Raw genomic sequence first — 72,089 nt, forward strand, 5'->3', positions numbered from 1 at the left:
ACTTCAGTTGTGATCGGCCTTTAAGCATGTTTACAAAATAGATCAAGAGTATGAAATTGTAAAGTAAAATTTTTCTAAGGCATGAGATATTTGGAAAGGAAAAATACTTCTCTTAATAGATGATTATACATGTGTACATGTTTGATGTCAGGGCTCGATCAACCTATATGGGCACGGTTCATTCGACCATTTGGCCCTTAAAACTTTTACCTATCAAGATCCCGCTGTCACGAAGTAATTTTCTTACAACAAAGTTGACATTCGAGGGTGATGCCCCCCAATATTCGAGGTTGATTATGGAGAAGCCTCGGATACTGTTGAGTTGCTCTAAGTTAGCACAAACAATGGTTGCCTCGTTAAAAACCTCACCTAAAAAACCTATTTGGGACAAAGACCGGTCTAAGGGAAAAAGAGTGCAACGCGTGCTTTCAGACCTAAAGACTCTGTGTTGAAGAATCCATCGTCGTCCTCGATCGAACACCTGTAATTGGTTAATTTAAAATATAAATGAAAATGGAGAATGTCGTACCTTAGCAGTAGCATTGCTTTAGGAGTGATACGTTCCAATTGTTTGGTAATTGTTCGCCGTTCATCGTGCCGAGCTTGTAGGATCCCTTTCTGATGATGTCGAAGACCTGATATGGTCCCTCCCAATTTGGACCAAGTTTTCCTTCATTCGGGTTTCCAGTGTTGAGGGTGACTACTCTTAAAGTGTCGAAAATTGGCTCTTCGGTTGTAGTACCTTTCGATTCGTTATTTTTGTGAGGCCAATCGAACGAAGGCGGCCTTGCATCTTTCATATAAAAATTCTAGGCTCGTATTCATGGCCTCGTTATTCGATTGTCACATACAATCTCGGCAGGAATCCCAACTAATCATCTTCGACCCTGATTTTTGACTGGTACCGATTATGCACATCGGCCCAGGTCACAACTGGATACTCAATTAAATTCTACTTTAGTTGTCGTGAGGCCACTAAATTTTTTACATTCAAACCTTGAGTAAAATCTTGGACAACCCAATCATATATGACCGGGGATAGGTCCATACGTTCCATCTAGAACCGAGATACAAATTCCCTTAATATTTCGTTGTCCTTCTGTTTTACTTTGAAAAGGTCCGACTTCCCAATCTCAACCTTTATTGCTCCGGCGTGTGCTTTGACAAAGGAATCTGCGAGCATCGTGAAGGAATCAATGGAATTGGGCAGTAAGTTGTGGTACCATATCATCGGCCTCTTCGATAAAGTTTCTCCAAACATTTTCAGCAGAATAGACTCAATCCTTCATCCTCTAAATCATTCCCATTTATTGTTCATGTATAAGAAGTGACATGCTCATTAGGATCAGTGGTCCCATTATACTTGGGAATTTCTGGCATGCGAAATTTCTTTGGGATGAGCTTAGGAGCCGCACTTGTGGGGAAAGGCTTCTGCACGAACTTCTTCGAATCCAAACCTTTCAGAATCGGTGGTTCCCCCGGAATTTGATCAACTCGAGAGTTGTACGTTTCTATCTTTTTGTTATTTTCCTCAATCTTCTTCCCTCCCGATTCGATCCATTTTGTGAGTTTTTCGAGCATTTTTATGATGGTGGGGTCAGTCCCCAATTCGTTCTCGTTTGGCCTCTCTGGTACTTGTTCGATCCTGTGAACAACTTCTAGTAAGGGTTTGGGTTCGACCCCACTCGGTGCACTATTCTGATTTTGTAGTTGAGCTATGGCAGCTTGTTGAGCCTGTAACATTTCAAATATAAGTTGAAGACTGGCTCCGCCGTCTTCGCCCTGCATACCTCGACCGCCTGATCGAACTTCCCTACGGATGATATTCTCGAGATCAATGCCCAGATTTGCATTTAGGGCGACATGGGAGCTAACGTCAATGGGATTTGCAATTAGTATTCCCTCGAGGCCAGCCTGAGGCACTTTGATCCCTGGGGCGGCTATATTTTCGTTTTCTCCATGAAAACCTAGGTCGTTGTCGGCGTGTGTGGGTAGTGTTTGTGAGTTCGACATGCTAAATCTGAAATCAAAAGCACTTATAAGAACAAGCGTAAAGCAGTGTGTGTTATGAGAATTAATACCAGGCAATCACTATTATCTTCGGTCCCACGGTGGGCGCCAAACTGTTTACCCTTAAAATTGGATAACAATTAAATTTATAAGTGGTTTTAAGGATACATAATTTCACCTAGTACTAATTATTAAATACGATGATTAATAATAAAAATTAACAGTAAAGTAAAGCAAACCAGTATTGAAATAAAATTCAGCTCTCGATCTAGATTCTTTGTAAAGTTCTTTGTTCCTATATTCATTTATAGTGAAGTTTTTTTAATCTCTCCAACTTCAAACCCAAGGTTGTTCTAATCACAAAAATATAGAAATATTACTCAAGAAATGTGACGACCCGGCCAGTCATCTCATGAGTTACCACTCTGTTTCCCCCATTTCTGCTTCTTTATACTTTGTTATCCATGTTTTGTGGTATCGGGTTGGTCGGATCGAATCCGGAATGATTATGGTAAGATTTGAGACACTTAATCTCTTTTAAGGAAGCTTAAGTTGGAAAAGTCAACCGGATGTTGACTTATATGTTAGAGGGCTCGGAAGTACGTTCTGATGGTTCGGATAGCTTTAGGAGGTGATTTGGGACTTAGGAGCGTGATCGGAATGAGTTTTAGAGGTTCAGAGTAGATTTAGGCTTGAATTGGCGAAGTTGATATTTTAGCGATTTCCGGTTGGTATGCGAGATTTTTATATAGGGGTCAGAATGGAATTCTGAGAGTTGCAGTAGTTCCATTGTGTCATTTGGGATGTGTGTCCAAATTTTCAGGTCATTCGGATGTGGTTTGGTAGGATTTTTTATCAAAAGCGGAATTCGAAAGATTTTAGAAAGTTTGGCTTGAATCCGATGTGTTTTGGTTGATTTGATGTTGTTTGAGGTGTTTTGAAGATTGCTACATGCCTGAATAAGGTATTAGGATATGTTGGTGCTTTTGATTGAGGTCCCGGGGGCCTCGGGGTAATTTCATATGGTTAACGGAGAAGTTGAAATTTTGTTGCAGCTGCTGAATTTGTTGCTTCTGGTATTTTCGCACCTGCGGATTAGGGATCGTAGGTGCGGCGCCGCATAAGCAGAAGGTTAGCCACATAAACGGAATTTGGAGAAGTCGTCACGAACCGCAGAAGCGGTTGGAATACCGCATTTGCGATGGCGCAGATGCAGAAAGTTGATCGCAGTTGAGGAAAGGGGAGTTTAAGTGAGTACCGCAGATGCAATGGGTTAGACCGCAGATGCGGTACCGCAGAAGCGAAAATATAGCCGCAGATGCAAAAAGTTCTAGGCAGAAAGTATAAATTGTGGCCTTCGCGAATTTTGAGCTATTTCACCATTTTTATCTCGGTTTTGAAGCTTTGGGGCCGATTTGAGAGAGGGATTTCAAGGTAACTTCATTGAGGTAAGGAATTTGGACCTAAAACTCGTTTCTATGCTATTATTTTATGGATTAGAGCTAGAAATTATGAAAATTAAAGGTTAAAATTGGGGAAACTAGGGCTTGAAAACTTAGACCTTTGATTGAGGATTTAAAAGACCATTTGAGGTCGGATTTCAGAACTTTGGGTATGTATGAACTCGTGGGAAGATAAGGAATCTATTGATGTAAAAGTTAACGAATTCTGAGATGTGGGTCCGGGGTCGGGTTTTGGTAATTTCGGGATTTGTGTAGTATCTTGATTATGTTCGCTTGGGCTTCGTTCCCTTAGCATATTTTGACGTCCACATTCTAATTTTGGATAGATTCGATGCGAGTGGAGGCCGATTCAAGGGGCAAAGGCATCGCGAGTTAGAGATTCGACCGGTTCGAAGTGACTAATGATTGTAAATGATGTTCTGAGGGTTTGAAACCCCGGATTGCACATCGTAGTGCTGTATTCAGATGAGGCACACACTTGATGACGGATGTGGGGTTGTGCACTATTAAGGATTGTGGCTTGGTCCATCCCGAATGACTATTTTACTGCGTATTTGACTGAAATCTATTTGTTATCATCATGATTTGGGCTGGATGCCATATTTGGGCTTCGTGCCAACTATTTGAACCCTTCGGGGATTTTAATTGATATTTTCTCACTGTTTTGACTTTATACTTGAACTTAGTCATGTTATTTTCCACTTTTTTTCATACTCAGCCATGTTTACTTAGTGTTAATACTTAAATGATATTTTAAATAATGTTTGGGTTGAGAAACACTGTTTTACTATTGCCCGAGTGGCTTGTGAGGATTTTGACTGAGTAAGGCCGAGGGCTATGTTGTGAGGAAACATTTTATACTGAGTATGAGGCCGAAGGCCTGAGATATATACGCCACGAGGTGGCTTGATTAATATAAGGTCGTGGGCCTAGTGACGATGCCACGAGGTGGCTTGATATTGCGCTTGGGCCGTAAGGGGCCCCTCCAGGAGTTTGTACACCCCTAGTGAGCGCGGGTACCTAGTGTGATGTGAGATTGAGGCCAAGGGGCTAGTACTGTTCTAAGATGTTGCCCGAGGGGCGGATTTGTTGATACTGTGCCTGAGGGGCGAGCTTTTATGTGTTTACTTTTCATAATTGACTGTCAATTACCTGCTTAATCATAGAAAAAGGCTTTTCATGAAAACTATATTGGAGTTAAAGAATTTTACCTATCTTTCACTGATTCACTATTTTTAAATGGTTTTACTGCTTCATTATAGAATGCTTTGTGCCTTACGTGATTTCTTGCTTTCAGTCTTTATTTATATTTGTTACTCACTGAGTTGGAGTACTCACTTTACTCCCTGCACCCCTGTGTGCAGATTCAGGCATTGCGGATCCTGCCAGTGCGAGTTGAGAGCTCCCGGCAGATATCAGAGTCCACGAGATAGTTGCTTGACGTATGCAGTCCCGTGTTCCTCCCTCTTTATCACTTCTATCTCTTATCAGACATTTATAATAGTTTGTGGATTTTTCAGACTTGTATTAGGTTTTATAGATGCTCATGACTAGTGACACCTTGGTATCGGGCTGTGTTGGGTTGTTTTTCCGTGTGTTTATGATATTATCTGCTACTTTGGATTATTTTATCATGTTTCGACTGTTTTCTTAGTGCTTAACTGTTAATAATTGGAAAAAGGGGAAGTGTCGGCTGGCCTTGTCTTCACGAGAGGCGCCATCAGACTGGGTCCGGATTTAGGGTCGTGACAAGAAATAAGTAACAAAAAAATATTAAAAGCTAGTGACCTAACGAAGAGGATGAAAATCTTTTACTGACTAAATTTAAAAAGAAAACTATTATTAAGCGCCAATTTCCTTCGATAGCTACAACTTTGATATTTTTTAAGAAAATCTAGAGTGATAATCTCAAAATATTTATAGAAGATGATATATAATTAAGAATACCGGTAATTGTCACATCCCTTTTTTTACAACATTTTTGAAGCTCAAAAGGGTTTTCAAATTTAAAAGTGACAAAATTGCATTCAAAAGGATTTTTCAGAGTCGCCACCTGACATTTGATTTCGGTGTGTCAAGTCACCGTTTTCAAAAATGATTTTTCCTTTTAAAACACTTTAAACTACAAAACTAAATCTGCACCAGAGTTCTAGGTAAGGGAGTTCATTTGACTCGGGGAGAAGATGTTAGGCATTCCCCGAGTCCCGTGAAAGTCACGGTTGTGTACATGATCAAGTCGACTTTTTAGAATGTTCGAATTGAGGTAAAAACACAGAAATGGGGAAAAAGACAAAAGAGGCTCAAGATCGTTCCCACCTAATAAAAGAAAGATAAAAATAAAAATGAAATAAGAATAAAAGTACTACGAATTTGCTTTCGGCCTCCAATTACAGAATACTACGGGGCATTCCACGGAATAAAATATATACAAATCCTTTGGGGCATTCCCTGGATAAATTTAACTAAGGGAACAACCTCTCGCCTCAAACTAACAAAAATCCTAAGGCTTTCCTACCCAAGTGATGACGGCCTATGCATACTCCTACTCGAAATTTAACTAAAACAAGAATAAAAGAACAATATAAAAGAATAAGTGCGTCCCCTAGGGGTAAATTATCAATTTAGGAAGTGCGTCTCCTAAAACAAAACCTGAAAGACCCAGACTAGGAAGTGTGTCTCCTAGGGGTGAAACTTCAATGATTCAAACTAGGAAGTGTGTCTCCTAGGAATGAACTTAAATGACCAAAAACTAGGAAGTGCGTCTCCTAGGGGTAAAATCTCAATTTAGAAAGTGCGTCTCCTAAAACAAAACCTGAAAGACCCAGACTAGGAAGTACGTCTCCTAGGGGTGAAACTTCGATGATTCAAACTAGGAAGTGTGTCTCCTAGGAATGAACTTAAATGACCAAAAACTAGGAAGTGTGTCTCATAGGGGTAAAATCTCAATTTAGGAAGTGCGTCTACTAAGACAAGAATATAGCCTGAAAAACCCAGACTAGGAAGTGCGTCTCCTAGGGGTGAAACTTCAATGACTCAAACTAGGAAGTGTGTTTCCTAGGAATGAACTTAAATGACCCAAAACTAGGAAGTGCGTCTCTTAGGGGTAAAATCTCAATTTAGGAAGTGCGTCTCCTAAAACAAAACCTGAAAGACCCAGACTAGGAAGTGTGTCTCCTAGCGGTGAAACTTCGATGATTCTAACTAGGAAGTGCATCTCCTAGGAATGAACTTAAATGACCAAAAACTAGGAAGTGCGTCTCCTAGGGGTAAAATATCCATTTAGGAAGCACGTCTCCTAAAACAAGAATATAGCCTGAAAAACCCAGACTAGGACGTGCGTCTCCTAGGGGTGAAACTTCAATGACTCAAACTAGAAAGTGCGTCTCCTAGGAATGAACTTAAATGACCCAAAACTAGGAAGTGCGTCTCCTAGGGGTAAAATATCAATTTAGGAAGTGCGTCTCCTAAAACAAAAATATAACCTGAAAGATCCAGACTAGGAAGTGCTTCTCCTAGGGGTGAAATTTCAATTTAGAAAGTGCGTCTCCTAAAACAAAAATATAACCTGAAAGACCCAAACTAGGAAGTGCATCCCCTAGGGGTGATGTGTGATCTTCTCAATAGCCTTTGTGTAACCATAATTGGGGAATTACATCTGAAAAATTCAAGCTTTGATATGAACATAGCCTTCATCCCTGCTTCAGACAAAGAAAACTTGTGAGTTCAAAACATGGTGGTTAGTTTGTGGCCTTGACCTTGAAGGTGACTGCTTCTACATTTGCCATGATAAATTTGATTTCAACTTGGAGACGTTGCCTCTTATTGACTAACTATTTTCGTCAACCCTTATCACATAAAACACCTCTGATCCATTCAAGCCCAATATCCTCTATCTGTTGCACCTTGCTAATGAATTGACATTTACCGAACCTTTGCATTTCACATGAATCCCAAAGCATGTTAGTTGTTACCAACTCAGTGCGCATAATGTTCTTTCCTGACTTATGCCAATTTGATGTGCTTGTCAGACATCGGTTTCGTGTGATTAAAAAGCTGGTAGTATATTTTGAAGTCATTTCTCACTTGTTTCGACAAAAACAGACTCAAAAGGGACTCAAACAAAACAAGAGGAACAAATAAGGAGAAAAATGGAAAGAGATGGCATCTAACAAGAAAAAACTTTTACCCAGGAAAAAGAACAAAGTAGAAACTAATCTGATTTAAAGTGCATCTCTACTGAACATGACATACATTTTGGATTAAGTGACCTGATCTGTCAAGAGAGTCTAATATTCAACTCTTGTTATGCCTCTAAGTTGTGAAACTAGGCTTCAACTCCAATTATCCTATTTGATCCACAATCCTCAGTCAACTTGTAGTGCCCTGAAGGGTTTTCACCATCAAGCCTCCCTCATTTTGCTCTTTTTCTCAACTCACTGTCACCTTACGGTGCCTATGAGGGTTTTCACCGATAAGGCTCTCTCATTTTATCATTTTCTCTCTTTGTGCTGAGAACAAGGTATTACCAATGATGCAGGAAGATCATACTTTCACCACACACATGATTTGGCATCCTCAAAGATTGGTCGAAAGGTCTTTCTTTGGACCATAATATAGGCTTTTGGACAGGGTTGGAAAGAAAGGGTGGCATGACGGTTCAAAATAATTTAAGATGAAAGGGTTCAAAATTACAACTTTTGGAATCAGATCTTTTGGCCAAAATTATAACTTCTGCCCTAGTTTCTTGGATTCTGGTTTTTTTTTTACTTTGATGGGATCGAACCTCAGAGTAAGGCTGCCTACGTATCCTTAAAAGGAATCAGGTCGAACGTAGTTCCAACACAAAGTTAGATTATTTTGTTATTTTTCTTTTCCTTTTCTTTGTTTTCCTTTTTTTCTTTTCTTTTTTTTTCTCTTTTTTTCCTCTTTTTTTTCTTTTTTCTTTTTTTTTTCTTTTCCTTTCTTTTTCTTCTTTTTCTCATTTTCTTTTTCTTTTATAGTTTCTAACTCTACTTCTGATTCTAAAAGAGGCGTATGAAACAAAATAAATTAAGGCTCAAAAGGGGTAGCAAAAGATAAAAGTGTTTGGGTAGCAGAATAAAATGTCTTCGTCATAACAAACTTTAAAAATGCCAAGTATAAACATGCAATTGAAGATAAGCAAAGAAATCATATATAGTATCTATTGATGGCATCAACTCAAACAAAAAGTGCCAATGGGCAATACCGTTGTCCCAATGAATGACCCTTGCCAGTTCTAAGCAAACTTGACTCAACTTTATCTCGATGTGGAAGAATACATTTCAGCACTATCTGATCTACCTCAAACTACTTTAGCGACATTCCCTTGTTGTATGTTCTCATCAACCTCTTGATTTTCCAGACTAACTGCCTTAGTTTCACTCAATTCAAGCTTCGGGTTATCTCAGAATGCGTGAATAAACTTGTTTCCTCAAATGCATCTTTTCATCATAATCAAAACTATGTTTCATTATTCCATTATTAGACTGGCTTTCAAGACCAGGCTGAGAATTATGCATGCATATCATATCACTAGAGTCAGCATGAAAAGAACTATAAAAGGAAAAGTGGCCTAAACAAAAACTGACTAGAACTAACAGAAAACAGGAGATTGCATTAGACAGATGGTTAAAAGGGTTTGAACAAAACAAGCAAAATAGACATGGGCTACAAACCTGGAACAATCCTATATAACACTAGATGAGTTACTACCACTAAAAGAACTAGGCAAAATAAGAAGAAGAAGGATTTGACCCACAAGACAATATCCGGATTACAACCCTAAAATAACCCGGACAATAGAAATGACAATAAAATAAACCACCAAAACTCCTCCCTGGCTAGCCAAGAAAGGAGTGTCTTTCCAATTACCAAGCCCGACATCTTAGCCACTGGGTTGTACATCAAAATTACTGGGACCTTCACCAATTTCAATATCATTAACTTCAGTCAGCAAGTTTCCAAGAGGATTCTCATACTACCTATCACCATGCATCCTCCATACAAAGTGTGCATCATCATGTGCAGGTAAAGGATTATGCGCTATGTTCTGGGTGTCACTGTCTTGGACCACAATTATCCCTTATTGAATCATTCTTTCTATCTCCCTTATCAAAGCACACCAATCTTCAATGCTATGCCCTTGGACATTAGAGTGGTACATGCACCGTATAGTAGGATTAAAACCTTTTGCATATGGGTCCGGAGTATAGCCAAGGAGTGGCTCAATCAGACCAGACTATTTTAACTTTTCAAACAAGCTTGTATAGGATTCTTCGATTTGCGTGAAACTATTTCTTTGCCTTTATTCCCTCTATGCCCCTATTTTCTAGGGTTGTTGGGTGCTCAAAAAATGTTGTGAAGGCGAAAGAGTATTATGCGGTGCTGGTGCTCGCCATAAGGAGTGACCCAGTGGTTGAACAAATGACTGGACGTTGTTCAGAGGATAATACTAAGGTGGATTATGTGGATCTCGGGGATAGGTTTGGGATTGGGTTCAGGGTCGAGGTTGAGTATATTGGTAAGGCGGACCTGTTGGGCCATGTCGTGATCCTGAGACAACCATGGCAACATCATCCTTTTTCTTCTGACCCGGCAAGCTTACTATGTCGTTCTGAATTGCTTGTGTTGTGGCTTTTAAGGCAGAATAGCTCATGATATTGCTTGACTTCAACCCATCTTCTACCATTTCTCCCATTTTTACCACATCATTAAAAGGCTTACCCACAACCGAGATCAAATTCCCAAAGTAAGTAGGCTCTTGAGCCTGAAGAAAGTACTCAACCATCTCGGCTTCTTCCATCGGAGTACTGATTCGGGCAACTTGCTCTCTCCATCTGAAACCATATTCCCTGAAATTTTCATTGGGTTTCTTCTCTATCTTGGTCAGGGATAGGCGATCCGGGACAATGTCTATATTGTACTGAAAATGCCAAGCAAAGTCCTGAGCCAAATATTTCCATGTGTACCACCTGCTAGCGTCCTGGTAGGTGTACCATTCTAAAGCTACCCCACTCAGACTCTAGCTGAAGTACGCCATTAGTAATTTGTCTTTTGCCCCGGCACCTCTCATTTTACTGCAATAACCTCTTAGATGAGCTACAAGATCCCCATGTCTGTCATACAAGTCAAACTTGGGCATCTTGAAACCGGCAGGTAGTTGGACATCAGGGAACAAAAACAAATCCTTATAAGCCATAGTTACCTGGCTTCCTAACCCTTGCATATTTCTCAATGATTACTCCAGACTCTTTACTTTCCTAAACATCTCCTCTTGCTCCATGTTCTTGGGTGGTTTCTCAATTTCAACATGAGGCTTAAAGTGAGGAGTGCAGGACTAAGGATCTGGGACTTTGAAAGTGGGTTCCGGGGCATAGTATTAGGTATTTGGAGCTTAGAATGCGGGCTCACTAGAGGATCGGTAGAGGATAGCTTGTGGAGGGGCTGCAAAAACATGAGTAGTCAAAGGAGCGGGATATGAGGTGCTTTTGGGGAGAGGAGTGTGAAAAGGTTGTGGGGAGATATCAGCACCAGTGGGAATCTGGATTTGTGACAATGGCGGAATGGTGATGAGGCTTTCAGTGTAGTTAGTGGGAAATAATGGTGGAGGACGCCCACTAATCCAGGCTTGGTACATTTCGGTCATCTGTCCTTTCAACCTTAGGAACTCTTCTTTCAACTCAGATTCTGATTCAACAATCTCCTTAGGCGGATCGACAACACCTGTGTCCAAGTTTTTGCTAGCCATGGCTTCCTTGCTCTTTGACCTTGTGTTGTATGGATGAATCGCCTAAGTGCCACAAACTAACCACCATCTGTTATGATAACAATGAAAGTAACAAAGAGGAGCAAAACAAAGCCAACATGTTAGCGTTAGGACATTTATTAGATAGAAATATCACATTGCGTGCAATGCCCCTAGCAATAATTAACGGTTCTAGAATGACTTCGAGGGTTACAAGTTCATTTGGCATCATCCCAATTTTGTTAATTTCAATCTTCTCTTTTATTTCTTTTCTAGCACTTCTTGGCTTGTTCATTTTCTTTCCTTTTTTCATCTCATTTCTCACATCCCATAACTTCATTCTCTTTTTTTTTTCTTTAATAATGATTCGATCGAACCCTATGTAGGTTGTCTACGTATCATGTTCCACATGAATCAGACCAAGCGTAGTTCTGGAAAAGTAATGGACAAAATAAACTAGAAAAAAATCTTTTTGGATTTTTCATTTAATTTTTTTTGGTTTTTCAAATACAAAATGGGAAGTAATATAATAAAAAACTCGATATTATGGTACAAGACTAGAAAGTAAAAGACAACATGAATGATAGACTCAAAACATAAAAGTATCTTTGAGCAACTCCTGAATGCAGTGGTCTTCGGGTATTTGTCATGCTCGAGCTCTGGTACACTGATCCATTCCTAAATGAGAAAAATAAGACCAAACAGATTTAGCGACTCAAGACACTATGTGACGCCATTACACCTCCTATGGGACACATGCAAGACACGATTGGGCTATTTGTGAAAATTAACCTATGTGGCCAAGAGTGGCTAGAAGTGTAAACTCAACAAGATAGACCTTATAGACATGGAAAATGCCTCACTAAGGCTTATATGGATTCAAACTCCCAATATCATGGCCCAAAATTAATTTGCGAAAATTCCCCATTTTGCAAAAATGATCGATATGGCCAGAAGTGGCTAAAGATGCAAACTCAAAAGAACGGACCGTAAGGTAGTGGGACACTTAGTTGCCAACTCAGAATTTTGAGACATGGGTCAATGAACCACTTTTGCGAAAATGACCTCATTTTGCAAAAATGGCCGATGTGGCCAAAAGTGGCTAGACATGCAAATTCAACAAGAATGGACCTTAAAACTAAGAGGATACCTTGTGGTAGACTTAGGACTCTAAGACATGGATTAACAAGCTACATTTGCAAAAATATCCCTATTTTGCAAAAATGGCCGATGTGGCCGAACGTGGATAAACATGCAAGATTTGGCTACAACCCTCCGAAGCCAAGAACCTAAGACTTACTAGGAATATCAGATCCTCTGTGGGCTGCCTATGTATCCCGCCCCGAAAGACGAGAATCAGGTATGCGTAGTTCGAGAAGATTGGATACGGTAGAGATTAAAAAAACTGATTTGAAGAAAACATATTTTTTTGTCTTTTTTTGAAAAATGATGAAACATGTAAAATCTTTTTTGGATTTTCTTTTTCTTTTTTTTTGGTCTTTTCTTGAAAAGGTTGTGAAAGAAAAATATAATTGGGCCCTACTTGCTTTATTTTTCACCCTTCTTTCCAAAACATCGGTCCGCCAAATGACATTTCTACCCTCAAAGATGCAACACATAGGGATGATTGAATGTCCTTTTGGGCCATGGTCCCACTTGACATAATTTGGATAAGCCTACTACAATGGGACACAGTGTCTGAGACCGAGCCCTGCTAGGTCTAAATGACATGATGCAAGTAAGAATGACCTAAAGGCTGACCTAAGTTTGGGGTTCACTAACAAGGCAACTTGGGGGAGCGTATGGTCGATGGTGGCTGCTCAAGCTTTTCACCAACTCCATACGTCCGATGCCCCTCCCCCCTCCTAAAATAAGGGTGACTCATCAAAGAGTTCGTGCACGCGACACGTACTCTAAGACTTGTTGCAGAAAGAAGATCCATGGTTATGCAAAAGATGACAGTTATAAAGCGGGAAACACATAAGGAAAAGCGATAAACAAATAACCAACAAAACAGGAAATAAGACAAACAAACTAAATAAACAAAGCAAATAAAGAAAACAAACACCTCAATCGAATATCCTAAAAGCCAACAAGATCAAGTATCAGCTCGAATCTATAACTCCCCAGCAGAGTCGCCAGAGCTGTCACACCCCATTTTTTACAACTTCATTAACCCTCTTATAAAATAATAAAAAGTGATTTTTGAAGCTCAAAAGGGTTTTCAAATTTGAAAGTGACAAAATTGCGTTCAAAAGGATTTTTCGGAGTCGCCACCTGACATTTGGTTTCGGTTTGTCAGGTCACCATTTTTAGGAATGATTTTTCCTTTTAAAACACTTTAGACTCCAAAACTAAATCTGCACCAGAGTTCTAGGTAAGGGGATTCATTTGACTCAGGGAGAAGGTGTTAGGTATTCCTGAGTCCTGTGAAAGTTACGGTTGCATACATGATCAAGTCGACTTTTTAGAATGTTTGAATTGAGGTAAAAACACAGAAACGGGAAAAACACACAAGAGGCTCAAGATCGTTCCCACCTAATAAAAGAAAGATAAAAATAAAAATGAAATAAGAATAAAAGTACTACGAATTCACTTTCGGCCTCCAATTACAGAATAATACGGGGCATTCCCCGGAATAAAATATATACAAATCCTTCAGGGCATTCCCTGGATAAATTTAACTAAGGGAACGACCTCTCGCCTCAAACTAACAAAAATCTTAAGGCATGCCTACCTAAGTGATGACGGCCTATGCATACTCCTACTCGAAAAATAACTAAAGCATGAATAAAAGAACAACATTATTATCTTGAACCTAAATTTTCTTTTAATTTTTACCCAGCAACCCAATTTCTATACTGTGATAAAATCATGTTCAACTATAACCAATTCGAGTAAACACGAGCAGATAACTAAGAGAGCAAATTCAAAACTATAGAGAACAATTACACAGACAACAGAATCATATCACCAAACAAACAATTAACATTAAGCTTGAATAAAACGAATAGAGGATGAAAGAATTGGACTTCAATATAGCCGAAAAATTGATTGTTTCACTATTTTGAACTCAAAAATATGACGAACCGCGGGCAGAACTCGAATTAACACCAAAAAGCTCGAATCGGCATCGAAAACCTCAGCGGACAACAACGATTTCAATAACATCAACTGATCAACGAAGAGAAAGACAAAACCTTTTATGTTCCATGGAAGAAATTAAAGACAAGCTTGGTCCAAATGTCATTCCCAAGTAGAGCAAATGAAAAATACTTTAAAGTTGGGGATATAAACTGAGTACGTTATCCGATCCTAATAAGCTTGAGAAAGGGCTTGAAGGAAAGCTTGAGAAAGAATCAACAACAAATTAAACAAGCAGATTTGCAACAATCAGGTACTTAGAAGGAATGCAAGCAAATCACTTGAAAAAGATCAAACAAAGAGCAATATTATCAACAGAGAGAGCAGTGCCAAACTATGATGAAATTTAGAAGACAAAGAAAGTCATGTACTGCCTAGTTTCGGAAGAGAGGACAACAGAGGACCATTTCTTAATTAGGATCGGGGTTTTGTGGGGAGGCCGCTAGGTTAGAGGAATTTCCTTTCTTGAACAAGAGTGACAGAGGGGAGTCTAGAGATGAAGGGTGGTCGACTGTTAGGAGGAGGTGCGGTTAGGTGAGAGACTGCGACAGAGGAGCTGGTTTTCGACGATATTGGTGGTGGTCGGCGGTTGATGGTCTTCACAATTGAGGGTGTTGTTGTCATTGCCTTCATGTATATTAGCTAGAGAGGATCGAGTGGCTAGCTGGTAAGGGAGGAGATGACTGGGGGGGGGGCTGTTGGAAAGGATGGGTGGCAGCGACCGGTGTCTTCTAGAGTTTTTGGTTGGTGAAGGTTACTGCTTGGTGGGGAACGACGTGAAGGTCTGGAGATGGGGTGGGGCTAGTGTACTGATGAAGAGGGGTTTTAAAGGTCTTGAGGGGGTGGATCTGATGGTTCTTTCTTGTGTGTGTCTGATTTTTTGAGAGGAGGAGTAAGTAGTGACAACTGGAAAAATGGGGTTCTTTCTCTAGGGTTTTAAGTGAAAGAGATAGGGATTAAAAGGGGAGATGGGTCGTGGGTCTTGGGCTTCAGATTTGGGCCTTAAAATTGGACTAAAAAAATGTTCAAACCTTAGCTAAGTCCCTTTTAATATAAGATAAATATACTACATAATGTAAACATCTATCTAATTAATTAAACTAAATTATATATAAAATATGAAACTATTTTTGATATTTTTCAAATGTCATACTAAAATAATAATAAGATTAGATTAGAATCATCGCAAAATTAAAATAATACTACTACTAAAAGTACTAATATCCTTGATAACAAAGTGTAACTATTTTTGTATTTTCGAATTTTATGTACGGTAGATAAAATAAAAGTAACTAGATAAAATATCAATTAGTTAAATAAAAGAAAATATTTTTGTAATTTTTATTTTTGTGATAAAATAAAGTAAAAGAATCAAAACTAGTTAAAATAGCGATATTATATCTAAACTAAATATTTAAATACGAAAATGTGTAAAATCTTGGGGAGGGTAAAAAATTATATGTCTACGGTAATAAGTAAGCGCATTTCATCCTAAAGCCAACTGGAAGACATTTCATATAGTAAACAAATGCATTTAAAAAATCTTTATCTCCGCAATTTAGATATAGCCTTTGATTTTCCTGGCACATAATTGACTGCCATATGGTCTACTTAATTAAATAATAAGTCAAATTAATTTGAACTATCAAGATCAATGTTATAGGCCACAAATACAAACTAATTGATTGGTACAAACAGAAACAGAAGTCTAAAAGGATGAATTTAAAGTATTCAAAATTCTTACTGGGTAAAAAAAGTTATTAACCGTAATTAAAATTTGTGTATGTGATTTTCCGAATTAAATCATGTATTTGGTAGGTTATTAATTTTTATATTTATTAGGTCTAATTTTGATTTCTGAAATCTAAATTGCAAAAAAGTTAGTAATATTTTTCAAGCTTTCCATATTCTTCTGTTTGGATATTTCCGTCCCTTTAAAGCTGTTAAGAAATAGCCAAAAGGTCAAAATAAATAAGTAAAGAATTCAGAAGTAACTGTAGTTAATATCGACTGTTTTTTCTTTTTCCAAAGTTAATATGATTTCATTTGTAGCCAGATTATAATACAAATCTTATTAGGCTAGATTTTACGGGCGAATATGTATTAAATTGCAATTCACAATAAAATCATAGATGCCGTCCCTCCCCTCTAACCGACTATGAAATAATGCTCGTCCATGAACGAGTAAATGTGATGAGTCAAATAATTTTGATTATCAAGATTAGTATTATAGATTATCAAGTAGGAAATTCAGTCTATCAATTTCTCATCTTAGTTGATAATTTAATTATAGTAAATTATTATGATTTGATGTAAGCATGGTATATGCCGTACGGGTAATTTTCTTTAATCATTTTAGAGTCCATATACATTAGTATCAATGCAATAATCAATATGATTATTTCTAGAGAGGTGCCTACCGACATAAGTTTGTGTATGTCAAAATAGCATAGACTAACCTCAGCTCAGTTTCCATCAATGTCAAAGTAACGCTAATACTGCTACAACTCACCTTCGCCAAATTCAAAATTTGTCAATCCATAAATCGCCCGCCCAAACGCACGCCACACCATCTCATCTCCTAATTTTGAAATACTATTTCTTTTTTCATCTGTCTCTGGTTTCAACCTCTTTCAGCAATACCCATACCCTAACTAGGGATTCTAAATCATCAATTTCCCATTTTTTGGGATTTATTTTCAATTCCCCATTTCTTGATGGCAAACTCCGATCCTCCTCCTCCTCCTCCTGCTGCCCCTCTCTCTGCAGTACTTTCTTTGACTCTGTAGTTTAATATGTGACATGGGGTTCTCTTGCTTTCTTAATTTTCTGTTTCTTTAGCATCAAAACTGTGTCTTTTCTATTAGATTACTTTTTGAACTGGGTATTTTCTGATTTGCTGTCTTCTTACACTTATTTGTTTGATATGCTAAATGGGTCTTTTTTTTTAATTGTGAGATTTTGATATATTAGCATGAAAATGGTGTCTTTTTCACATGGGGTTGCTTCCTTACTCTGAAATATAAACTGGGTATTTTGTCAATTGGATTTTTCTTGTTTTTTTAGCCTCTCTGGGTTGATATACGAATTTGGGGGGTGGGGGGGGGGTTGAGGATTTTTTGTTGATTTTGCATAAAATTGGTGTTTTTTCTCATGGGGTTGCTTTGTTAGTTTGAAATCTGAATTGGGTATTTACCTAATTAGATTTTTCTTGTACTATTTGGCAGAGAAAAGAGAATGTGACACCGGCTAGCTCTAAAATCGCGGTACTTTTTCATGTTCTATTAATATAGAATTTTGGGATTTGTTTATTGATTTTTGTTAAAACTTGGTAATTGAGGATTTTGGTTATTTTTGTTGGATAGGAATTGACAGAATCAAGGCAAGAGCTGCTCACTAGGATTCAGAGCTTGAAAACGGTAAGCTCATATTAATAGTATCTATAAAAATCTATGCTTATATTGTTGGTAATCTGTGTTCGAAACCAAAAAATCAGAGAAAAAAAGAAAAGAAATGTTAGTTCAATAAATAAATCGTGAAATAATTTCGAGCCCACAAGTTGCTTGTGTATCCTTAAGGAATTTAATCCCTTCACTGTTGCCCAAGGTTATGGATTACTTCCTTCCAGGATAGAAAATTACAGGCAATCGAAATTACAGAACTTCAGCGAACTCAACGAACTGAGCAAATCACACTCTGACACTTTATTTATTTGAAGAACAATGCAACAATGTTGAAAAGAGGGGAGAAATTTTCAGATTTTCCATATCTAAAAAATGATGCTAAGCCTCTAAATTTATAGACAATGAAAGGGTGAGATGAATAGGTGCAATTCAAAAGGTGCCTCTTCCATTTTCCATTCACACTCATTCAAGAAACCTAACATATATTGTTTCTATTAATGGTATTTTACTAGTGGCTTCTTTGATGTGCAGGATCTTCAAAGCTGGAGATCAAAGTTGGACGGCCAAGTAAAGGTCTATCGTGATGTAAGTACATCCTTCTTTCATTTCCATTAGTTGTAAATGAATTTAACAGACTAGTTTGAACTTGCAATGTACTGATGATGCATGTTTTGGCAACTTGTGAGGTATGACTTGGAGTAGGTTAGCGGTGATAGTTTGTTTATTGGTTGGCGTTCTCTAATCTATGAAGCTTTATATGTATCTTCTTGGAAATAGAAAAGCTGTGGTGACTAGTTTTGGCAAATACAATTTGAGGATAGTGTCATCAATGTAAATCTTTCATTTGACAATCTTAACGAATTCTGGTTGAAAAGGTAACTATAGAATTAAAAATGGATGGATTTCAGCCAGCTTTCAAAATATGTTTGTCCTTGGATAGCTAAAACATCTGTAGCGTCTTCCTGGAAATGCGAGATGATTGGATCAGCAGTTGCATCTAGGAATATCAATGTGAGACAAGAAATTTTTAAAGGGAGAAGCACAGGCCAGGAGAAAGGGCAATATAACCAAAGTACAAGGATATAAGATATTCCCAGTTGGTGAAATTTCCTAATGATCAAACCAAAACTTTATCCTTTTCTTTTGCAAGTGATATATTTGATTAGAATCTTGAGATTGGGAGAACATCATTATTTTTCTTAGCTTTTTGTTCCGATTAGGATTTTTTTCCATGTGATGTGTGCTTGACGAATACAAAGATCTGTATGACAGATGGGAGAAGGCTCCTTTCAAATAACATTTGATCATCTGATAGCCTTGTACTTCTTAATCTTATCCAGCTATTTAGAAGTTTCTGTTTTTCTTTTTTTTACTTTCAATCAGGAATTGTCGGAGCTCAAGAAATCGCTGAATGTTGAAGTGGACCAACTGAGATCCGTGAGCAATGTTCCAGTCTATATGTTTTCATGATCTTTTGAGATTCAGTTGAATATTTAATATATTACTATAATTTTTTTTTGAACCAGGAATTTCAAGAGTTAAAAACAACTCTTCAACAACAGCAGGAAGATGTCACTGCCAGCTTAAGAAACTTAGGGGTGAGCTGTCTTATGCGTTGTAACTCTTTGAATTAGGAAATTATCTGATGTCCACTCAGTCTCAGCCTGATAGCATTAATAACATTATACTTCTTCCTTGCATTTTATAACGTAAATTTAACTGATCAATTTGACTTGTGTGTAATATTAAAGTAACAGTTGAAAAGTTTAGCTTCACGGAGATAACATTTGATCAAAGTTTAGGATATGAATTCCTGAAATTTGAGAAGAAGTTATATAACAATATTGTTGGTGAAAGGTGTCAAACATTTGGAATGACCTAAAATGGAATGATTGCCATATAAAAATGGACGGAGAGAACAGCCTTTTTTTTTGCTTCAGATTGCAAAGGAATTCTAATTTTTGTTTGTATGGAACTCCCTACAGCTTCAGGATGTCTCAGAAGAAACAAAAGAGGCAGAAGATGCCAAGCCTAATAACGATGAAGAGAAGAGTCAGGAGGAATTGCCAAAGGACAGTGGTAAAGATACTGAGCAGTAGACTGAATTATGCACATCCTTTCCCTAAACTCATCTTCTCCGATGAGATATGCTGGGCTTGTGTGTTAGGTTAAGAAGTGTTCTATTTTCATCTATATGAGATCAAATCTTTCATTGAAGTAGGTTTGATTGATGACTTCTCTTTTTTCTAGCTGTTAATTCAAGCAGTTTACTTTTACTGCTATTGACTTGCATAGTTTATGATGAGGGGTCACATGCCCTGCCAGTGGCTAGCTATGTTACTTTTCTCTTATTTTGAGCTTTTCTAGAACTGAAACCTTACGCTTTCCAGTCTTCTTGCTTCTTGAACTAGTATGTAAGAACCTAAATAAGTAATCACAGCATCTTGGACGAGTGCCTGATGTTCATATTGGTACCTAACGTTCTTACAGAATTAAATCCGAGAGTGATTAAGAGGCATATGAGGAAGATCTTGAATTACAGTGTCCCAACAATCTTATAGTTAACCCTTGAACTTCCTGCTCTTTTTCTACTCTCCTGAAGATCAAGATCCAACTGTGTGGTCACTGAGAAGCCACTGAAAGTTGTTGGGAGTAAACATTTTAAACTAGTTTCTTCATTGCACTAGAAATGAGGGACCATGGTTTGGGTTATCATTCTTGAGAAATATCAGAATTTGATGTTTGAGTTGGAACTTAAGACTATTTACTTGAGGATGCAAAACCTAAAGTACATGATAACAGAGCTGCAAGTCCTGTCAAAGTCTTCATGATTCTATGTGGTGTTGGAGGTTTAAGATTAAACTCCATGTTCAAGGATGAGATATAACCTTTTGTGCATTGATCATCAGTTAGTTTACCTCGCAGCCAGAAAGTAAAAAATTTCGTAGGCTCTGTCCGAGGGAATATGAAATACCTTTGCAAATCCTTCTTGCTCTCAACTGAAATTGCATGACTCTATTTTTATTATTCTTAGATATTTGTTATTGCACGTATCTCCATTTGCGCCCGTGGCTAATTACCATGTTGTCACTACTGTTTGTTCATTGCTTCATTTTCACTCTCTTGAGCCGAGGATCTTTTGGAAACCTCTCTATTGTCATAAGGTAGGAGTAAGGTCTGCGTATACTTTACCCTCCCCAGACCCTTCTTGTGGGATTTCACTAGGTTTCTTGTTGTTCTTCTCAACCGAAATTGCAGGCCTGCTCTTATTTGGCCAAGAGGATATTCAATTTAGCTTCTGACCAATTAGTCACATATGAAGCAATTTTAGAGAGACGCCAAAATGAAAGCTTATGGGTCGCTTTTGCAACTGGATAACCAGCATTGAAAATTGTCTTTACATTGGACGGTTTAGTGTTTTGATGATTCGTTCCTTATTGACGGCATTATCCTTCTCAATTTGCTTCTCCTAGTCGATTTTTCATTGTTTCATTAAACAACACGTGATTTTAGATAGGTGAGCTTTAGATTCTTTCTAGGGGTATTATCACTTTTAGCTCGCGCCACAAATTATTTATATGTGGTAACTGAAAAAGTGTATAAAATTTGTATAATTTTTGTATATAACATACAATATATATATACTAATTTTATATATATTTTTTGGCTATTATAGCAGTTATAAAATGTCATTTTTCCTTCTTTCCATTAGCTGCAGTCCATCAGGCCCAATCCTCATGAGAGCTCGCATATATCCTAATATATATCCAGAAAGAACATTCCACTTTATGCAAAAATTTAAAAGTTGATGAAACTTTTAGTGCCTGCGGTAATAATTGAATGTCTGTCATACAACAAAACAGATTTTCGAGTTATGTGTACTGATAATTAGAAATAATTTATATACTACTAGTGTAGTTTAATTTGTTATAGTATTAGTTTACTTTCCTTCTTTTCTAGGTTTCCAATTATGGTAGCTGTGGGCAATTACATGTAGTTTTTCTGAAACTCCATCGGAAAAAAACATCACTTTTCAAAATAATTAAATTTTAAAAATTTGGCCGTACAGGCTACAACTATAGTTTAACTAGTTGTGTCCGTTTACTAGTAACCATTAATAAATGAATTGTTGTATGTATCTAATAACAGTGATCCCTTAATTGTGATGTACAACCATAATTCATTCCGGAAAAAACTGACCCGCACCCGGTGTATACACCGCGTCTAGTTAAGTTAACCATAAGAAATAAACTAACATCTACTAGAGATTTTTTTTAAATAAAAAAATTAAGAAGAGGTAATAAATAGTCCTAATATAACTGAATGTTATCATTGCTCTTTGTGTTTTTCCGATTTTAGATTTTTAAGTCTTTGGTTAAGCTTATTAAACTTATCTAGACCCATGGTGGTATGATATGATGTTATTTATAAAGGAGCTATAACCTTATAGGATGATTCCTTTGAAAGCTAAGTTTTCTTATATTTAACTTCATTGCTACGTGTTAGAGCTAAGAAGAAAAGTTATCGCTGCCTTGTTGATGCATTTAACAGTGATTAGTTTTGTGATTTCGTAGCTAATTTTTATGTTAAAGAAGAGTTGAATGATCTATTATAAGTTAGTGTGGAAAGGAGGAAACTAGTATATATTTGGCTTTATAAGATCCTGGAAATATGAACCGAAGAAATTACTAACTGGAAAAATAGCTAATGAAATTGTGTTTGAGGAGAAGTATACGAAAGATTCTGAGGAAGAGGCTTGGCAAAAAGAAGAAATTGAAAGACAGTTCCAAGAAGTAAGACATCATTTTGACCTTGAATTAGTTGAAGATAATTTAATTGTAGAGGAGAAAATTAAACAAATTTAACAAAACAGGTGAGACAAACTCTTAATCAGCTCAACAAACATCAGTATATCAAAATCGTTTAAAACTCAACTCAAGCGGAAAACAACCAGAAAATCATAGCAAGGTGATTAATATATCTAGAATAAGAAAGTTGACACTTGTTGCGAGTCGAAAATCACAGAGTCTATTTTGCAAAGTTAATATGTTAAATTCGAGGATATTCCATCTTTTTTCAAATTTGATTTACAGAAAAATTATGGTCTAGTATCCCTCGAGTACTCTGTATTTTCTTATTTCTTAGTAAATAAATGTCAAATTTTTCTTTTTTTTTTAAAAAAAAAGGTTGTCTTTTTCAGATGTCATCACGCTTACTACATATATTCAGATATATATACTTAGTTTTTAACTAAAAAACTAAACCCCAAATAGATAGAAAAAGTTAGAAAGTAAAAAAGAAGAGCAAAGGGATTCTTGTATAGATTACTGCATGTAACCCAAAAGTAGTAGTAATTCAAAGCATATAGTAGTAATTAAGTGCATGGCAGCAGGCCCAGGAGCATCTTATGTCACTATCTATCTTCCTTTCACTCTCATCTCTTAATTAAATTCTTTCTATCAATACTTTATACAAACAATATTTCTGATCAATTTTCTATCTGCAGCATTCTGCACTACTTTCTCTGCTCCTCTGATCTCTTTCTTCTTCTTATGGCCTCCTCTCCCTCTGCTGCACCTCCATCTGAAGAACAACAACCACCACAGCTTCCTCCCCTTCACTACACGGTCCTCTTTAATATTCTGTTTAATTTCTTTTGATAAAAAGTTTTGCTTTTGTTCTTTTTTTTTTTTTTTTTGGCTTAATCTGGTTTGTTTTGTTTTGTTTTCACAGACATGGGTTTTGAAAGTTTCCATCCACTGTCCAGGCTGCAAGAGAAAAGTCAAGAAAGTCTTGCAAAGTATCGAAGGTTTCTCTTCTAATCTTGTTTTCTTCTTTTAACTCTCTTATATTTCTGCTCTCTTATTAGTTTGTATATATGTCTAATAAAAAGGATCAATAATTAATGGACAATCATATTTATTTATTCACTCAATGAGGTATTCATGTACTCAAGTTAGATATATTAATTAAGCATCCATTTGTTAGTATAGGAGTATTTATATGAACATAATGAGAATGTATATGAACAATGGTAGAGCCAAGGATTCTAATAAGGGGTTTCAAAAAAATGTAAATTGTCACATTTAGTATTTTTGAACCACTTGCCACTAATTAATTTTTGATTAATTGCCACTACATGATTTTTTTTTTATTTTTTTTTATTTCAAAGGGATTCGAGAATATTTATATATATACAAGAAAATTTATTTTTACCTTGTTGTACGGTATAATTTTCGGATGAAAAGAATTCTTACGTGTGGTTATATGAAAACAACTTATAATAATTATGGGTGTTTTTTTCAAAACTTTGCAGGTGTTTATACAATAGATGTTGATCCACAGCAGCAAAGAGTCACAGTGACTGGAAATGTTGATGCAGAGACTTTGATAAGGAAGCTAGTTAAAAATGGAAGGAGTGCTGAGTTATGGCCAGAGCCGAAGCCTATAGTAAAAGAGAAGAAAAAGAAGCAAAACGAAAACAGCGACGATGATGAACAAGAAGAAGATGATGAAAATAATGAAAAAACAGCTGAAAATTCCGAAGCAAATATGAGAAATAATGGTCCTCAAAGACATGGTGTGAGATTTGGTGGGGTTGAGACTATTACGTTGGATGTAAAAGAAGTAAGACAAGATGGCAGGTCGGCGCCGGAGAATGTTGCCGTCGTTGAGAGGTACCCGACGGCGGAACAAAAGGCCGGCGGTGGCGGAGGTGGTGGAGGGCAAGGTGGTGCTAAGAAGAAGAAGAAAAAGAAAAAGAAGAAGAGTGGGGGTAGTAACGCAAATGCGAATGCAGGGTCTAATGGTGCACCGCCAAGCAGTGAATCAGAAGTTGCGAAAATGGGTCCCGGTCAAGTGATTGATCAAGCAAATCCGGGCCATCAATTTCAGCATCCTTATTCTAACCCGTATGATCAGAATCCACCGGCTTATTGTGTTCCTCATCAGAGTTACGTGGTGAGTTACAATGCGGCACATCCTACCATAAGCGCTACGCCATCATATTACTATGTGCCATCCTCACCGTACATGCAATCTGATTTATATTCCAAGCAATCTGCGCCGTTGGAGTCTTTTGAGATCTTGAGTGATGAGAACCCTCATGCCTGCTATATCATGTGATCATAATGCTGAAAGATAATGTGGCATATTAAGATAGTATGAGAATTTTGGCAAGAATTAGAGCTTAATTTCATTTGCAGTTGCATTAATTTACTTTAATTTAGATTTAAAATGTATGTAATAGGATCGTGTCATTTCTGGATTTAGACGTTAGATTATGACTAATAAACATATATATTGTAGTATGTAATATGCTACGTCTAACATGTAGTAATTGCATACCACTACTAGTAGTACTTTATGTTGTTTCAATAAATAATCGGAGTAGATGTGTGCATTAACTAAATCTTGTGATACTAAGGAGAGGGATCGAGATTTTAAATCACTTTAAAATAGGAAGAAATTGTGTTGATCTTTGCGAATGAAGGGAGTAAAAATAAGAAAATAAAAAAGCCAAGGGGACAAAAAGAAATGTGACATGCACGCATAACTGAGAGTTTAAGTTATATCAATTGTCAATATAAAGAACTTTTTAACATTATAAGGTTAATTCAAGAATATTTAATTGAGGTAAGCATTTTTAAAATGTGAGACGTGTAAGCTTGAAAATAAAAGAGGACACCTACTATAATAGATAAAGGTAACGTAATAATATAAAAAAATTTATATTGATAATGTATATAACTTAAACTTTGGTTGAAATGGATGAGAACTTGCACGCGGTACATCAGTTTATACCACTTGAGAAGTAGAGCACATGGAGGGAATATTTTGATTTAATTGTTTCAAAGGCAAAAGTTCAGAGGCACTCAAGAGGTTGAGGGATGGAATAACTTGGAGGTTAGCCTATGTATGCCCACTTATCCATTGATAATATTCACAAAAGAGGCCCAGCAGCCCTCCCTTTCTTTACTACTTTTGAGAAATATATATTTTTAGTTGTTTTTAAAAGTAATAGTAGATAAAATGCATATTATATATATATAAACATACATATTTTATACACTTTTTGACTAGCGAATGCAATTAATTTTGCCTCGACCAATTTCATAGTTTCCCCAATACTTTTCCGTGAACGCTAACCAACATGATGTCCTCATGATCTGAACAAGAATAAGAATATTATTTCCAATTTGTACTTTTATTTCTTCATGCATAAAGGTATGAAATATTAACAAAGAAAATTAATTTAGGCTTAAAAAGGTGCGATATTGCAAAACCAGAGAAGGATGTTTCATCAATAATTTGGCTCAATAGACAACTCAAATTGAGTTATAATTTGATATCATACTTAGATTAGATAATTATTTGGAAACTTTAGTTTTTTTCTTCTTTGGTAATTTGCTGCATTTGGAGCAAACTTTCTACGTGGTTAATAAAGGAAAATTAAAGATCCTTAACGAGTAAATGAGAATACTTAGCAGAAATTGGGAGAAGAAAAGAAAAACTAAAATTTTATGAAGTAGGAATCAACATCTTTTAGTTAAGTAGATTTGTGAACGTTATCTGCATATAAACTTTTAAAAAGTTGACCAATCTTCTTTTTCAATCTTCTAGTTCCTCCTGTTGAAACTTTTTCATTTTTTTAAGTAAGGTTTTACATATATGTGTGTTTAAATCACACACGTATTCACGATAAATTACAATATAGGGAGCAAATCCACCAAGGTCATCAAGTAAATTAAGATTTAAACACGCAAAAATCACTAGTATTTTTTTCGGTCACATAAAAATCATATAATTAAAGCCTAGGTAACTAAAATATAAACTTGGCCGGAAAATACATATGACTGGAAAATGTAATGTGGTCTCCTAATCATTTAATAGGCTTAATAAAATGGATTAAAATGTAATAGCTCATCTTAATACCTACTTTTCTGTGCAGACATATAAGCTGAACAGCAATTCTGTTTAAGGATAATATAATCTCAGTGTAATGATTATGTCAATTCTGAGAAAAAGAAAGAAAAAAGGATCTTGCAAAGAAAATCGACTAGTCTTTCTTGTGGGAGTGCTGACTCCACTGGCGTGGGTCAGAGCTCTCTCGAGCTCTATTCCTTCTGATTAATTCAATTTGACATTCTCAAGGATTACACAGAATAAAAAATGCCTGAGAAAGGCATATTACTCAAAGGAAAGCCAGTATTTGTGGTATTTAATTACCCATCGCCTAGAGATTTTTTTGACACACTTTCCAAGTGCGCGCTACTACTTAGTTTAGCAAATAAATATAAGATATATTTGTAGACATAATTAAGTAAATAAAAGTGTATTTTCTCTAGCAGATTAAGTTTTTATATGAGATGGTCAACACTTTAACATGGTATCAGAGCAAGCGGAGATACTGAGTTCGAGTCTCACCGCCACCCAATATCAAAAAAAATTCCACGTGTTTGGCTCATCAAAATGTATATCAAGCCCGCACGTGAGGGGCATGTTGAAGATATAATTAAGTAAATAAAAGTGTGTTCTATTTAATAGCTTAAGCTTTTAGCTGAGATGGTCACACTCTTCAACAAGATACAACATTTATCTTATTGTACAGCCTAAAGATATAATTAAACGATTGGTTGCTGTTGATTTCTTCGTTAATAAGCTATACAATAACAACAATAACAAACCCAGTGGATTCCAATAAGTGGGGTCTGGGAAGGGTATCGTATACGCATGACCTTACCCCTATTCTGGGAGATAAGAGAGGTTGTTTCCGTTAGTCTCCCCATTAAAAAAAAGATAAAAAGAAGCAATGGCAACAATCAAATAACACTAATAAGATATTAAGAAAATCGAAGGTTAATAAGCTATTAAAAAAAATATATTGCATTTTGAGGTATATAACATCAGAAAATATTGAAATATTACCAAAGTTGAGGAAAGGAAATGGTTGTTTGGCTTTTCGGTAGAAGTGAGATAAGTTCTTGCTCAAGAATTTGGCAATCATTCCAATGCTAATTTTATACTATTATTTGTTAATATGTCACACTATTGTTATCTTGGCTGAAATAGTTGGAATAAGAGAGCATTCATCTTGGTTTGGAGTTACTACTTGGATGTTTTTATCGGTGATCAATTCTGTACTTTGGCTTCCGTACACAGGGCGGAGCTTAAGCTTCGGTAATAGGTTTGTTTGAACTCAGTAACTTCAATACAAACTCTCTTTCTCTTTTTCTCTCTCTCTCTATATCTTAAAAAATTCAATTGAATAAATATAAATTCTTACTTTAGAACCCAGTAACATAAAAAAGCTAGAATCTTGTATTCAGTAGCTTCAAATCCTGGCTCCGCTATGTCCGTACACCAACAGTGTAGGTGAAAAGAGAGAGATATTAAACTAATAGCATTCCTAATTAATTGTCGTTTTACCATAGTTTATCATTTCTTAGTGGGTAATAGGTAGTATTATATATTAAAAGAAATGTAGATTAACCACTGTAGGCAATAAATTGCGTCAAGAAAATAAAATCAAGACCGAAAAATATTGCAACAATCGTAGTATTTTATTTCGAATATTTGAGTATTACAATTTCTATGATTCCTCTGATTCTACTTTTCTAGTATAAATCAAGAGCCTCTGAGCTTGATCTTGAATTTGAATTTGATTTATCCGTCGCGAACACTTTGATTGCTGCCACGAATTGTATCACGAACAAGTAGCCTTGATCTTGAACGCCTTGTATTTGGTTTGACTTCGTTCTTGATCTTGAACACTTGAATTGTTCTTCGTTCTTGAGCTTGAACTTGATTTCTTGAACTTGAACTTGATTGCTTGAAGCTTGAAACTTGTAGAGAAATTTGCGGCGTTTAATCCACGAGCTCTCTCTTGCTTCTTGTTATAACTTCTGGTGTCTTTTCTGAGTTATGAAGACCCCTATTTATAGTTGTGGAAGGGAAGAGTTATGATAAGAACAAACTCTTTCCGACCAATCAAATTGAAGTGTGACATGACCGCTTTTGATTGGCCAGAACATGTCACTTGCACACGTGGCGTGATTTCATTGGCCTTTTAGTGTGACTGCGCATGCCTTGTCATTTTGACATGTGGCATGATCCTATTGGCTCTTCCGTTTGACTTGGCGCGCCACGTCATTTGATACGTGACACCAAACTGGGCCTCTAGGAAGATGTCATCTTGGGCTTAATGAAGTGGGCCCATCACTTTAGCCCAATGGATTAAGACTTATTTATTTAATCCATATATAGTGGACTTATATAATTAATCCAATTATATTAGCTCATAATATTTATTTGGACTAGCATATTTAAAATATAGTCCATATTATTTTATCGATTTAAATTCGTTAAAATTTTAATGCTTACAAATGCCCCTACTTCAAGATTTGTCACATTTGTTTGACTAGGCTTGAAGTAATATTTGAAGCAACATCCTTTCTTCCTTATCTCTTTTCACGTAAAACTTGGCCAATTTGCCTTAAAGTAACCATTATAATTCCAAAGCTTGAAATATTAAAGTTTCCAAGCTTCAGTCAAAACACTAAAGTTCCACGTTCGCACAAGGAACAACTTTCCACTTGCACTAGGACTCAAGTGATATTAGAAGTGTGTTAGGAGTCATATTACTTATACCCATGCCTATATAAATAGACTCCGTATTTTGTATGAACTTGACCTGATTATCCTTATTTGAATTCCGTATGACAGCCATCAAAGTCCATGTTGGAGACTGATTATTGCCGCCCCTTTTCAACTGGTCCCATATCGGGACTATATGTTCTTCGATGCCTTTTGCAAGCACTATAAACACAGTATACTTTATTCTATTAGCATTACTTTGGGCGTTTGCAAACCACTTTGAGTTCACTTTTGACGACTTGAAAGCATTGATGTGAAAGTAATTTCTTCTTCTTTTCTTGTGCTTTTCTTATTTTGTTGTCCTTTTTTTTTAATTTTTTTTATGGGTCAAGCGAGAAAGATATGTTCTTGTTCAACAAGATGATCCACGCATGAAGAATGCGGTCTTAGGGTGCGAGGGGATGAGTACTCATCCTTGCCCGAATATCGGAGAGATTACTCTCAATGTGACCCGATTATCAGAGAGATTATTCTCAAAATGACCCGACTATCGGAGAGGCCAACTTAAGGTGCAAAGGGACTCATATGTCCACTTTAAGATTGGAAAGTTACAGTTCCTTTTAAGGACAAATTCACGAAGAGGCCAACTTAAGGTGCAAAGTGACTCATATGTCCACCTTAAGATTGAAAAATTATAAAGCTTCAATTCGACGACGACATCGACTTGATCACTTGGAAAACTTTGAAGATTTGGTGGACTTTGCAGACTTCAACTCGAAGATTTGGAGGGCTTAAACAATTCAACTTTAAGATCGGCGAATTTGAAGACTGAAAATTGAAGACCAGAGTACTTGAAGACTTCAACTTAGAAGGCTTAAATATTTCAACTTTGAGACCGGCGAATTTGAGGACTGAAACTTGAAGACTGACGGACTTTCAGACTTCAAATTTCAGACTTGAAAGGCTTAAATATTTCAACTTGAAGAGTGGCGAACGTGAAGACTTCAATTTGAAACCGACGGACTTGAAGATTTCAACTTGGAGACTTCGAGGGCTTAAATATTTCAGCTTCTCTTTTGCTTTACATTGTCCGACTTTTATCTTAGACGCATAATTTTCAGCTTTAAGCGCTTGAAACAAAAGATTTATATTTTGTCGTGGAGAGTCTAAATAATGAACCATTTGATTTCTCGAAAATTAGACTTCAATATCTAAAATATATCCAAAATTTAGAATCAAACACCTTCAGCATCACCGCAGATAATATTTTGAAACCAACTTTAGATTCCACCACGTTGAAAATTTCAGATTTGCGCAGCCTCACAATAAAAAATCATATCTTAGTGTAGAAATATCGAAATTGCAAACCGTTTGATTTCAAACCTAGACTTCAAGATCTAGAATATATCCAAAATTCTTAATTGAACAACTTCAAAATAATCCCAGATAATATTTTGAAGTCAACTTTATGTTGCACCACACTATCAATTCCAGATATGCGCAGTCTCACCAAAAAAATTATATCTTGATATAGGAATGTCGAAATTATGAACCGTTTGATTTCTTGAAAACTAAACTTCAAGATCTAGAACATATCCAAAATTCTCAATCAAACAACTTCAGAATCGTCCAAAATAATATTTTGAAATCAACTTTATATTGCACCACGCTATTAATTCCAGATTTGCGCAGTCTAACCAAAAAATATATATCTTGGTGCAGAAACGTCGAAATTATGAACTGTTTAATTTCTTGAAAACTAGACTTCAAGATCTAGAACGTATCCAAAATGCAAAATTAATACCTTAAGGATAGTTTCAGATAATATTCCAAATTCAACCTAAAATTCTGATACGCTGACGATTTCAGATTGCGCGACTTCACCAAAACTTTTGTATCTTGGTATGGAAACCTCGAGATCGGAAGATGTATTACTTGCCATCAATCGGAATTTAAGAGATATATTCTCACAAATATTTTGGGTTCAAGTCTCACTGAATTTGAAGCGTAGTGCCAAGCAATCTTTTCCTTATACTTGTGTTTCCTTTTGACGCCGTTCTTCTCTTTCCTTTTTTTTAAGGCAGAGGGAGGACTTGGAGACCAACAAACTTGAAGGTTTGGTGAATCTGAAGACATAGAGAATCCCTGGACTTCAATGCAAATACTTGACATCCTCCTAAAATTGGCCTATTGAAAATATCAATTTACAATGGAGGGTTGCCCCCTTTAAATAAAATGAGATCAAAGTTCAACAGGAGGATGTCATTTCAGCTTGATCTTACGTTCCTTCATACTTCATTTGAACAACAATTGGGGCAATATATATCTTTTGAACTTATGCGACTGAACTTAGAATGAAACTCTAAGCTGCCTACGTACCTCGGTGAAGAGGATCAAGTCATACCATAGTTCAAACTAGGTGATTTTTTTATTTTTTATTTTTTTATTTTTTATATGTCCTAACTTTTGTCTAGGCCGCCTCTTTCGAAGTTTTCAACCTAGCGGACTCCTTTTTTTTTGTAGGGTGCCGTACACAGTTTAGACTCATGCGGGCCAGGAGTGTAGCAACATGCAGTTTAGGCTCATGCATCAAGGAGTGTTGTAACTTCAAGGATAATACTTCTTCAAAAACTTGCCATTGATAGGGCCGATTCTCATGCCATCTGCATAAATCAGCTTGTAAGCCCCACTAGAGTAAGTTTCTTGTACGAAATATGGCCCATCCCATTTTGAAATGAACTTCCCTACATGTTTATGGGAAGTAATTATGGGTATTCGTACGGCAAGGACTTGATCTCCGACTTGAAAGGATCTCGGGCAGACTCTTTTATTGAAGGCGCAAGACAATCGAGCTTGATAACATTCAAGACTCTGTTAAGCTTCCAACCTCTTCTCATCAAGAGCCTCCAACTCTGCTAATCGAAGTCGAGCATTTTTTTCAGTGATCCCTTCTTGAATAGCCAGTCGTAATGAAGGTATTTGACGCTCAAGTGGCAAGATGGATTCGACTCCATAGACCAGTGAATAAGGAGTTGCTTGTGTTGGCGTGTGGTGAGTCATTCTATATGCCCATAGAGCTTCTTCCATACGGTCATTCCAATCTCGTTTGGATTTAAAGATGACTTTCTTTAACAAGTTGCATAGAGTTTTGTTGAATGCCTCAGCTAGACCATGGCGGTAGCATTGTACGTCGAAGAGTTACGTTGCTTGAAGCCAAAGAGATCACAAATCTTGTTCATCAACCTATTATCAAATGTCTTTCCATTATCCATTATTATGTAGTGAGGAATGCCAAAGCGATAAATAATGTTTACTCGGATAAAATTTGCAACATTTTCCTTCTTTACTTCCTTGAGAGCAACAGTTTCAGCCCATTTTGATAAGTAGTCGGTTGCAGCCAGGATGTATAGGTGCCCACCAGAGGACTTTGGTAGTGGTCCAACAACATCCAATCCCCAAGCGTCAAACGGCCAGGATGCCACAGTCGGGTGTAACACTTTAGGAGGTTAGTGAATAAAATTCGCATGGAATTGACAAGCCTTACATCTTCGAGCGTAGTCCAAGCAATCTTTTACCATCGTTGGCCAATAGCATCCCATCTTTTTATATGGAAGTGGAGCTTTGGTCCAGACTAGTGTGACCCATATTCCCCAGAATGCGCTTCTTGCAAAGCTTGGAGTGCTTCATCTTCCCCTAAGCATCGCAAGAGTACTCCCTTGAATGATCTTCTTTCTGTATAGGGTATCTTTTTAGTAAAGGAAGCGAGGTGCATAACGACGGATTTTAGTTCTTCTCCGCGGATTTTCTGGAAGTATCCCATAACATAAGTAGTCAATAATGGGTTGTCGCCATTCTTCTTTCTCGACTTCAGAAATAGCGATAAGATGCTTGAGTTCATTTTGTTCACCTTCAGCCTCATTGGCGGCGGTACTACCCATTTTTGGCAGACAGTAACTTGCGCTTGATCAGGCAGTGTTAAAGATGAAGCTAAGGCGGCTAAAGTGTCCGCCTTCTTATTTTCTTTCCTTGGCACATGCTGAATAGTCACATCGCCGAGCCACCCCATTAACTTTTTAGCGTAATCATGATATGGGCGTAGTTCAGGCTTTTTGACCTTGTAACTACCTAAAAGCTGATTGACCACTAACTGAGAGTCACCAAAGACTTGCAATTGCAATCGCTTCATTTCGACAGCCATTTCGAGCTCAAGTATTAGTGCTTGATACTCAGCAATGTTGTTAGAGTAGAGTTGCGTCAACATAAAAGAGTAGGGCAGAACTTTACCTTGAGAAGTGACAAATACTACACCAGTACCAGCTCATCCGCGATGTGCAGCACCATCAAAGTACATCTTCCATGGAGGCTGAACTTTGATGACCATGGCGTCCTCATCAGGTAGTTCGTCAGTTAGCTCCCAATCATCAAGTATAGGGTGATCTGCCAAGAAGTCCGCTTACGCTTGTCCTTTTATAGCCTTTTGAGGGATGTACACAATTTCAAATTGTTGAAACTGGAGGTACCACCTTGCTAGTCGATCACTAAAGACAGGTTTTGACATTACGAACTTGATGGGATTTGCTCTAGAAACCAAACGAACGACATGAGCTTGAAAGTAGTGCTTCAACTTTTGGATTGAGAAAACTAGCGCCAAACATAACTTTTCAATTGGCGAATAATTTAGCTCATTTGGTGTCATCATCCTGCCAAGTAGCAAATGGAGTTTTCTTTCCCTTCACTATTTTCTTGGGCCAGTAGCGCTCCAACAAACCTTTCTTGTGTTGAAAAGCAGCTTTCCAAGTATAGAGGCTGCTAAAACTAGAGGCTTCATCAAGTAGGATTTAATGCTCTCAAATGCATTATTGCACGCTTGGTCCCATTTGAAAGGGACGCCTTTCTTTATAAGGAGACTAAATGGTTGACACCTCCTAGCTAGGTTCGAGATGAATCTTCTAAGGTACGCTAACTTTCCTTGCAGACTTTTCAATTCATGGATATCCCGAGGCTCAGGCATTTTCAAAATGGCATCCACTTTGGCTTGATCAATTTCGATCCCTCGATGTCAGACAATGAAACCAAGGATCTTTCCAGAAGTAACTCCAAAGGCACATTTCAATGGATTCATCCTAAGTTGGTGCTTCCGGAGCAATTCAAATACCATCCTCAAGTCCTTCAAGTGGTCACCCTTCTCTATTGATTTTACCACCAATTTGTCAACATAGCATTCGACGTTCTTGTGGAGAAGATCGTCGAAAATATTCTGCATAGCCCTTTGGTAAGTAGCACCAGTGTTCTTCAAGCCAAAAAGCATTACCTTGTAGCAATAAATACCCTGTAGGGTACGGAATGCACTAAGCTCTTCATCTTTTGGTGCCATGCATATTTGGTTATAAACCGATGAACCGTCCATAAATGACATTGCCTCGTACCCAGTAGTAGCATCGATCATCAGTTCTGGAATGGGAAGCGATAACTCATCTTTCGGACACGCATTGTTAAGATCCCTAAAGTCATTGCACACTCGAATCTGGCCATTTTTCTTCCTTACAGGGACAATACTTGAAACCCATGTTGGGTATTTAAATTCACGAATAAAGCCAACGTCGATGAGTTTGTTAACTTCTGTTTCAATCAAGGGAACCAAATCCGGCCTAAAACGCCTTTGAGCTTGTTTAACAGGGCGAACACCATTTTTGACTACAAGGTGATGGACTGCTACTTTCGGGTCCAAGCCAGAAATCTCTTTGTAACTTCAAGCGAAGACGTCCCTGAACTCCTTGAGTAACTCAATATAAGTGCTCTCTTCATCAGCTTCTAGTAAAACACTTAGGTAGGTGGGTCTTGGCTCTTCATCAGTGCCAAGGTTGACTTCTTTTAAGGCATCAACTGTCGTCTTCACTCCTTCTTCAAGTTCAGGTGGAGCATCTTTCACATCTTCATCTTAGGGTCCCCATCGTTGAAGGATATGTGATAACACGGTGAAACATGCTCCAATTCTGCATTATTCTCCATTGAAGACGGAACACCATTCTTGCCTTATACAGTGACATGATACGAAGAACCTACAATTTCTTCATCTTCGTCACGTTCCTTAGTGTAGACCACAGTATATGGCTTTACCTTTAGTACTTCTTTACATGAAACCACAAGTTTTGTTTGTCGCCTTATTCTTGAAGGAACCAAACTTTTGAAATCATTAGAGATCTTCTGGATTTTGGGTGGAGCGGGTGTTCTTATGCTTTGAAAATTTCTCTGGAACTTGTTCCCCTTCTTTAATGGACCCAATCTCTCAAATACGGAAGTTCTCACAGTTGATTTTCCAAGTCGTTCAAAAACAGAAGGCATGTTAGAAGCGGCTGATTCGTCTTCTACAATGATTTAATTACTATTCACCCTTCTTATTGAGATGCGCACTGGTGACGATTGCTTGTATCCCAAACCTTCAAGTGGTTGTCTCGTTGCAGTTTCTGATGGTAGCTTCCCTAACTTTGATGGCTCATTAGGATTATATCCAACTTTTGCAAATAGCCTGTAAGCGCTAGGAACAAAACCTTCATTTGTTCGCTTTGTAGGGAGTGCCATATTCTGCAAATGATTTTGGGCCACAGACCCTGCAAACGGCATTGAGGATGACTTTACTACCTCAATTCATTTGACCGGAAGAGTTAAATCCTTTAGTATGTTAGCTTGGAGATTAGATGATTCACCTTCATCTTTATTCCCTTTATAGACATATTGGAGCGCACGACTTACTTTCTTGCCATAAGATGCAATACCCCTTTTATGAGATTTATTCACATTGGCGTGTACCTCCTCAGTAATAGCTTTGGTTTTACCAATAGTCACCTCAGCTCTTTTAGTTATGGGCTTGTCATTCTTTCTTTTCATGCCACCATGAACTTTTGTCTCCTTCATAATGCGGTTCTTCAAGTAGAACTTTGCATCGGTGAAGTGTGACTCAGCCTCGGTGAATGGCTCATCATTAGCAACTATCTTCTTCTCGACTTCACCCTCATATTATTTCAAACATTGATGGTAGGTAGATGTAACCACTTTGTTCTCATGTATCCAAGGCCTCCCAAGCAAGACGTTGTATGAAGTCTTTGCATCGATCACATGTAGCCATGCACTAGATTGCATATCTTCAATGGTGATTTCCAGCCTGATCGCACCTATGGATCTTTCCCCCTTGGTTGAAACCTTGGATCATCACACGACTTTCTGAGAGTTCGTTCATGGGAATACCAAGTTTTTTTATTGTGCGAATTGGCAAATTTTTCACAGAGGATCCCCCGTCAACCAAAATTCGATTTACCCTTTCATCACGCATATAGCCAACTATGTACAATAGGTAGTTATGAAGAGTGTCACCTAACAGAATATCGTCATTTGTGCACGTGACTTTTTCCTCACAAGCATTAACTTCTTGAGAAGTGGACTCAATGAGCTTTTCCGAAGATGGTGCCAATGGTAGGTCATCACTCTTTTCTTCCCCTTTGTCAGCATGGCAACAAGAGGCATCAATGCCCTCATGGGAAATCTTCGTGCGGAACCATCTTGGTAAAAACTCATCCAAGGTCACTGGATTTCGTGGCTTTTGAGAATGGTGCATCTCCACTTTTGCTTTCTTCAAATGCCTAACTGGATTCTTTTTCGTTGGTCTTTTTACCATCATCTTCCTTGTTGGTTGTTCTATTGATTCTTTTCGTGGGATTCTTTTGTGGCACCTACGACGAGTCACCAACGTCCAACCTTCATCATCATCAGGTTGACCGGTCTTCAACTTTGTTGTTCACCAGTAATTCTTCATTTTTGATTCCTTTTAAACTGCATAACTCATCTAGACTGAATGAGCCAAAGGTTATAGAGACTTGGTTTGAGCTTGCTTTCTCATCTTCAAGCACGATCTTCTTTTCACGGGCCAAGTCCATAACTTTATCCTTGAAGACAAAACACTTCTCCAGAGGGTGGCTTACAAGTCGGCGATATTTGCAGTAATTTGGGTCATTCGTTTTCCCAGCTTCATTTGGTCAAAGAGTTAACTCGAGGAGTTCTTCGAAAATGGCTGGCACATCAGAATCCAGGAATGGGTACTCTTTCTCCTGCATTTCTTTTAGATTCAACTTTCCACTTGGCTTGTCTTGAAAATAAGTGGATTTCATACTCTGCTTCTTGCTCACCTTAGTCGTGAACTTTATAGGTGTCGTATTGACATTCATAGCTTCTTTTCTTTCAGACTTGGGTATGAACTTGCCCCACTTCCTGACTTCTTGCTTGTCATTCCCTTTGCGAGGTTCATAGATGGGCAGCCTTTCATTTCCAGCGGAGGCCATGCTCAATTCCATGTCATGGGCACGAGTTGCAAGTTCGTCAAATATGCCAGGCTTGATACCTTGCAAGATGTAGCGCAATCCCCAATGCATGCTTTGGATGCACATCTCTATGCCTGAAGCTTCACTAAGCATGTCTTTGCAGTTGAGGCTTGCATTCCTCCAACGATTGATAAAGTCGATAACTGGTTCCCCCTTTCGTTGACGAGTATTTGTAAGCTCTATCATACTCACAGTGCGTCTTGTGCTATAAAAGTGATTGAGGAATTCTTGCTCTAGTTGATCCCAGTTATCAACATATCCAGCCTCGAGGTCCGTGTACTAATCAAAAACATTTCTTTTTAATGAGCGAACAAACTGCTTGATGAGGTAATCTCCTTAAGTCCTAGCATTGTTGCATGTCTCAACGAAGTGCGCCACATGTTGCTTTGAGTTACCTTTACCATCAAACTGTTGAAACTTTGGAGGTTGATAGCTAGCAGACATCTTCAACATATCGACCCTTGCAGTGTACGGCTTTGCATATGTAAGGGAGGATTTCGCAGCAACTTCATATTTGTTCTTAATGGTTCCTTCAATGAACTCCTTCAATTGATCGATTGGAGTCATCCCTTCAAATGAGACATGGATAGCCTTAGTGGATGTTGCTTGTCTTGGGGGAGGATCAATCTCTTGGACTTTTGGGAGTTTTACGGGTGCATGAATAGATTCTTCTTCCATCAAGATTCTCACCCTGTCTGTTAGCTTGTCAATTCTAGCCTCTTGATTTTGCATGCATTTGGTCAAGCCAGCGATTACTTCCGTCAAGTTTGCCAACTGCTCCTCCATAGATGAAGTGTTTGTCACCATGGCTTGCATGATTGTCGTGGACGACGGAGAGTAGCATGGATTTCACGTAGATTGATCCTTAATTGGTTCACACTATGTGGTGTAAGTGGGGAGGATCCATCACTTGAAGCATCATCATCTTCCTTCACAGCAGAGTGCTTGGATCTGGAGAGGTCAAGGAGAGCAAGAGTTTTTTTGATCTTTTCAGCAACATCGCTTCCTCCTTCAGATGCATTTGTGGAAGATCGTGCTCCTTTTGAGGATGAAGATCCGAAAATAGGGGTTGATGCGGACGACACTTGGGGTGCTTGTTGTCCTAAATAGCTTGCTTTGCTCCTCGTAACTTGTCTGAAGCTTCCAAAAGTAACATCGAGGATGATTTCCACATCAGCATAGAACCTGGAGTTAGCAGCCTTGGTGGATGTTGATCTGGAGTTGATTTTCTTTGAAGCCATTTCAATGTTCTTGGACTTTGGTGATTGAAAGTTGAGATGAGAGGTAGATATAGTCCCACTGGGCATGCGAGAATTTGTAGACAATAAATTGTCAAGAAAATAAAATCAAGACCGAAAAATATTGCAACAATCGTAGTATTTTATTTCGAATATTTGAGTGTTACAATCTCTATGATTCCTCTGATTCTACTTTTCTAGTATAAATTCAAGGGCCTCTGAGTTTGATCTTGAATTTGAATTTGATTTATCCGTCGCGAACACTTTGATTGTTGCCACGAATTGTATCACGAACAAGTAGCCTTGATCTTGAACGCCTTGTATTTGGTTTGACTTCGTTCTTGATCTTGAACACTTGAATTGTTCTTCGTTCTTGAGCTTGAACTTGATTTCTTGAACTTGAACTTGATTGCTTGAAGCTTGAAACTTGTAGAGAAATTTGCGGCGTTTAATCCACGAGCTCTCTCTTGCTTCTTGTTATAACTTCTGGTGTCTTTTCTGAGTTATGAAGACCCCTATTTATAGTTGTGGAAGAGAGGAGTTATAATAAGAACAAACTCTTTCCTACCAATCAAATTGAAGTGTGATATGACCGCATTTGATTGGCCAGAACATGTCACTTACACACGTGGCACGATTTCATTGGCCTTTTAGTGTGACTTGGCATGGCTTGTCATTTTGACACGTGGCATGATCATATTGGCTTTTCCGTTTGACTTGGTGCACCACGTCATTTGACACGTGACATCAAACTGAACCTCTAGGAAGATGTCATCTTGGGCTTAATGAAGTGGGCCCATCATTTTAGCCTAATTAAATGGGCTAGCCCAATGGATTAAGACTTATTTATTTAATCCATATATAGTGGACTTATACAATTAATTCAATTATATTAGCCCATAATATTTATTTGGACTAGCATATTTAAAATATAGTCCATATTATTTTATCGATTTAAATTCGTTAAAATTTTAATGCTTACCACCACATAGTTGACAAAATATTTTGATAAGACACTTTTCAATGCTCGAAAGGTCGAGAAGCTACAAAGTTAGCCCCAACAAGAAGAATCATTTCAAAATAAAAAAAGAAAGGAAAAGGAAGATGAGCCTTCTTCAGCCATTGATAATGAGCAATATGATTCTTAACCTTAGAAAAAGGGAATCAAATCAAAGCATATTTATTTTAGCTAAATGAATGTGACTCCCTCTCATATTCCTCTATCTAAACAAATATTCTTTTAAATATTTTACCTTCTTGATCAAGCCTTTGTCTTGTAATTTTCAAAATTGTCAAATCTCATCCGACACTCAAGTCAATAATGCCCATACTTTAACACACTAATTTCACGGCGCTTGTAGAAACCCCCCGACGCCCAAAAAGACAAATATCTTCTTTTGATAATATTGGTGTTCAAAGTCAATTTGCGCGCACAACACAAACATATCAATGAGAAGTTAGAGATTTTTTTTGGGTGGGTGGGTGGGGGTTGTGTAGAAGGAGGTGGGGTGTAAGCGGGAAGGAGAGAGTAATGAGAACTAATTCTTATCTGTTTAAGGAAAATCCATCATTTTCATGCATTCATGAAAATGAGAAACATTCTGTACATAACTAAGGTCAGGAAGAAGGTCTTAAGTTTAACAAATCCAAAAATTAATGAAAAAACATAAACACTATTACTACAAGTAAAATAATTCACTCCCCTTCTATTTTTCCCTCACATTAGGGACCAAAAAGAAAAAGGAAAAATAAAAAGGCAAGAAAATTTCTTCAAATCGACAAACTCATATGCATGTTGATGCTTTTGAGGTGCGTTTGTTCATTCCAAGGATTATTACAATGGCTGTTATATCATCATGATATTTCCTTCTCCTACCAGCTGGTATGCTCATCAACTCTTCCCTACTAAATCCTGCAAATTGAGGGAAAATTTATTCATATTTATTTAGTAGAAATATCCACAATTTTATATATCCTCAATGATTAGCTCATCAAGAAAATGCAAATGGGACGCGGAAACACCTTAGTATATTCTATTCTTCTGCTGATCTCACTTTAATAACGACTAGAGCTTAAAAAAGTGCTTAGTCTGCAACCAGTTATGTTTCTTCTCTAAGATTATCTGGATTCATTGACTTTGTTAAACCAATGAGGATGCAACCAAAAGTGCTGACGGACGAAATAGTAGTCTAATAGATTTTATTATAGGATTAAATTCAAAAAGAGCCAGGAAAAGAAAGTTAATGTGGTGGGATGGGGACAGAAAAGTGATGCAGCGCCACGAAATTGTACCTGCACAATCTGCTGCTCGCATCACAAGCTGCTCCACTAGAAATTTGGCTGGATCACCAGAAGGGTGACGTAGGATATAAGAATGGACAAGTTTAACAACCTCATCATTGCTGAAGAAGTCAAATAAACCATCACTTCCAAGCACAACAAACTGATCTGAACTTGAGATTTCGTGTACAGTCATATGTGGTTGCACAGAAACATATGGTGGACTGATCAGATTACGGACTCGAAGAATTCCCATCAAAGCATCGTTCATTGATTTCTGCAAAAAAACAATGAATTGTTAAACCTTATTTTGATAGGTAAGCAGGACAAAAAAGATTGTACCAATATAGTCACTAAGGTAACAAAATCTCTGATATCCAGAGGCGGATCTAGTCTTCTGACACCGGTTTCAACTGAATCCATAACTTATGACGCGGAGCATAAATTTATGTATAAAAGTTCATTGCAATAAATAGTAGATATGAAAACATACTTTTAAAAATACAATGGGTTCAATGGTAAGAACTTTAAAGATTGAACCCATGGAGTTTAAATTATGGATCCGCCTCTGCTGATATCTGTATTGATTATAACCAAAACTGATTTTCTTTGAGATAATAGAGCAATTGATCTCGATAAGAGAGCAAAAAAAGGCTTTGCCTCTGTAAACATGGACAGATACTTCTAGTATTAAGAATAGCAAGGTAAGTGCAAACTGACTAAAGTAAACAAATCTGAAGTTGTACCTTTTTCAAATAACCTACTCCAAGTGCCCGAGTAACCTTTAGCTTTCCCTTGACTTTTCCAGCCACGATAGTTTTGGGATCATCAGGGTGATCCTTTAGTAGTCGAGTTCTTTCGGATTCATCATCAACACTATGGCAAGCGGTCAGCTGCACAGCCTGCAACACTTCATCGTTACATTGTGTTGTCAATACAGCTCGACTATCACCTACGTTGAGCACATACATGTTTTTCCCGAGGAGAAGCACAGCTAAAACACAGCATCCAATGGATACCAAGTCCGGGCGGTCATCCATTTCCTGTTCAACCATATGGAGGAAATCGTTCTCAGCTTGAAAAAGAGCTTGTTCGAGGCTCTTAAGTACCTTCTGCTTAAATGAGTCACATGATTTTTCCACTTCCGCAAAGCGATCAACATATAATCCCTGATTAATGCTAGATTTGCCATCTTGAATGGCATCGTGAAGGCTTCCACATAAACCCAAACGGTCAGAAAGTTTACCAGACTCCTGTCCTATTTCCCAATCCAATAAATTGAGGTGATTTCCAATTGTTTCATATAATGTACCGGCCAGATAGTCAGCTGCATCTCTTCCATTAAAGCCATCATATATGCCGCAGAAAAGTGACCCATTCTCTTCAGAACAAACAGCCTGAACTCTATCTTCACCTGCTGCACCGCCTGCAATTTTAACTTCTGTTGCATTAAGGAAACCTTCACTTCTGGGAGGAGCACTCATTGACCTCAATGAAAATAAATCGTCGCCAGGTAGCTCACGTGGAGAGGATGGACTACCACTCAAGATTGACAAATTGCTCTGGAAAGAAGATGACAATAAATCCAATCTTGAGAAAGACGGTGAAGAGGGAATCCGGCGGAAAGAAGTAGGTGAATCCAAGGCTGGAAGTATCTCAGCTTCAAACAAGCCATTGCAAATATTTGTGTTAGCTAGTGTGGCATTGGCACTTAAAGCCGCACCGGACAAGCAAGAGAAGGAATTGTTGGCTCTTTGAAGTTTAATTCCATGGCAGTTGTGAATACTGTCTGATTCGTCACCCGAATCATCTGTGCAGTGATAGCCAAAACTTATTTTGATTTCTCCTCCTGAGTCAGCTATTGTTTGCCCATACATCATTTTTGCCTGAAAACAAGTCAACGTAACCAAAAGATTAATGTACTACTATTTGTTAAGAACTTCTGCAGCCAATAACAACACAAGCTACTCTTTACAGGAAATGAGATGTCTTTGTGATGTAAAAAAATGCTTAAGAAACTCCGTTATGCCATGGCCAACTCTAGAATGTTTAGACAAGTAATGCAGCTCGGGAGAACCTAGGAGCTAGTTAATACTAAATCCTACAGTTTCTTTATTTTCTCCAGGGAGGGAACTCCACAAAGGCAATGATAGAGTTGAGAATAATCAGGTAGCAAAAACAAGTGCCATTTCAAGTAAAAGAATCACAGAGGAAAAATATAGAAAAGGGCGAACACCGCTCCTCCTTAGCTTACCCTAGACTAAGAAGTATTGGGGAGAGGTGATCAGGCAGGATATGGCGCGACTTAGGGTTACTGAGGACATGGCCCTAAACAGGGAATTGTGGAGATCGAGCATTAAGGTTGTAGGTTAGGGGAAATTGTGATGTCTTTTTTACAGCGCACTAGAGTGAGACTAGCCAGTTAGGAATTAGTCTTAGGATGCTATTGATCAACTACTGATGATGGGCTTTATCTTCTGTGTATTAATACCTTACATCTTTCTCGTATTTCCTATATCTCTTATATTGCTGTTACTTTGTTTTTTATGGTATTTATGTTATGTTATGGATTTTATGGTACTTTATGTTGTTTTATTATGAGTCTATTGATAGTACTAATATAGTGTCTCTTGTTGCCTCTTTGAGCCGAGGGTCTCCTGGAAACAGCCTCTCTGCCCCTCGGGGTAAAGGTAAGGTCTGCGTACATATTACCCTCCCCAGACCCCACTTGTGGGATTACACTGGGTTGTTGTTGTTGTTGTTGTTGTTGTTGTTTCAGAGTACATAATATTCCTGAATGGACCAGAAGGTAACAAGCAATTGCATTTTACAAACAACTAGACTTCAATCCTAAGCAAGCGGCTATACGAATCCGCACTACTCCTATCTCTCCATTTAAGTTAAAAGCTATTGGATAGCCAAATTTTCCTATTCAGCAGGCCAACTAGTAGCACATCACATCACATCTTAAGAACTTCAAAGCTTAAACATAGAAAGCAAAAGCCAAGAACAACATAGAACATAACAACAACAAAATATGAATAAATTGGTGGCTTGTCCATTAATTTGACCCTAGATAGAGTTGAATGAATAGCCAACCCATGACAATACAATAACTCAATAAATAAAGCTGGATTAAATTAGACCATTTCACCTCAATAGCGTCTAATTTGTCATTTTCCAACCCTTATTTTCTACCACAGATATTGCTACAAAAAACAAAGCTTTTCCGTGAAATACAGATAGTTTCAGCATTTGATTTTCAATTTAGCGAATGTCAAACCGTATCTGGCAAATCTGGCCTATAACATGACAAACCAGAAAAAACAAAATCCACCAACCAACAAAGCTAACTTAATCAATCAAGAACATCCAACAATTTGCGAAGTAACCAAGAAAAGGAAAGATTGAATCCAAGAACTAACCTTTATTGATTTTTCAAAAGCTGAATTTGCTGTATGTATCAAGAAAGTTAAGATTATGTGCAGTGAAGAAGGCAAAGTGGGAAAGTTGAAGATGAGAAGTCTACGATAAATTGGATGGTGAAGAGGAGAGTCGACTAAATATAGAAAAAAGAGTGGTAGGGTTGGGGTGGGGGGTTGTAAATTTTGTATGGCTGACGTTAATGGAGAAGGGAGGGGAAAGAGGAAGGAAGAGAAGAAGGTCAAATAGTCTCACCGGTTATTTCGTTACACTACACACGACTACTACTCTTGCTACTATTTCAATTCCCAAATTAGTCCATAAAAAAAGAAATTCATGTTATAAATAAAGATCGTAAAGTAAAGACAAGTATAGAGAGAAACTGATATATTATTCGAATTCAAACTGACTTACATAATGAATTGAAATCCCTTCTATTTATAGAAGAAATGAAGCTGCTGTGTAAGATGCTACTATATCAGATATGAATAATCTTCTATTGAGAGCAATGTTTATCCATAACGGAGTACTGAAAGGATAAACTTATTATATCCGATATGGATAATCTTCTACCGGGGTAGTGTTTATCCATAACTGGGTACTGAAAGGATAAGCTTATTATACCCGATATGGATAATCTTCTACCGGGGATAATGTTTATCCATAACTGGGTACTGAAAGGATAAACTTATTATACCCGGTATGAATAATCTTCTACCGGGGTAATGTTTATCCATAACTGGGTACTGAAAGGATAAGTTTATTATACCCGGTATGGATAATCTTCTACCAGGGTAATGTTTATCCATAACTGGGTACTGAAAGGATAAGCTTATTATACTCGATATGGATAATCTTCTACCGGGGGTAATGTTTATCCATAACCGGGTATCGAAGTGATAAGCTTCTTCAGGAAGCTTATTTCCAATAGAGTACTTAAATAGATAAACATTTACGGCGGAGTCCCATATGGATAAGCATCTTCAGGAAGTTTATTTACAACGGAGTACTAAATGAACATCCATAATATAATATATTTATAACACTCCCCCTTGGATGTTCATTAAAAGATAATGTGTCTCATTAAAACCTTACTAGGAAAAACCACGTGGAAAAAAATCCTAGTGAAGGAAAAAGAGTACACATATTTAGTAATACGCATTGTTGGTTGCCTCATTAAAAACCTTATAAGGAAAACCCTGTGGGAAAAACCTTAGTAAGGGAAAAAGAGTACATCGCGCATTTTACTCCCCCTGAAGAAAACCTTATTTCAAATATTTGAGTCTCCGCATTCCAATCTTGTATACCATATTCTCAAAAATTGATGTTGGTAAAGACAATCTGCTGGATTGTCACTTGAACTAATTTGATGCACATCAATGTCACAATTTTCCTGAAGATCATGTATGTAGAATAATTCTGGTGAAATGTTCTTCGTTCTATCTCCTTTTATAAATCCTCCCTTTAATAGTGCTATGCATGAAACATTGTCTCCGTATAATATTGTGGGTCTTTTATCACATTCCAACCCACATGTTTCTCGAATGAATCACTGATCTCAATCATATGCACTCCCTGCTTGCCGGTTTGAAATCGAGCTTTATGGGTATCGGATAAATAACCTGCATCTGCATTACCAATACGATCTGCACCACTTTTGTTAGCATTAGCAAGATAAATAAGTGCACCATCTACACCGAGATAGAGTATTTCAGGACCAAGGAGCTCCTCATCCTCTTCTAGAGGTTGGAACGGATCCTTATTCACTTCAAGTGATTGAATATTCATTGGTGTACTTAATGGGAACACTTTGTCCATGTAAAAGTAATTTTAAGACCCCCTTAGAGCTCTTCCGGAGTTCCAATAAGATTTATGTCACCAACATAAACAACAAGTGTAACAAATTTTGATGACATTTTCTTTATAAAAATACATGGACAAATAACATAATTTATGTAACTTTCTTTCAGCAAATATTTACTGAGGCGATTATACCACACGCGCACAGATTGCTTTAAACCGTACAAAGATCTTTATAATTTGATCGAGTACATTTCTCAAGACTTTGAATTATATGCTTCGGGCATTTTCAATCCTTCAAGGATCTTCATATAGATTTAGCCAAATAAGTCATATAGGTTAAGACTTGTATCTAAATGGTATGACATCTTCAAGTGTCTGGACTGCTAGTCCGATCCTCACAATCTTTTACAATATTGTGCACTATATTGTATTAAATATATCGTCGACGATCATTTTGTGTCAGTTCCGAAGCGACATAACTTGTGGAGATCTCATCACTTTCTTTATTTTCAGGTACCTGAACTTTTTCGGGAGTTTCATGAAATGTTATGTTGTGGGCTCTTCTAGAGCTTATTTCCTCCTCATTATGATCATTTTGATCATTAGCGTCGCACCTCCTTTTTCCGCCCCCGCGGGGGTGCGTAGGGAGTTTTTTTCAATTAAAGGACAGTCGAAATGGGATTTGTTTGTTTGTTTCAGAGTCGCCACTTGGGAATTTTAAGGCGTCCCAAGTCACCAATTTTAATCCCTGAATCGAGGAAAATATGACTCTGTTTATTATTCTGCGAACCAGAAATCCTGAGTAAGGAATTCTGTTAATCCGGAAGAAGGTGTTAGGCATTTCCGAATTCCGTGGTTCTAGCACGGTCGCTTAACTGTTTTTATTCTTGGCTTAATTATCTCGATTTTACATTTTTTTATTGCATGATTTTGTTATCGCTTCTGTTTAGATTGTTTATAATTAAAGATCCTTCTTCGAATCGAATCACGCATACGTGTATCCGTTTTATATATTATATATTTTTTAACGTGAAAAATCGTGTCACGCGTACGTATACACAATGATATTGATAATATAATAATTATTTTTTTCGAATTTTTTTTATTATAAAAATAGACTTAAGTTCGAAATTGTGCTTAAAATAAAATTAAGAACGTCTGTCGCTCTTGTATGATTAAATAGTGAACTGCACATCTCGGGTTATATGAAATTAATATTGATGATCTCCGAAGAACCCCTTTTTATTAAAAATTTGCTCGAAGTTGCGCGAACGCATAATCCGAATCGCCTTTAGAAGTATAATCAAGTCACGCGAACGCATCCTTAATTATGCAAATATTCTTGACAGTAATATAAATTCTCTACAAATGTTTATTGCATCCATCTATTTTTAAATGTAAGAGTCATGGAGAATCACCGATTGGGATGCCACCAAATTTCTTGACAAAGAATTCAAAATTTATTAGGCGTTGCTACAAGTCTTATTTTACGCGTATGAATTATATACCTCAAAACTATTCAAATTTTAAAGAATTAATGATATGAAAAAGAAACAAACAACATGTAACTAAAAATACTACCATTTTTATCGTGGATACAACATTAACATATCCAAAAATTGAATCGCATATAAAACTGGAAAAAGAATTAATTTGATAAACAAATTAATAGTTTCTGAAGAATTTTTATTGTTACATTTAATGCGAATTCTATTTCTACATATCCTTGACATAAAATGTTGCAATTCGTGCTTGTAAATCCCATATCCTTCTCATATACTTGTTTTTAGTCCAAAATTATAATTGTTTGGTTAATTTGTTTATGATGGTAGATATGCATCAAGTTGATAAAAAAAATTATTATACAAATCGATTCAATAAAATTGCATTACATGCAACATAGTTGTACGTCTGAACTGTTCATAACATTCTAACATCATAACGAGCTATATCAACTCACCTTCCACATATGATTATATATATACTCATCATCATGCCATATATGAACATACAACTTATATCAATCTAAACCAAAATCAGATTTTTTTACAAGATATACTAATAATGTAATTTCTTGATACTTCCATTCTACTTTACATTTAGCTAACAATATTACGGGATGTAATTAATGGCCCATTTTATGCCATGTTCCCTACCTTGATAATTCAATCATGACTTCACTTAATGAAAATTCCGAAATAGGTGATATTATTACAACACTTATACGAACTTTAAGAGGTAACAATTATCTTATATTCATCACGTCAAACATACTACTATATTAATCAACTGAAACAAAACCAAATTTTAAACTAATGAACTTGAACGAATGGAAAACAGAATTATAATTCCCGAACTTCATTAATATGTCATGTTGAAGCTTTTCATGACATGAATTTACAGATATGTACCTGATATTGGAAGCAAGAAAATGAAGATGAGAATCAGCGGCAGTAATAACAGTACAACATCAACAACTGCCCAGCAACAGTAACAACCCAGTACAAACCGGTGGAGTAGTAATCCCAAAAACAAAAGCTTTAAGCTTTAAATGAAACAACAACCATTAATACTAATTTCAAACAAAGAAAGAAAGCAGTAGATTTTTTAGCTTTTATTTTGAAAGTTTAAATATTTTTCGGAATTTTCTCCCTCTTAAATGTTCAGCCTTTTTTTCTCTCTCTTATTTTTTCTTTCAGATTCGTTTCTCTTATCTGTGTTTTTTTTTCTCTCGTATCTCTCTCTGTCTGTGTGTCTTCTCTATCTGTCTTGTATCTTGATTTCAAGACTTCTTATAACCCATCCCATAAATCTTTCAATTAATTAAAATCAATACTTTTTCTCTACCCAACTCATTATCTTCCCACTCATCCCCATTACATTAAATAAACATATCACACCACCCCATTATATTTTGTCCCCCATGCCTAACATAAAATAATACAAGATTCCCCCCACTAAATTTTGTCTTGTCCCCCCTTTATATTAAACAACTATATCACAAACCACCCCATTTCATTTTGTCCCCCATGCTTCATATAAACAATTACAAAATGTACAATTCCTAAACTACCCCTCCGACCCTATTACAAATTACTATTTTACCCCCGAAAGTACTATAAATTACCAAACTACCCATCAGCTATAACACATCAATTAATCAAACTTAACCAAAATATAGACAATATGATTAATTTCTAACAATGTTCAAACAACAAATTTCATGAACATGATTTCTTCAACATTTCAACAACAAAGCACATGAACATGATTTCAACAACATTTCAACAACAAATCACATGAACACAAATTGAACAACAAAGAACAACTAAAATTTGATTGAACAATATTTTAGCAACAAACAATCCTATTTTCGGATTCAACAACAACAAACAAGTATATTTAGATTTCTAAATTCAATCATATTGAACTTAAAATCAATTCTAACAACATTACAACCAACAATTCCTATATTAAACTTTATGAGACAAATTCAAGAAATAATCACAAATGGTAAACAAGAAATCAAGCTATACAAATTTCGGATTCAAGAACAATCAAACAAAGTATGAACATGAATTAAATCTATTTTAAACAACAAACATGATGGATTTAAACGATTAAACCAACATATTTCTCTAACACAACTAAATTCTTTAAACAAATAACAAGATCGACGAAGAAACAATTATGAACTTAAACTTGAACTTAACAATATTAACAATTTCTAACAATACATAAACACATGAAACAAATTGAAGAAATAGTTAATTAAATTTCAATTTGAATCTAACAAACATCAAACTAACAAATATTCACTTAAACAATAATACAAACATGAAATGAATATGAAAACAACTAATTAAACTTCTATTTGAAAATCTAAAAATTAATTGAACATGAACAAAACAAAAAAAATCAAATATCTAACCATAGACATGAACAAAACAAACATTCAACGATTTTAGATTCGAAAAATATCCAAACGAAATACGGATAAAATAAAACTCAAAATCAACCAACCGAATTGAAACGACGAACAACGACCAACCCACGACGAACTCGAACAGTGATCGACGACATCGACCAAAACTCATCCATGTACGCGAACTCGACTGGAGTTGACGCCGAAGTGAAGCCATAGTCGACGCAGCAGCGTGGTTTGTTTTAACCTCGGCTGCTCGTCGTGCACAGTAGGGTCGTGTGGGCTGCTTGAAGCAGACGAAGTGACGAAGGGGAAGAAGAAGCAGCTGCGTGAGCAGCAGCTGCGACGACCCAGCAGTGGCGACCCAGCAGTGGCGTCCAAGCAGTGATAGCAGCAACAACGATAACCATGGCAGCAGCGCACGTCGAGCAGCAGGTGAAGGAGCAGAAATGGCTGAGTTAGTGGCGGACGCGGGCAGCAGCTGCGATGGAGAAGCAGCAGCGGAAATCTCAATTGTGGGCTTTCATGGTGGAGCTCGACGGACTGGTTGTTGGTTGTCGAAGACGAAGCAACGACGGGGTTGGAGAAGGTTGTTGGTTCGGTCGCGTTCGGAGGTCGTTTGGTTGAGCCGGGATCGTGAGGGTGACGTGTGTGTGTGTGTGTGTAGCCATGACTTCTTGAGGTTGAAGGCAAAGGGAAGCCATGGGAGTTGGAGAAGCTTGAGGAAGAAGAAGAAGATAGGAGGGGTGGGGGCGGATGACTTAACAATTTTTTAGGGTTTTCTTCATTTTTTTCTTTTTGTTTTGTGTTGTTTGTAAGATAATAGGGGTGTTGGGTTATGGACTGGGTCGACCCAGTTCGAAATGGACTGGGTCGTAGGGAAGATTGGGCCATTTTTGGGCCTGTGGCTTGAAATCGAAGAAGAGGCCCAATTCCGACTTTCTTTATATTTTCGCTCTCTTTTCTTCTTTTATTTCTCTAAAACTAAATTATAAAAATACTTAAACTATTATTAAGAACTAAATTAAGTTATAAAAGTGCAAATTAACTCCCAATAATAATTAACGCACAATTAAATAATAATTAAGCATAAAATTGTATATTTGGACATTAAATGCTAAAAATGCAAACGATGCCTATTTTTGTAATTTTTAATTTTTGTAAAAAAAATTTAATTACTAACAAATTATAGAATTAAATCCTACATACAAAATGCGACATATTTTTGTATTTTTTATTAATTTAGCAAATAAACATGCACAGACAAATACAAATAATTATTCAAAATATCACAAAATATCACAAAATTGCACACCAAGGAAAATTATTTTATTTTTGAATTTTTGGGAGTAATTCTCATATTGGGCAAAAATCACGTGCTTACAGCTGCCCCTCCTCTTTGCCCGAAGACACGAAGGGTTTTCGTGCAAAGATAAAGCGAGCGATTTTTGCCCATCCGAGTACTCCGTGTGAAGCATTTTTTTTTTGAAAAAGATTTGACCGAACCTTTGCTTCAAAGGTTTCCTACATATCCTGGGCTAAACAGGAATCAGGTCAATGTAGTTCGGGAAGTTTTGGTAGCTGGGACTACCGTGGGACTGCAATGTTACTGTTGTTGCATGCTATTACCACTGCTTACCGATCTCCTTGTTACACCGTGCTTAAAAGAAAACAAGAAGCTAAGCTATACTGCAATTTTTCTTGTTGCCTTGCTTTCTTGTCTGCTTGCATTTTTTCCGGTGCTTTTCTTCTTTTTTGACACATGCACTTGAGTTTGTGCTGTGACCTCTTGTTGCAACCTTCTGCTTCCCGGTGCTGGGGATTTTTATTGTTTCCTGCTGGGGATTCCTATTGTAACCCTCTGTTTTATTGTCCTCTGACTTGATCTTAAAATGTATGCCTCTGTTGTATGGGCGGGCTCCCAACTTCAATACTTGAAAATTAAAGACTGAAATGTATGCCTCTGTTATCTGGGCGGGCTCCCAACTTCAATGCTTGAAATGTAAAGACTGAAATGTATGCCTCTGTTATCTGGGCGGGCTCCCAACTTCAATGCTTGAAATGTAAAGACTGAAATGTATGCCTCTGTTATCTGGGCGGGCTCCCAACTTCAATGCTTGAAATATAAAGACTGAAATGTATGCCTCTGTTATCTGGGCGGGCTCCCAACTTCAATGCTTGAAATGTAAAGACTGAATGTATGCCTCTGTTCTATGGGCGTGCTCCTAACTTCAACAACTGAAATGTAAAGACTGAAATGTATGCCTCTGTTATCTGGGCGGGCTCCCAACATCAACAACAACTTTAAAAATAAGCGTCATTCCTCTCTTCAGGCGGGCTCCTGACTTGAAATACACAATATTTAAAATAAACGCCTTTCCTCTCTTCAGGCAGGCTTCTGACTTCAACAACAACTTTGAAAATAAATCGCCATTCCTCTCCTCAGGCGGGCTCCTGACTTCAACAACAACTTTGAAAATAATCGCCATTCCTCTCTTCAGGCGGGCTCCTGACTTCAACCACTAAATCGCCATTCTATTCTTCAGGGGGGCTCCTGACTTCAACCAATACATCGCCATTCCTTTCTTCAGGCGGGCTCCTGACTTCAACCAATACATCGCCATTCCTTTCTTTAGGTTGGCAAGATTTCAGCAACTTTTAAAAACGTCTTTCCTCTCTTCAGGCGGGCTCCTGACTTCAACAACAACTTTGAAAATAATCGTCATTCCTCTCTTCAGGCGGGCTCCTGACTTCAACCAATACATCGTCATTCCTTTCTTTAGGTTGGCAAGATTTCAACAACTTTTAAAAACGCCTTTCCTCTCTTCAGGCGGGCTCCTGACTTCAACAACAACTTTGAAAATAATCGTCATTCCTCTCTTCAGGCGGGCTCCTGACTTCAACCAATACATCGCCATTCTTTTCTTTAGGTTGGCAAGATTTCAACAACTTTTAAAAACGCCTTTCCTCTCTTCAAGCGGGCTCCTGACTTCAACAACAACTTTGAAAATAATCGACATTCCTCTCTTCAGGCGGGCTCCTGACTTCAACCAATACATCGACATTCCTTTCTTTAGGTTGGCAAGATTTCAACAACATTTTAAAACGCCTTTCCTCTCTTCAGGCGGGCTCCTGACTTCAACAACAACTTTGGAAATAATCGCCATTCCTCTCTTCAGGCGGGCTCCTGACTTCAACCAATACATCGCCATTCCTTTTTTTAGGTTGGCAAGATTTCAACAATTTTTAAAAACGCCTTTCCTCTCTTCAGGCGGGCTCCTGACTTCAACAACAACTTTGAAAATAATCGCCATTCCTCTCTTCAGGCGGGCTCCTGACTTCAACCAATACATCGCCATTCCTTTCTTTAGGTTGGCAAGATTTCAACAACTTTTAAAAACGCCTTTCCTCTCTTCAGGCGGGCTCCTGACTTCAACAACAACTTTGAAAATAATCGCCATTCCTCTCTTCAGGCGGGCTCCTGACTTCAACCAATACATCGCCATTCCTTTCTTTAGGTTGGCAAGATTTCAACAACTTTTAAAAACGCCTTTCCTCTCTTCAGGCGGGCTCCTGACTTCAACAACAACTTTGAAAATAATCGCCATTCCTCTCTTCAGGCGGGCTCCTGACTTCAACCAATACATCGCCATTCCTTTCTTTAGGTTGGCAAGATTTCAACAACTTTTAAAAACGCCTTTCCTCTCTTCAGGCGGGCTCCTGACTTCAACAACAACTTTGAAAATAATCGCCATTCCTCTCTTCAGGCGGGCTCCTGACTTCAACCCATACATCGCCATTCCTTTCTTTAGGTTGGCAAGATTTCAACAACTTTTCATCCTCGTTCTCCAGGTGGACGCCTGACTTTCTCTTAAATTTTTTCATCCTCATTCTCCAGGTGGACGCCTGACTTCTTCTTCAATTTTTCATCCTCATTCTCCAGGTGGACGCCTTATTTCTTCTTTTCTTTTCTTTTTCCTTCGCTCTGCTTTGTTCTTGCTTGCTGGGGATAATACCACTGTGGGAGTCTCTTTTCTTCCCCTCCTTCAAATTCAATTTTTTTTTTCCAGAATTTATTTTCTCTCAACACTGCTAGGGATAAAAGTGTTATCTTCTTGGGATAACGTTGTTGAGGATAATGCTGCTGGGGAATTTTATCCCTTCAAATCGATGCTTCATTCTTCTGGAAGCTGCTGGGGATGATAATGGTTTTTGCTTTTCTGAGCACAAATGTCATCCCTTTGTTCTGTCTGCTGGGGAACAACTTCTTTTATTAAAACTTGTTATGCTGGGGGTAAAACTGGTTCAAAGACCACTTCCCTTGAGACTGGTGCTATATTCATTCTACCCCGAATGGGTATCTGACTTCCAGAAAATTTTCCAAATGAAAGGAAAATTTTCTGCCCCAGTTTGACAGTCTCCCTTATGGCATGCATTTCTGTCATCAATGTCATTTCCTTTACCTGTTTCAAATTAAACAAAATTTGTTAGTTTAAAATGCGGTGGTTGGTTGTGATACTCCTACCGGGGATGGCTTTCCCTTTTTCCTTCCTTGCTCTGCGTTCCAAAACTTGTTGGGGATGATTTTATTTGCTGGGGATAATCCCTTTCTGCTGGGGATATCCCTCCTCTTTCGTGGCATGCCTCGGAAACTTGTATTTTCCCGACCTTTTAGTCTCGCATGAATTTCCCAAATCATGTTTATTGCTCTCCTTGTTTGTCCACGGGCCTTGGCCTTGAGGTTTTGATAACCTTTGATTTCGGCAAGGATATCCCTCTTGACACTCGTCAATCCTTTTGTCAATCTCCTTTTGCTGGAGATATCTTTCTTGACACTGGCCTTGCGCTTGTTCCTTGCTGACTATACCACTTGGATATACTAGCCAGATCTTATCTTGCATAATTGGAAAGCTGATGGCCTACTTTGAAGTCATTTCCCACTGGTCTTGACCAAACAGACTCTACTGGGGAAATTGCTATGAAAGGAAAAGATAAAAGGGAACAGAATAAAAGACAAAGGAAAAAATGACTCTTTAACAAAAGAAACTATAAATAAAAACCTATCAAATGAAAACACTGACTCTAATGGTCATGACATGCATATGTGGCCTATCCTTCGTCATCAATCGTCTTTCAAGGTCTTCCCTTGACTATTCCCCATCTGATTCCCAATCTTATTCGACTTGTAGTGCCCGAAGGGTTTTCACTATCAAGCCTCTCTCATTTTGGGTTTTTCTCTCAGCTTTCATCGCCTTATGGTGTCCGTGAAGATTTTCACCGATAAGACTCTCTCATTTATATCACTTTCCAGCTGGGGATTTGGAGTGTTGCCGGTATGACTCTCTCTGCTGGAGATTAGAGTCCTTTCTGCTGTGGAACAGAATGTTATGTTCGCCGGTAAGACTCTCATTTGTCTGACTTGGCATCTTTTGCAGACTGGTCAGAAGGTCTTTCTTTGGACCGTAATGTGGGTTTTTTGGATAGGCTTAGAAAGAAAGGGTATTAAAGGCTAAAAAACAAATCAAATTTGGGGTTCAAAATTACAACCTTCGAAATCATATTTGTTTACAACCAGCGCAACTTTTGCCCCAGTTTCTTGCTTGGGGATTATTTACTTATTATATATATATTTTAAATTTTTTTGTTACACTATGCATATTACGCACATTATGCGCACTATGCACCCTATGACCGAGCCGTGAGGCGCCTACGTATCCTCTTTGAGGAATCAGGTCAAACGTAGTTCCCAATTCCTCTTTTTTCTTCTGACTTTTTTTTTATCATTTTTCTTTTCTTTTCCTTTTTTTCGTTTTTTTTTCTTTAATTTTTTTTCATTTTTTTCTTGATTTTTTCTTTACCTTCCAGGCTCGTATTTCCTAGTCGTTGCTATTGATTCCGAACGAGGGGTATGAAAGAAAATAAATAAGGCTCAAAAGGGGTAACGAAGGATAAAGTGTTTAGGTAGCAGAACAAAATGCCTTCGTCATTCCAGTCTTCAAAACATGCCAAGTGCAAACAACACAATTGAACATAGATTTATAGTCTCTTCCGATGGTGCTGGACTTGACAATTATGTTAAACACTTGCTTTTTCATTTGTCATTTCTAAAGCACTGCTGGGCGACACTCTCACTCTCATTCTCATGAACGACCCTCATGCCAATTTGGCGAACCCTGCATTTAACGGTTTTCTTTATGTTTAACTTGCCCCAGTTCCACATGACTCGGGCTTCAAATAATCTCAAACCGTTCTTATTTCCTTTAAATGCTTTAATCACCTTCTGAGGGTTTTATGATTAACTTTTAAGATTAGGCCCAAAATGTGCGCATGTCATGTCACGAGAATCGGCGCTGAACAAAAAATGATAAAAGGACTAAACAAAAGATGACTGGAAACAACAAAAGACCGACTTTTGTATTAGACTACCGGCGAAATGGTTTGAATAATAAAACAAACAAAACAACCAGAATAAAATCCTAACACAGCCTTGACAAAACTTAAACAAATTGATATGACAAACTGGAAAGATAAGAAGGTTTGACACAAGACAATATTCGGATTACAACCCTAAGAATAATCCGGACAACAGAAATGACAACAAAATAAGACACCACCAGCTTCTCTCTTGCTAACCAAGGAACGGAGCGTCCTCCCATTTTATCAAAATTGGCATCTTAGCCACTAAGCTTTGCATTAGTATTGCCAAGAGCATTATCAGCTTCCACGTCATCAACCTCCGTCAACAAGTTCTCGATAGGGTTCGAGTGCTCCATGTCACTGTTATCGATCACAATCCGCCCTTCTTGGATCATTTTCTCTACTTCCTTTTTCAAATTACGACAACTCTCAATGTTGTGCCCTATGACATTGGAGTGGTACGCGCATCGCGCTGCCGGATCAAAGTTTCTTGCATGTGGATCTGGAGTATATGCGGGGAGCGGCTCAATCAAGCCAGCATGCTTTAGCCTTTCAAACAGACTTGCATAAGATACTCCGATAGGGGTGAGAGCCTTTCCTCGTTTCAGCAACCTTTCGTTCCTAAATGCTTGATTGGGCCGGAAACCTGATCCAGGGGGCTTCCGGTAGGCTTGTGAGGGTGGATAGGCCTTCTGTGGAGCTGGGTATTTGGAAAGTGAAGCCCGTCTTTGGGAATCTCGTGGAGAGAAGTAGCATTGGGGAGGGGAGTAGCGTGGACGAGTGATGGAGCTACTCGGGTAGCTAGGAAAGCTGTCATAAGTGGGTTGGGATGGAGAGTATGGGGGATGGGTAATGCCAGAGTTTGAAAAGCTTGGCGGTGGTGGGGGTGGTGCTTTCCCAGTTATCCATGCCTGATACATGTCTGCCACATGTTGTCTCAGCATTTTCACTTCTTCTACCAACCCGTTGTTCTGTTCGACCAATTGTTGTCGGTCATCAGTACCGACCCACCCTGTTCTGAGGTTCTGTGTCATTTGCTTTTCAGGGAGGAGTTACCACAACCAACCACTTTTCTATATATGAACATAGCAAAGGGAAACCATCACGTTAGTGTCAGGGCATTTGACAGATAATCATATATTAGAGATGCAATGCACCTAAGCAGTTAAACCGTTCTATCAGAGATGCGATGCACTTGCACTTTCCTTTATTTTTCTTTCTTCCCTTTTTTTTCTTTTTCAGTGGTGGTCGAATCTTATGGAGATTGCCTACGTATCATGACCCCGCATGAATCAGACCTTGCGTAGTTCGGACCAATAAAAGATAAACAATACTAATCATTTTTTCAATTTTCATGTTAAAATAAACTGAAAAATCAAACAACCCACATATTCTAATTAAAGATTTATAACCTTAAAACAAAAAGGCCAGCTTCCTTTCCCCGTTTGACAAATGCAACCAAACGGTTATTTTTGCAAATGTGGCCCCTTCCAAATTTTGAGGCCGGAGAGGATTATTTTATGAAACTTTACACACTTGTCCTTTCTTTTACGAAAATAGCCTTTCGACAACTGAAAGATACTCCGAGGCTATTTCGGCAAGAACGGTTTAAGACGCGGCCGAAGCTGGCTCGGCTTATTTTGACCAAAAATCTAAACGGTATTCATCTGACCGTTGACTCTTTGTTTATTTTATTTTTTTTCAAATTACAATAAAAACCAGGTGTTGCAACACGGCCCTTCAGCGCCTCGGGGACGAAGATTTTTTTAAGGTTGTGTGGGTCAACTGAAACAAATTTTTAAAAAATGACCCAAAGGTGGCTGTTTATGCAAAGTCAGCCTTCCGGCGTCCCTTTCGGGAACATTCGGCTATGTCTTGATAAAACAGCGTCACCGACTTCTTTATGACAAAATTAAAATTTGACATATTTTTTTTGGCTATTTTTTAGCAAAAGGGGGGGGGGTTGGACTCCACCCGACTTATTTATGAAAAAATTAAAATTTTGACATGTTTTTTATTTATTTATTGGTTTTTGGCTATTTTAGCAAAAATGGGGGTTGGACCCGATGAGGGTTGCCTACGTATCTCACATCCGGTGAGAATCAAACCCGCGTAGTTCGGGCCATTAACCGAACTATTTTAAAACAGGATTTTTTTTCAGCAACAAATAACAAAACCACTTTCAAAGCACGACTCTTTTCATTTTCATTTTGAATTTTTCAGAAACAAATAAATAAATTATTTTAAAAGTAAGACTCTTTTTCATTGTCATTTTTAGGGGAAGACAAACTATTTTCCTTTTTATATTTTTTTTTTAAAAAAAAATAAGACAGAACAACGACTCTTTTTTTTCTATTTTTCCTTTGCTTTTTAGTAAAACAAACTAATAAAATATTTTTTTTTTCATTTTCTCGAAATTTCGGTAGAGTTTTGACAATATTTAGGCATTGGTTTTTTTTCAAAAATAAACAGTCAATTCCCTAACCGCTATTTCTTTTTCTTTTTTTTCAATTTCAAAATTTTATTCCTGATATTCAAAAGTCAGTCAACACAAAAGTCCGAATCAAATAAATGCGCAAATAGCAGCAAGTAAGATGCATCAGGATGGTCATTTTCATTTTTTGGTACACCTGTCCTAGACAGACCCAACCCCTGTGTTGAGCCTCCAAAGTCAAATGCACGTGATGCAAACAAACGTTCCTACTAGGGATCCGGCATGAAGCTGAGTTATTCTAAGTGAAAAAAAACCTGAGGCATATTGTTCTAGCCCTGGCTTACCCAAGTGGACAGCTTGAGCCGAAATGGGGGCAACGTACCGGGAGCACGAAAGTCTGCCCGGCCTAGTTACTTGTCCCAACTTCGTCTTATTTGGTATGACTTCTAACAGAAAGGTGGGCCACGCGCACGTGTACACCATAAATTTAGAAGACTCAGAAAGAAGAAGGGTTTCGTAGCAGTTTTATATACACAATTCAGATAATATTAAAGCGGTAAAAGCATCATTTAGCACATTAAGCATATATCATGTAAAAATCAGATAATAAATAAAGCCAACTATAACAGTTATTTTAAGCTCGAATTCTTGAACCCTGAACCAGTGGTTCTGGGTCTAATCCCCAGCAGAGTCGCCAGAGCTGTCGCACCTCCTTTTTTTCGCCCCCGCGGGGGTGCGTAGGGAGTTTTTTCCAATTAAAGGACAGTCGAAACGGGATTTATTTAATTATTTCAGAGTCGCCACCTGGGAATTTTAAGGCGTCCCAAGTCACCAATTTTAATCCCTGAATCGAGGAGAATATGACTCTGTTTATTATTCTGCGAACCAGAAATCCTGAGTAAGGAATTCTGTTAATCCGGAAGAAGGTGTTAGGCATTTCCGAATTCCGTGGTTCTAGCACGGTCGCTTAACTGTTTTTATTCTTGGCTTAATTATCTCGATTTTACATTTTTTTATTGCATGATTTTGTTATCGCTTCTGTTTAGATTGTTTATAATTAAAGATCCTTCTTCGAATCGAATCACGCATACGTGTATCCGTTTTATATATTATATATTTTTTAACGTGAAAAATCGTGTCACGCGTACGTATACACAATGATATTGATAATATAATAATTATTTTTTTTCTAATTTTTTTTATTATAAAAATAGACTTAAGTTCGAAATTGTGCTTAAAATAAAATTAAGAACGTCTGTCGCTCTTGTATGATTAAATAGTAAACTGCACATCTCGGGTTATATGAAATTAATTCTAACATCCTCGGAGAAGTCCCTTTTATTAAATATTCGCTCGAAGTTGCGCGAACGCATAATCCGAATTTGCTTTTAAAGATATAATCAGGTTACGCGAACGCATCCCTAATCACGCAAAATATTCTTAATGGTATTATGGATTTTCTACAAATTGTTTATTATATTCATACATTTTTAAATGTAAGAGTCATGGAGAATCACCGATTGGGATGCCACCAAATTTCTTGACAAAGAATTCAAAATTTATTAGGCGTTGCTAAAAGTCTTATTTTACGCGTATGAATTATATACCTCAAAACTATTCAAATTTTAAAGAATTAATGATATGAAAAAGAAACAAACAACATGTAACTAAAATACTACCATTTTTATCGTGGATACAACATTAATATATCGAAAAATCGAATCGCATTTAAAACTGGAAAAAGAATTAATTTGATAAACAAATTAATAGTTTCTGAAGAATTTTTATTGTTATATTTAATGCGAACTCTATTTCTACATATCATTGACATAAAATGTTGCAATTTGTGCTTATAAATCCCATATCCTTCCCATATACTTGTTTTTAGTCCAAAATTATAATTGTTTGGTTAATTTGTTTACGATGGTAGATATGCATCAAGTTGATAAAAAAATTATTATACAAATCGATTCAATAAAATTGCATTACATGCAACATAGTTGTACGTCTGAACCGTTCATAACATTCTAACATCGTAACGAGCTATATCAACTCACCTTCCACATATGATTATATATATACTCATCATCATGCCATATATGAACATACAACTTATATCAATCTAAACCAAAATCAGATTTTTTTACAAGATATACTAATAATGTAATTTCTTGATACTTTCATTCTACTTTACATTTAGCTAACAATATTACGGGATGTAATTAATGGCCCATTTTATGCCATGTTCCCTACCTTGATAATTCAATCATGACTTCACTTAATGAAAATTCCGAAATAGGTGATATTATTACAACACTTATACGAACTTTAAGAGGTAACAATTATCTTATATTCATTAAGTCAAACGTACTACTATATTAATCAACTGAAACAAAACCAAATTTTGAATAAAGAAAAACAAAATTAAAACTTCAAAATTTCATTCTTCATATGTATTCATGCTTCATATTTCGGATTACAATAACCAGCGTGTCAGTTGTGTACCTGATATTGGAAGCAAAAGAAAATGAAGATGAGAATCAGCAACAGTAATAACAATACAGCAACAACAACTGCCCAGCAACAGTAACAACCCAGTAACAGACCGGTGGAGTAGTAATCCCAAAAACAAAAGCTTCAAGCTTTGATGAAACAACAATTAATTCTGATTTCAAACAATGAAAGAAAGCAGAATATATATTTTTTTAGTTTGAAAGTTTAAATATTTTTCGGAATTTTCTCCCTCTTAAATGTTCAGCCTTTTTTTCTCTCTCTTATTTTTTCTTTCAGATTCGTTTCTCTTATCTGTGTTTTTTTTCTCTCATATCTCTCTCTGTCTGTGTGTCTTCTCTATCTGTCTTGTATCTTGATTTCAAGACTTCTTATAACTCATCCCATAAATCTTTCAATTAATTAAAATCAATACTTTTTCTCTACCCAACCCATTATCTTCTCACTCATCCCCATTACATTAAATAAACATATCACACCACCCCATTATATTTTGTCCCCCATGCCTAACATAAAATAATACAAGATTCCCCCACTAAATTTTGTCTTGTCCCCCTTTATATTAAACAACTATATCACAAACCACCCCATTTCATTTTGTCCCCCATGCTTCATATAAACAATTACAAAATGTACAATTCCTAAACTACCCCTCCGACCCTATTACAAATTACTATTTTACCCCCGAAAGTACTATAAATTACCAAACTACCCATCAGCTATAACACATCAATTAATCAAACTTAACCAAAATATAGACAATATGATTAATTTCTAACAATGTTCAAACAACAAATTTCATGAACATGATTTCTTCAACATTTCAACAACAAAGCACATGAACATGATTTCAACAACATTTCAACAACAAATCACATGAACACAAATTGAACAACAAAGAACAACTAAAATTTGATTGAACAATATTTTAGCAACAAACAATCCTATTTTCGGATTCAACAACAACAAACAAGTATATTTAGATTTCTAAATTCAATCATATTGAACTTAAAATCAATTCTAACAACATTACAACCAACAATTCCTATATTAAACTTTATGAGACAAATTCAAGAAATAATCACAAATGGTAAACAAGAAATCAAGCTATACAAATTTCGGATTCAAGAACAATCAAACAAAGTATGAACATGAATTAAATCTATTTTAAACAACAAACATGATGGATTTAAACGATTAAACCAACATATTTCTCTAACACAACTAAATTCTTTAAACAAATAACAAGATCGACGAAGAAACAATTATGAACTTAAACTTGAACTTAACAATATTAACAATTTCTAACAATACATAAACACATGAAACAAATTGAAGAAATAGTTAATTAAATTTCAATTTGAATCTAACAAACATCAAACTAACAAATATTCACTTAAACAATAATACAAACATGAAATGAATATGAAAACAACTAATTAAACTTCTATTTGAAAATCTAAAAATTAATTGAACATGAACAAAACAAAAAAAATCAAATATCTAACCATAGACATGAACAAAACAAACATTCACCGATTTTAGATTCGAAAAATATCCAAACGAAATACGGATAAAATAAAACTCAAAATCAACCAACCGGATTGAAACGACGAACAACGACCAACCCACGACGAACTCGAACAGTGATCGACGACATCGACCAAAACTCATCCATGTACGCGAACTCGACTGGAGTTGACGCCGAAGTGAAGCCATAGTCGACGCAGCAGCGTGGTTTGTTTTAACCTCGGCTGCTCGTCGTGCACAGTAGGGTCGTGTGGGCTGCTTGAAGCAGACGAAGTGACGAAGGGGAAGAAGAAGCAGCTGCGACGACCCAGCAGCGGCGACCCAGCAGTGGCGTCCAAGCAGTGATAGCAGCAACAACGATAACCATGGCAGCAACGCACGTCGAGCAGCAGGTGAAGGAGAAGAAATGGCTGCGTTAATGGCGGACGCGGGCAGCAGCTGCGACGGAGAAGCAGCAGCGGAAATCTCAACTGTGGGCTTTCATGGTGGAGCTCGACGGACTGGTTGTTGGTTGTCGAAGACGAAGCAACGACGAGGTTGGAGAAGGTTGTTGGTTTGGTCGCGTTCGGAGGTCGTTTGGTTGAGCCGGGATCGTAAGGGTGACGTGCGTGTGTGTGTGTGTGTGTAGCCATGACTTCTTGAGGTTGAAGGCAAAGGGAATCCATGGGAGGTGGAGAAGCTTAAGGAAGAAGAAGAAGATAGGAGGGGTGGGGGCGGATGACTTAACAATTTTTTAGGGTTTTCTTCATTTTTTTTTGTTTTGTGTTGTTTGTAAGATAATAGGGGTGTTGGGTTATGGACTGGGTCGACCCAGTTCGAAATGGACTGGGTCGTAGGGAAGATTGGGCCATTTTTGGGCCTGTGGCTTGAAATCGAAGAAGAGGCCCAATTTCGACTTTCTTTATATTTTCGCTCTCTTTTCTTCTTTTATTTCTCTAAAACTAAATTATAAAAATACTTAAACTATTATTAAGAACTAAATTAAGTTATAAAAGCTCAAATTAACTCCCAATAACAATTAACGCACAAATAAATAATAATTAAGCATAAAATTGTATATTTGGACATTAAATGCTAAAAATGCAAACGATGCCTATTTTTGTAATTTTTAATTTTTGTAAAACAAATTTAATTACTAACAATTGTAGAATTAAATCCTACATGCAAAATGTGACATATTTTTGTATTTTTTATTAATTTAGCAAATAAACATGCACAGACAAATACAAATAGTTATTCAAAACTTTTTCGGGAGTTTCATGAAATGTTATGTCGTGGGCTCTTCTAGAGCTTATTTCCTCCTCATTATGATCATTTTGATCATTAGCTCCTACTATTTTTCAAGGATTGTTACCTTTGGAACCGATTGGTCTACCACGCTTCATGCGTACAGTAAACTCTATCCTTCAGGGACTTTAATTTTAATAGGAGCATTTGCAGCTGAAATATGATATTTAATTTTGGATCAGCAAATGCTTCTGGCATTCGACTTGAATTATCTTCTAAGTGAGGATCATGATAATTCGATTCATATAGCATATTTTTCAACTGTTTATTCCATCCCCCAAATGTTAGAAAAACTAACATATATCCCCAATCATCTTTGGGAAACATATCTTTGTGTATTATGGTAGAGAAATTAATCATATACCACGCAACAAAAGATAGTAAAAATATTTGGTTTCTGATCCTAAACCAATTGTGAAGGGAGGACTTATCATATATTGTTGATCTGATGCATACAAGTGCTGCTATATGCAATTTAGAAAATCTTAGACCAACACATGAAGCTTTGTTCTCATAAGCAATGGTTTAGCCATTAATAGGAGGTATTCAATGCTAAACCAGCTTGGATATAAACCAGCATTATCAAGATGAACTGTCTTGATTTCATAATCTGAAAATTATGCTCTTAATCGAGAAAAGCAATTCCAAATGCCAAACTGCAGGTTGACAATAATTACACATGTAACCATCTCATATATGCACCTATAAGTGGTTCACATGATAGGTGAACAGGCCCATATTCACCTTTTATACATTTCAGAATCAGGGGTCTTAGTCCCAACTTTAGCTGATATAATCAATTCATTATGAGAACAAGCAACACATAAGAATTCCTGAAGAATCTTCTAGTTCTTTAGTATATGCTTATCTGAATTCTCAAATAGCTCATTTAAACGAGTTATGAAACAAAAGTCGACAAAAGTTGTCTCAACTTAGGTTCATAATTTTACTTAAACATTAGGTCAAATATTTCTAATATTTTCTCCTAATTTACAAGGAATTACGGGGTGATCTACCCACCAAATTAAAGATCTATGAGTCTAGTTTCCAACGCATTAAACCGTTCATCGATACGATCTCGGAGTAGAGAGATATTCGCGTTTTCGCGAGACTGCGCCAAGCACCTCTCTATGGGGCCCACTAAGTCGGTTTAAGATATTTGGACCTATATAGGATGCCTCCAACCCGTTTTAAGTCATTTCTTTTCACTATTTTCAGACCTTAGAACCCTAGGAACATCCTCTCAAGGTTCTCTCAAGATTCAAGACCCAAAAAAAGGGCAAACAACACAAATCAAGTGTCGGGAATTCTGTGGCGCTAGTAAGTCTCTTGTTCTTCTTGTTGTTGCTCATTTTTGTGTCGTTCCAGCTCGTGTGGGAGGTTGTTTTAAAGGGTTTATGTTCTGTAAATACTCCCTCATGTTCTTAATATCAATCCTAGGTGATTTCAAGCCTTCTAAAGTGATTCTAGTGCCGAAAAACACTAATTGATCGCTAGTTTCGCTTTTTTGTTGTTGTGGCAGCATTGGAGGGATATTTCATGGAAATTTAAGGTCAAATTGGAGTTGTTCTTTCTGTATAAAGGTAAGGAACCTCTTACTCTATATGTATTTAAGATTATCCAAGTTGCGGCTAAGCCATTGAAGCTAGAACTTGTGAAATATATATCGAAAGGCTTGGTAGTAATGTTATTGTTTTGTGGACTATTTTGCGTTGCTGTTGGGCTGCGTATTTTACTACTGTTTTGTGGAGTTTTGGAGGAGGAAGGGTGTGTAGAAACACCATATATATGTAGGGTTGTGGGATGATAGTTATTCGTAATATTTCCGGGTCGTTTGACATGACTACGGTGGTCGTCGTATGTATGGAGTGATTAGGCTGTGCGTGGACTATTTTGGGAGGCTCAATATGTTTATTATTGATGTTGTTTGGGCTGTTTGGTGATTGTTTTGAATGGTGTGAAGTCATATATATAGGGGAGGTGCTGTCCGTTTCAACGTAAAATAGGTTGTGGTCGATACATAATAGTTATGACGCTTAAATGATAACGATAGTATCGTTTCTCTTATTGTAGACTAAGGAGTTGTGACAATTGCATAGCTTGTGATTGGGGCAGTATATACAAGGTATGTGAGGCTATCCCTTTTCTTCTTTTGCACGACTCCGATTGTACATAATGTAATGAACGAGCTTCCAAGATACTCTACTCTTAGAAGCTAGCAGTACTTACATTGTTTTCCCTCTTATGGAACGATTGATGTTAATGTTGCTTCTCTTATTCTTATGTTATCAATGTTGTTGGTACTTCCTGATTCTTATAAGGTTCATAGTGAAGAGTTAGTCCTAATAACGTGTACAGAGGATACCGACCTTACGTCACTCCGAAAGGTTTAGAATGTGATTCCATGAGTCGAGCATGCATTATATATATGTATCTATTTTACTCTACCGAGCCACGCTATAGTTGGCCGGGTACGACACCTATTGTGCAACCACTGATCAGTTGGGTTTTACCGAGCTCCACGTGGCCGGGTACGATTCTACCGAGCCTATTATGGCCGGGTACGATATGATGATGATGATGCCCACAGAGGCGAATGCTTTAAAGGTTTATGTATTTATACATATGTATCATGCATTTCATGTAAGTAGCCCTCAGAGGTACTAAGATGTTACAGGTTGTATATTCTCTATCCTTGCTTACATTACTGATCGTATTTATGGTTCCTTGCCTTACATACTCAGTACTTTATTCGTACTGACGTCCTTTTATTTGTGGACGCTGCATGTCGTGCTGCAGGTCCTGATAGACAGGCAGGTGCAGCTCCCCCACCACAGTAGACTGTCCAGTTCAGCGGTGATTGGCGAGATCCCTTCTCCGGACTTGCCTTGGTCTTGGTATGCAATTTTTGTTATAGACATTATGGGTATGTCGGGGCCCTGTTCCGGCTATGTTGCAACACTTATGTTCTTTTAGAGGCTCATAGACAGGTGTCGGCTCATGTATAGTTTGGTATGCCTTGTCGGCTAGTTTTTGTTGTATAGTCTTTCATAGTAGCGTGGTAGCTCATACCTTATATGTAGTTTCTTGATTGTCTGGTCATCCCCTGCAATGTATGTTCATGCCATCATATTTTATTGCTGGTTGTCCATGATCCAGGTATACCATTTATATTGATCTCGTCAACCCTAAAAGATAATAAAAAAAGGTTAGATAAAATGTACGTTGGTGCTCGGCAAGTATGGTCGGGTGCTAGTCATGGCCCTCCAGTTTGAGTCGTGACAAACTTCTCACATACATATTATTTTACCCCCTATGATTGTAGAAACATGAAGATTATCAATCTTCCAATCATTTGTAGTCTCAATATGATAGCCATTTGTATTAGTAAACTTCAGGTTTACTACAACATATGTTTTGACCATAATCATATAATATGAATGACATATTTGTATATAAGCTCTTCGAGAGCCTTCATTTATTATCCACAATCTAATATTTATCTGGCACTACTGGTGTCATGTATTCTTTAGGCAAACATTTAGCTCTTCAGGAGTTGTTGATACATTTTGTACTATCAAATATTGCTCAGACACTGCTGGTGTCATGAGAGAAAATCACAATCAAATAAACAATGTAAAACAATTGTTTAAGCACACGAAAACTCCTCTTCATAATATTTTTCCACTTCAGGAGGCAATTTCAATTGTGTTACTTCTTCAGGAGCAAATTTAAAATACGAAATATTGAGTATATATTCTCTCAATTATATTAACTCTTCTGGAGGTGAATTGTAATGTATTCACATCAAGAGCGCGTTCATATTTACCCGACTTATTAGTATTGTCACATTCACTTCAGGGAATGGATTAATATTATCAAAAGTTCTCATCCTTCAGGAAATCGAACATAATTATCTGAATGCGCATTAATCACATCAAATTGTGATGCCTCAACCTCTTTTAAAATATTTACTACTTCAGGAGCAAATCGAGGCGTGCATTTAATATAGAGAATATTTATGTAGCTTATCTTCAATTGTAACCATAGAAAGCCTAAATTATCACTTCTGGTGATCATAGGCATATACCACTTCTGGTAGTTAACAAAATATAATTACAATGAGATATACGAAATATAACCACTTCTTGTGGTTGTATATTTCTTGCAAACTCTGCTAGAGTTTAAGTTGATCTAATAATGTTATCCATATTCTTCAAAATGACATAAACAAGATATATTATAGTAAACATCATTATCAAATCATAATTTTTCTTTATGTACAACAATTACATAACCATACTATCTATTACAAATAACAAAAATTAAAATATTTATATTTCTACAGATTCACCACCGATTACATGACTTGTTTCTCCTTATGGGAGTGCAAGGTAATCAGTTACATCCAAATGCATGAAGTCTAAATTATCTTAAGAAATAAAATTTGCTTCAACATTTTTCTCTGTCTTCTTTAGGAAGGCTTGATAAAGCTCAACCAGGTGCTTTGGCGTACGACAAGTACGTGACCAGTGCCCTTTTTCTCCACATCTATAGCATGCATTTTCTGCATTTGATGCTTGCACCGCTTCATGCTTTTGTTCCTTCCTTTTCCACTACTGGTGGTGAGGAGTGTTCTTTGGTGCATTATTATTACCATGATTAGAGTTTCTTTCCCGACCACGGCCATGACCACGACTGGGGCCACGACCTCTTCCACGTTTAGCTTGGTGGAAGTTCGTCTCATTCACTTCAGGGAATGGACAAGAACCAATAGGTCGGCTTTCATGATTTTTCATTAATAGCCCATTATGTTGCTCTGCTATAAGAAGATGTGAGATAAGTTCAGAATACTTTTTAAATCCCATCTCTCGATATTGCTGCTGCAGGAGCATATTCGAGGCATGAAAAGTGGTGAAAGTTTTCTCCAACATATCATGATCAGTAATATTATCACCACATAACTTCAATTGGGAAATAATTCTGAACATAGCAGAATTATACTCACTGATAGATTTAAAATCTTGTAGCCTTAGATGAGTCCAATCATATCGTGCCTGTGGAAGAACGACCATCTTCAGGTGGTCATATCTATCTTTCAAATTATTCCACAGTATGACTGGATCTTTAACAGTAAGATATTCCATTTTCAGGCCCTCATCAAGGTGATGGCGTAGGAATATCATTGCTTTGGCACGGTCTTGGTTTGATGCCTGATTTTTGTCTTTGATGGTGTCTGCCAGACCCATCGCATCAAGATGAATTTCAGCATCAAGCACCCAAGACATGTAGCTTTTGCCCGATATATCCAGGGCTACAAATTCAAGTTTAGAAAGATTTGACATTATTTAGGAAAAGAAAGTTCTTACCTCAGATACTTTCAAAATATTTGCTCGAGATGGCAGAGTCTCGTGCTGATAACGTGTTATAAAATAAAGACTATAAAGTAAAGACAAGTATAGAGAGAAACTGATATATTATTCGAATTCAAACTGATGTACATAATGAACTGAAATCTCTTCTATTTATAGAAGAAAGGAAGCTGCTGTGTAAGCTGCTACTATACCAGATATGGATAATCTTCTACTGAGAGCAATGTTTATCCATAACGGAGTACTGAAAGGATAAGCTTATTATACCCGATATGGATAATCTTCTACCGGGGGTAGTGTTTATCCATAACTGGGTACTGAAAAGATAAGTTTATTATACCCGATATGGATAATCTTTTACCGGGGGTAATGTTTATCCATAACTGGGTACTGAAAGGATAAGCTTATTATACCCGGTATGGATAATCTTCTACCGGGGATAATATTTATCCATAACTGGGTACTGAAAGGATAAGCTTATTATACCCGATATGGATAATCTTCTACCGGGGGTAATGTTTATCCATAATTAGGTACTGAAAGGATAAGCTTATTATACCCGGTATGGATAATCTTCTACCGGGGATAATATTTATCCATAACTGGGTACTGAAAGGATAAGCTTATTATACCCGGTATGGATAATCTTCTACCGGGGGTAATGTTTATCCATAACCGGGTATCGAAGTGATAAGCTTCTTCAGGAAGCTTATTTCCAATAGAGTACTTAAATAGATAAACATATTTACAGTGGAGTCCCATATGGATAAGCATCTTCAGAAAGTTTATTTACAACGGAGTACTAAATGAACATCTATAATATAATATATTTATAACAATTCCAAATTAGTTAACGAGTGGACTATATTAATTTTCCAACTCTATTTGACCAGTTTTTAGTAGAGTCATTTATAATTACACTTTTTACTGGAGTTCCATTATGAACAGTTTACATTCTAAATCTAAATACACCAAAAAAAAAAAGGCGCGGCTCAAAGGCAACATAAAATGTCAAACCAATAATGTTTTTGTTCTTAAATAAAATGGTGGATATATAAATTCACAATCAAGAAGCTAGTGATTTCTTTTAAATCATTAATTAGAATTTCCATAAGGTATAATAGTAACCTTGTCTTCAATTCAATTCTTGCATTCGATCGAGCTTCTTTGAAATTACATCCTTGCATCTCATTTAACTCAGGTTGCCCTACTCGTCAGTGGCGTAGCTGTATGGGTCAGAATCTGACTAAGGGAACCTGACACGAGGATAAGTTACTAAGGGGTGATTAGCCCGAGGTCGTACACAAGATTAAAGGAACTTACTGGCGAGCTGTTAATCAGGGCCGAGGTCGAATGTTCAAGTCTGCAAATAACGACTAGTTCTGTAATAAGATATTTAGGAGAATATTCCATTGGATATTCTCTGTACCTGTACTTTAGGCCAGGTTGGAGGCATGTCTCGTATAAATAGAAAGGTAGAAAGAATAAAAAGGCATGTAATATTCTATATGATAAAAACTCTCTTGAAAAGTTGACTCTCAAGACAAATACAAACATTACCTTTCCAAAGAGAATCGATTTGGTGTTTATTCCACACTTCTGGCATCAAATCCAAGAAAGCCTCTTATATTCTCTTATATTCTTGTCTTACATCATTGTCAGAAGGTGGAATCATCCACCTCATTCAATATTGAGTGAATCATTCTCTCTATTTTAATAGCAGCATCATTTAATATACATTGTATTAAATCGGTTTTAATGAACTCCCACATTATTCGTACAAACATTCTTCAGATCTAGGAATTAACGCACATCCTTCACCGAGAAATTATACTATGTATATAAGTTAAATATTATTTTATATGATTATATATTACATTGTGAACACCCTTAATACCATTGAGTGAAGCAGTCCAGCGGTTTAGAGTGTTCAAAGTGACGTATTATTCATGGTTATAAAGTTTTGCCTATTTTGTTTGCCAAAACTAAACGGAAATCATCGTGCATGGTCAATTTAATTCTTTTTCAATCTAAAAAATTTTCTAATAAAATAACTCTTAAAACTTAAAATTTATGTAGAAATAAACAACTAATCTTAAAAGTAATTTCTTAACTAAAT

At 37.1% G+C, this 72,089-nt stretch overlaps 3 protein-coding genes across 3 annotated transcripts; 2 read left to right on the forward strand and 1 right to left on the reverse strand.

The window, feature by feature from the left end:
• The first annotated feature begins 16,782 nt into the window (after positions 1-16,782).
• On the forward strand, positions 16,783-20,126 carry LOC104231269 (uncharacterized). Its single transcript, XM_009784234.2, has 7 exons — positions 16,783-17,150; positions 17,610-17,648; positions 17,748-17,801; positions 18,318-18,371; positions 19,170-19,223; positions 19,313-19,384; positions 19,772-20,126. The coding sequence occupies exons 1-7, from the start codon at positions 17,100-17,102 to the stop codon at positions 19,883-19,885; spliced, it is 438 nt and encodes a 145-aa protein (XP_009782536.1). The 5' UTR covers positions 16,783-17,099; the 3' UTR covers positions 19,886-20,126.
• A 3,126-nt stretch (positions 20,127-23,252) lies between these two features.
• Positions 23,253-25,132, forward strand: LOC104231268 (heavy metal-associated isoprenylated plant protein 36-like). Its single transcript, XM_009784233.2, has 3 exons — positions 23,253-23,413; positions 23,520-23,595; positions 24,103-25,132. The coding sequence occupies exons 1-3, from the start codon at positions 23,339-23,341 to the stop codon at positions 24,909-24,911; spliced, it is 960 nt and encodes a 319-aa protein (XP_009782535.1). The 5' UTR covers positions 23,253-23,338; the 3' UTR covers positions 24,912-25,132.
• Positions 25,133-40,517: 15,385 nt separating this feature from the next.
• LOC104231267 (probable protein phosphatase 2C 40) lies at positions 40,518-44,965 on the reverse strand. The gene is made up of 4 exons (XM_009784232.2): positions 44,694-44,965; positions 42,015-43,154; positions 41,281-41,545; positions 40,518-40,900 (listed from the first exon to the last, which is right to left on the reverse strand). The coding sequence occupies exons 2-4, from the start codon at positions 43,146-43,148 to the stop codon at positions 40,773-40,775; spliced, it is 1,527 nt and encodes a 508-aa protein (XP_009782534.1). The 5' UTR covers positions 43,149-43,154; positions 44,694-44,965; the 3' UTR covers positions 40,518-40,772.
• Between the last annotated feature and the right edge of the window lie 27,124 nt (positions 44,966-72,089).

This window comes from Nicotiana sylvestris, chromosome 1 (genome assembly GCF_000393655.2).
Source record: "Nicotiana sylvestris chromosome 1, ASM39365v2, whole genome shotgun sequence".
Classification (NCBI taxonomy): Eukaryota; Viridiplantae; Streptophyta; class Magnoliopsida; order Solanales; family Solanaceae; genus Nicotiana; species Nicotiana sylvestris.

What these genes read in the sequence shown, in the direction of transcription:
- LOC104231269 (XM_009784234.2), top strand. Translation starts at nt 17,100, where the DNA reads ATGGCAAACTCCGATCCTCCTCCTCCTCCTCCTGCTGCCCCTCTCTCT. An exon ending in CTGCTGCCCCTCTCTCTGCA is followed by an intron (nt 17,151 to 17,609) that starts GTACTTTCTTTG and finishes ACTATTTGGCAG; the next exon opens with AGAAAAGAGAATGTGACACC. An exon ending in AAGTGGACCAACTGAGATCC is followed by an intron (nt 19,224 to 19,312) that starts GTGAGCAATGTT and finishes TTTTTGAACCAG; the next exon opens with GAATTTCAAGAGTTAAAAAC.
- LOC104231268 (XM_009784233.2), top strand. Translation starts at nt 23,339, where the DNA reads ATGGCCTCCTCTCCCTCTGCTGCACCTCCATCTGAAGAACAACAACCA. An exon ending in TTCCTCCCCTTCACTACACG is followed by an intron (nt 23,414 to 23,519) that starts GTCCTCTTTAAT and finishes TTGTTTTCACAG; the next exon opens with ACATGGGTTTTGAAAGTTTC. An exon ending in AGTCTTGCAAAGTATCGAAG is followed by an intron (nt 23,596 to 24,102) that starts GTTTCTCTTCTA and finishes AAAACTTTGCAG; the next exon opens with GTGTTTATACAATAGATGTT.
- LOC104231267 (XM_009784232.2), bottom strand. Translation starts at nt 43,148, where the DNA reads ATGATGTATGGGCAAACAATAGCTGACTCAGGAGGAGAAATCAAAATA. An exon ending in GAGTAGGTTATTTGAAAAAG is followed by an intron (nt 41,546 to 42,014) that starts GTACAACTTCAG and finishes GTTTTTTTGCAG; the next exon opens with AAATCAATGAACGATGCTTT. An exon ending in GCGAGCAGCAGATTGTGCAG is followed by an intron (nt 40,901 to 41,280) that starts GTACAATTTCGT and finishes CTCAATTTGCAG; the next exon opens with GATTTAGTAGGGAAGAGTTG.